The sequence below is a fragment of the Pelophylax lessonae genome (assembly GCF_965119305.1).
Source record: "Pelophylax lessonae genome assembly, chromosome: 8".
Taxonomy (NCBI): domain Eukaryota; kingdom Metazoa; phylum Chordata; class Amphibia; order Anura; family Ranidae; genus Pelophylax; species Pelophylax lessonae.
The window spans coordinates 100,895,132-100,967,220 of NC_138775.1; the positions used below are offsets into that span (position 1 = coordinate 100,895,132).

The 72,089-nt window shown below is 44.4% G+C and overlaps 1 protein-coding gene across 1 annotated transcript; it reads right to left on the minus strand.

Annotated features, from left to right (window-relative positions):
- Positions 1 to 12,779: 12,779 nt before the first annotated feature.
- Positions 12,780 to 57,932, minus strand: KDELR3 (KDEL endoplasmic reticulum protein retention receptor 3). Its single transcript, XM_082265899.1, has 5 exons — positions 57,782 to 57,932; positions 40,079 to 40,179; positions 28,259 to 28,417; positions 26,269 to 26,521; positions 12,780 to 13,010 (listed from the first exon to the last, which is right to left on the minus strand). Exons 1-5 carry the CDS (start codon positions 57,870 to 57,872, stop codon positions 12,970 to 12,972), a joined length of 645 nt encoding a protein of 214 aa, XP_082122025.1. The 5' UTR covers positions 57,873 to 57,932; the 3' UTR covers positions 12,780 to 12,969.
- Between the last annotated feature and the right edge of the window lie 14,157 nt (positions 57,933 to 72,089).

Below are 72,089 nucleotides of genomic sequence, written 5' to 3' on the forward strand. Positions count from 1 at the left end.
CCAGCTCGGCAAAGGCAGGGGGAGTTGTTCCCCCTCCAGGTCAGGGTGTAGGAGCTTAGCTCACTCGGTCAGAGTTTGTAACAATAGAGCAATGGTGAATACCGAGCTCATTGTCGAACCAGCCAGAATGTACATAGTGTAGGCCCCAGCCCCCCGCCTTCCGGCCAGCCGAATCATTCAAAGCTAGAGACTCTTGAACCGGAATCATGGTTGCCTTGTTTAATCTGGAAACCGGAGGGTCCACCACCGCTGGCACAGTCCACTTCTTAACCACTTCCCGCCCGCCCTATTACAGATTGACGGCGGGAATGTGGTTGAGTTATCCTGACCGGACGTCATATGACGGCGGCAGGATAACTCCGCTCTGGGCGCCCCCCGGGGGCGCGCAGAGCGGCGATCGGTGATGCGAGGTGTCAGTCTGACACCCTGCATCTCCGATCTCGGTAAAGAGCCTCTGACGGAGGCTCTTTACCATGTGATCAGCCGTGTCCAATCACGGCTGGTCACATAGTAAATAGGAACAGCCGTTGATCGGCTTTCCTTAGTTCGTGCCTGACAGGCACGAGTAAAGGAGCGCCGATCGGCGGCTTCCCTGACAGGGGGGGGGGTCGGCACTGGTAATCAGATCATTGATTACCAGTGCAGACCCTCGGGGGGGGGATGCCACTAGATCCACCAGGGATGCCCACTATGACCCCAGGGATGCCCACTATGACCCCAGGGATGCCCACTATGGCCACCAGGGATGGCAATCAGGGCTCAGGGAGCCCCCCATTGCCCTCCCCATCAGTGATGCCCACCAGTGTCCTCCCTATCAGTGCTGCCCACAAGTGCCCATCACTGCCATCCTTTAGTGTCGCCCACCAGTGCCCATTATTGCCCACCAGTGCCGCCTATCAGTGCCCATCAGTGCCGCCTGTCAGTGCCGATCAGTGCCGCCCATCAGTGCCCATCAGTGCCCACCAGTGCCGCCTATCAGTGCCCATTAGTGCCCGTCAGTGCCACCTATCAATGCCCGTCAGTGCCACCTATCAGTGTCCATCAATGCCGCCTATCAGTGCCCAGCAGTGCCGCCTATCAGTACCCACCAATGCTGCATATCTGTGCTACCTATCAGTGCCACATATCAGTGCCTATCAGTGCCGCCTATCAGTGCCGCCTATCAGTGCCACCTATCAGTGCCACCCCATCAGTGCCACCCCATCAGTGCCACCCCATCAGTGCCTCCTCATCAGTGCCTGTCAGTGCAGTCTCATCAGTGCTCATCAGTGCAGGAAAAAAATTATTTATTTACAAAATTGTATAACATAAACAAAATTTTTTTTTTTTTTTTTAAACTTTTCGGTCTTTTTTTATTTGTTTAGCAAAAAGTAAAAATCGCAGAGGTGATCAAATACCACCAAAAGAAAGCTCTATTTGTGGGGGGAAAATGACATAAATTTGGTGAAGGTACAGTGTTGCATGACCGCGCAATTGTCATTCAAAATGCAACAGCGCTAAAAGGGGAAAATTGGCCTGGGCGGGAAGGGAGGGAAGTGCCCTGTATTAAAGTGGTTAAGACGGGACTTCTCATAAAGGTAACGCCTAGTAAAGGGCTTAGGGACCCCACGGAAACGCTTTGGTCTTCCCACTCTTTAACGACAATTATGTCAAAATAGGCAGGGAAAGGAAAAACCTTTGCCGCTTTGGATAGCTTGAGTGCCAAAGGGCACCTGCGCCTCCATTGCAGCTTCAGCTGCGTCCATCTTCAGGGACTCACACACAGATACAGTCAGTGCATCCACCAGCGCCCCTTCGATCGCGGTCGCAGACATGGAGGAATCATCCTCACTATCAGAGGATTCCAGGCGACCCAGCAGGGTGACCCACGTCCGCTGCGACCAAATCAGATTCAAGATCCGATGAGACAAGTGAGGCAGGGGAACGCGGGGGTGCTTTTTGCTAGCACGTTGGCTGCAAGCCACGCCCACCCAAGACACAAGGGACTCCAGGACTGCATGCATGGATGGCTGGGACCCAGAGGGCCTCGCAGCCTCAGAGAGGGGATCAGGTGGGGAAACCTGCTCCAAAGACTCCATGAGTCACCAGAGGGACCCCACAAAAAGTGTAAATCACTGCTAAGAGACCACCCCCACCGCGCTAAGATCACCACCCGGTTGCCAGGCACAAAGCACCAAGTGATCCTCAGCAGAGAGGGAGAGGACCCCACCAAACTCACCACCCACAGAAACAGGCACCTGCAGCCAACAGGAGAATCTGCACTACAGGTACGGCGATCAGGAAGTAAGTAAAATGATCCAGGAGTCCGCACCAGGGGATGAGGAGGGGCCCCCACTGCCAAAGTCGCCACCCACAGGACTCCACTGTCATGGCCGCCGCTATTTCCAATGGCAAAACACAACAAAATGGCCGCTGGACTACACTAACAAGGCCGCCGTGTATAGAAATACAGGCTACAACAAAATGGCAGCACCACAAGGCTTACGGGGACCCACGAGGGAGACCAGGCCTTAAGGACAAATCCAGGTAGGATAGGGGGCCCTGGTAGGAGCCCCCACCAGGTACAAACCCCCCTGCACAGTCGATCGTCCGGTTTCCGGCGGCGCACCTCCTCAGCCTCCATCACCAGTTAGCACCCTGCCCCCATCCCAGGAAAGTGGCCAGACCACCCAAACAGCCCCAGCGTGGAGGGGGGGCTGGATGAGGAACTTGACAAGGGGAGTGCCTGCGGTAAGGAGGGGAACCCAGGAGTCCGACCGTCCCAAGGAGGAGCCCACGTCCACCCCAAAACCCTCCAGGGGAGAGGGGGGACAGCTACTCACCATACGAGGAACCAGATGGGCACCACTCCAGACAGATCCCTTTTCTATCGAAATGGGGGGCTGTCGGCCAGGAGAAATGCTGCGACTCGGGCCGAGACTCGGCCATATCCAACCTCCCGAGGCGTTTAACTCGCAGGCCAGCCCCCGTCCAGTGGGGCTGTGTCACGGCCGACCTAGGGCAGAGCTGAGGCCTTTGCACGCTCGCTGGCCAAATTGGGGTAAACACTGAATCTAAATTATCCAGTCCATTGTCCAATCTGGCAGTTGATTGTGGATCTCACAGGAAAAAATCCAGGAGGAAACATTTTTCTATCTAAAAATTTTTGCCAGGACCAAACATCCCAGCAAGAAAATTGGTCCTTACTGCTGACTAGGCAGAAAAAAAACTGAGTGGGTATAGAAGAGAGGGGGAGTATACCCCCTGGGACTGCCCATGGGTATAGCCAGAATTATTTTCTGCCTAGTGTCCTACTCCCGTAGGGGGCAGTATAACCCAATGGTTAAGAATATCAGGAGCTGTGTCCATCAATGAACGAAAGAGAAATGGCAGCAGGTGCTCTGGATGATGAGATTAGATTTCAAGAGTGTTATTTAGAGCCAAATCACTCCCAAGGTGACCTAGGCATATGGCTGGGGCCCGGGCTTGTTATTGGCCTCTACAACCTGTCAGAATCACTCACTACTTGCAGCTGGCCAAAACTCTGTTATGCTATTGTACTGGCAGGTGTCATACACCAGAAACGCCCAGCCCCAGACAAGATGACACTAATACCTTTTTTACCACTCCCTCATTAAGCACTAGGCCATCTATTGCTGATCAGACAGTTGCAGTGAGTCAGTGTGGTGGCAGCAGTGGCTGGCTTAATGAGACATTAAAAGGCAGCAATGCTGTCATCCTATGTATCTGGGTCACTGGAGTTGGTAGATGAATAACTGTTTTGCAGTTTTTTTGCCAGCTTTTTCCAGGATCCACACAGTCCTCGTCAGCACTGCAACTCATGGGTTAAAGGGACAAGTAGCCATTTAACCAGGACAGATCAGATAAAATCTACCTGTAACACTTACTGAAACCTCTTTGACAACCTGCATACCATGTGTCATTGAAGAACAAACTGAATTTAAAAGAGCTACTATAAATTAAAGATAGCCTAAAGAAACCATGTGAGGTGCAAAGTCTGCTTTGCACAACCTGAAGAACAAAGGCTTGGTGATGGTAAGTCAGCTGCTCTATGCTATTTCTGGCTCTCCCTCTTGTGTTTGACTTGTTAAATTCACACCCTTAGAAAACTCGCTTACAGTGATACTGTGCACTTGCTGACTCTAGTCATGGGTTTATGCTGCTGCTAATACCAGTGCCACTTACAGGTTCTGCTATGAACGACAGAGCCCAAATGGATGTCCAGTTAGTGTATGCATGTGGTACTCGTACTGAAAAGCCAAAAGCACTTTCTGCTGAAGGTGCTGGCCTGCACTGCAGTTCCAGCACATATGCTGGAGAGTGTTCAGAACCGCCATTGAGTAAATCTAAGGGGGTTGATGTTTAAAGTTCTTGGAGACATAAAGGAACTGTCAGTGTAGATCCCCATCCTAGTACAGGTTTATTTTAAGCGTAAGCTTTCCTGTGGCTTGCGTAGTCTTTAATACTTCAGTGAAATCAAAGTCTTCAGTTAATATGAAACATGACCATGGAAAATTGTGACAGTGCCAAAATTGAATGATACTATTTCTCATTAGCTATGAAATCGAATGGACTTTGCAAACTTGAAAACAACATCACTCTTGACAGGTGACAGTAGCAGACGATCAAATATGGTCCCAGGTATAACATCTTAAAACTATAAGAATTCACCATCTCCTAGTAGCTTCTGCCAGTGTACAAGCAGTGCTAGCAGTTGCCATGTTGTTGGGAGACTTTTATTTGGCCTATTAATAAAGGGGATTAACATAGCAATGTTTTCTTTGAGTACCCTAATTAATAGATGCTTTAGTGCAAATTGTATTATTTCAAGACTAGCAAAAGTTGCTTGTTAGCTGAATAGGATTAAAAACTTCTTAGTGGTGTAAATGTACAATGTCGTGTACAGAGCAGTCGGGGGAATGAAATATATAAAATTGCATATGTAATGTAGCGGTTCAGTTTGGGATACCTAATGTACAATGTGAATATCATCAAAAAGTTAATTTATTTCAGTAATTCAATTCAAAAAGTGAAACTCATATATTATTTAGATTCATTACTCACAGAGTGATATATTTCAAGCACTTTTTTCTTTTAATTTTGATGATTATGGCTTACAGCTAGTGAAAACCCAAAATTCAATATCTCAGAAAATTAGAATATTGTGAAAAAACTGAATTTTTGTAAAATCTTACCGTAAAATTCCTTTCTTTGAGTCCTCCGACAGTCGCCGCCCACTCATACAGTCTTCACTTATGGGTATTGACTTCATCTCCACAGGAGTTTCTAGGCATAAGATAAGGTAAAAGAACAATAAATCTACATAGTCACACTCATGGGGGCTGTCCTAGTCCAGGGGTAATGAATTAAAATTCAAGGAGGTCCGGTCGCTAAAATTTTCATTTGGCAGAGGTCCGAATCTCAAGTCTGTGTACATTTTATGTTAGGGGCACTCTGATGGGCAGAACAAAATGTGCCCACCAGCGTGACCCTTAACATAAAATATGCCCATCAGAGTGTCCCTTAACATAAAATATTCCCATCAGCTTGACCATCAGCTGGACCAGGGAGCCCAAAACGCACAGACACAGGGGACACCACAGACACACAGGACTGCCGACCCCAGACAGAGGCCCCACATAGAATGTACTTACCTGTACCCGATGGCGTGGGGTGCCTCATATCAAGCGGGAAACCGCCCACCTTGAGATGGCAGGGGAGTGCCGCCAGCCAAAAACGCAGGGCACTAACAGTGCACGGACGAACCTATGCTGTGTCCAGTGAGGTAGCCACCTCACATGGCTGCATCCCAGATGGACAGGGATGGGTCGTTTTTGAGGCCAGGACGAACACATAGCCTGCGAAACGCTCGATGGCGGGCTGGGGTTCCATCTGACCCTCTGTCCTGGAGAACCAGGACGGTCAGTCCGATTCCCAGCTCCGCAGATGCCGTCTTCATCCGAAGATCCACTAACTAGTGCTGATAAAATAAACAGCTAGCAATGTAAAGAAAAAATGACATCTTTTGAAAATAAATCATAAGAGAAAAGGCTGAGACTGTAGTCTCAGCACAGGGAAGCCTATCCACTCCTGAAGCTAGGCAGAAGACAAACTGAAGTGGGATGGCTATTGCAGGGGCGTATTGGACTAGAAGGACAGCCCCCATGGGTGTGACTATGTAGATTTATTGTTCTTTTACAAGTCTTATGCCTAGAAACTAAAAGTTCAATATTGTAGACTCATGGTGTCACACTCTAATCAGCTAATTAACTCAAAACACCTGTAAAGATTTCCTGAGCCTTTAAATAGTCTCTCAGTCTGGTTCAGGCTGGGGAAGACTGCTGACTTGACAGTTGCCCAAAAGGCAGTCACTGACCCCCTCCACAAGGTGGGGAAGTCACAAAAGGTCATTGCTAAAGAAGCTGGCTGTTCAGAGTGCCTTATTCAAGCATATTAATGAAACATTGAGTGGTAGGAAAAAGTGGCAGAAAATGATGCACAAGCAACAGGGATAACTGGAACCTTGAGGGGATTGTAAAGCAAAGGACATTTAAGAATTTGAGGGGAGATTCACAAGGAGTGGACTAAGGCTGGCCATACACTATACAATTTTCTTATTCAATTTCCTTTAGATTTACCTTTAACTATGTAGTGCAAGGGCCTGCCTGATTGCATACAAATTGAAAGCGTTTAGGTTTGACCCTATATTACATGGTTTTGGTAAATCTAAAGGAAAGTTGAACAAGAAAATTGTATAGTGTATGGCCAGCCTAAGGCTACTGTCAGTGCTTCTAGAGCCACCACACACAGACGTATCCAGGACATGAAAAAAAAACAAAAAGTTTGGGACTTTAAATGAGACATATAGTAAGGAAGTCTTCAGGACATGGGCTACAATTGTCACATTTCTTGTGTCAAGCCAGTCCTGAATCAGAGACAACGTCAGAAGCATCTTACCGGGGTAAGAAGAAAAAGGATTGGACTGTTGCTCAATGGTCCAAAGTCCTCCATTTTGCATTTTATTTGGAAATCATTGTCCCAGAGTCTGGAGGAAGAGTGGAGAGGCTAACAATCCAAGTTGCATTAAGTCCAGTGTTACATTTCCACAGTTAGTGATGATTTGGGGAGCCATGTCATCTGGTGGTGTTGGTCCACTGTGTTTTATCAAGTCCAAAGTCAGCGCAGCCCTCTATTAGGAAATTCTTAAGCACTTCATGCTTCCCTCAGCTGACCAGCTTTATGGAGATACCTATTTCATTTTCCAGCAGGACTTGCATACACTGCAAATACTTGGTTTAATGATCATGGCATTACTGTGCTTGATTGGTTAGCAAACTCGCCTGACCTAAAGCCCATAGAGAATCTGTGGGGTATTGTCAAGAGGAAGATGAGAGACACCAGACTATCAAAGCAACCTGGGCTTCCATAACACCTCAGCAGTGCCACAGGCTGATGGTGGCCATACATGCAAACAGAGCCCCGATAATGTATTGAGTGCATACTATACTGTACATGGACATCATTTTCAGTAAGCCAACATCATTGGTCCTAATTCTAATATTCTGAGATACTGAATTTGGGGTTTTTACTAGCTGTAAGCCATAATTATCAAAATAAAAGAAAGAAATGCTTGAAATATATCACTCTGTGTGTAATGAATCTATATAATATATGAGTTTCCCATTTTTAATTAAATACTGAAATAAATTAAACTTTTTGATAATTAAATTTTTTGAGACTCACCTGTATATGACATCATAAAGCATGTGCAATTCATTACATCAGCTGTCACTGGTGAAGGGCACTGTTACAGTTATGGTGTGAGGAAAAGTTTGCCATTCTAGTAGTGATCAGTGAAGTGCCCCCGGTGTTAGTCATTACTTACCTGCTAGTCTTGTGCTGCTTAGATGTATCAATCTACTCCGCCTGCAGATCTGTCAATTGGTAGCTGGAGGGGGGCTCAAAGTTGCCCCCTTGCTCAAGGTCCTATTCGGTTTAAATCTTGCTCTGGTGTTTTTTCCAGTACTGAGTTACATAGTTGGTAGGGTTGAATAAAGACACCAGTTCGTCCAGTGTGTGTGACTTCTATATCTATAAAAGCGGTATTTTGTACCCCTGTAGTTAATGAAAGAGTAAAGGTGATCTGGTCCAGACCTTGGGTGTACCTGGTGTAAATAAGTTAATACTGTGATTAACCTTTTTCAGAAGGAGTCAACTGACACCGTTGTTTGTTCTGTTTGATAACTTGCCCAGAGACTGTGATGGCAGTCATACGAGTAAAAAAGCTGAGTTTTGTGGCGCTGCACACAAGGATAAATTTCCCTGTCAGTGAATTACTTGAACTGTGTAGTATGTGCCTTTTAGTTGACAGGTTGCCTATGTTTTTTTGATTCTGCAAATGTTATTAAGGTAGTTGCAACCAGCATGAACTCACGTGGGTGGACTCATTAAACCAACGCAGGCATTTTTTTCAAACAGCAGGACTACTTTAGAGTGAACCTGTGGCCAGGCTATGGACCTTCAAATATTTACATATTCCTAACAAGCAGTTAGCTTTAAAGCGACCCACACTGATCTCAGTGGCTGCAGGCCCCATGGAACAATTAATCCTCAAAGTTTACAGCAGAATCATTGAAGTCCTGGTCTATTCCAGGTTAGTTCAGCAGTGACTTAGCAACTCCCCAGCCTTTTAACCTCCAATATAAGGCTGGCCATACGTTATACAATTTTCTTCTACAACTTTCCTTTAGATTTACCAAAACCATTTAATATGAGGTCACACCTAAGCACTTTCAATGTTATAAGCAATCAGGTAGGCCCTTGTACGACATAGCTCCAGAAAATGGGATTGGATGCTGACATATTGGGCTTTCAATACTTTACTGCTTGACTTGTAAAGTCTGAGGATTAAATTCTTCACGGTGTCTGCAGCGACAGAGGTCAGAGGGCTTGATTTAATACTCATTTGGGCTGGAATCACATTTTTGATGTGCATTACCACAAGCACATTAACTTGCATTTCTTTAAGGCAGCCTAAACATTTTGAATGGGCTGCCAACACACTGCAATGGCCCTTTTCAGAGACATGCACCTGATCTGAAGCAGGGTACAACAATGTACAGATATTTTAACTTTGCATGTTGCTTTGTAATAACAAACACATGCATTATGTTACACTGGCTAGGTGCATTGGAGTGTCATTGAAACTGAATAGCACTGCAATGCACCTTTCAGTGTTGTCTGTTACAGCAATGTACATTTTCATAGTAGGCTGCACATGTCTAAATCCAGTTAAATTGTCATTTTAAAATATGTAAATACTTGAATGTCCACAGTCTGACCATGGGTTCACTATTAAGTTGTAGTAAACCCTTGTTGTTTATTTTTACCTACAGGAAAGCTTATAAAGTTTAGCTGTAGGTAAAATGAATATCTCCTAAACGTGCACCAGTTAGGAGATATTCTAACAAGCAGCAGCAGGTGACGTCAGTAGTGGATGCACTGTGAAGGAACGGCATACCCGTGTGGCAGGCAGCCTCTCCTGCGCAAACCATCGTAGCCCTACATCAGTCGTGCGAGTGGTGCACAACTGACGTAGCGCAAAAAATAAAAATTGCACAGGTGATCAAATACCACCAAAAGAAGGCTCTATTTGTGGGGAAAAAAGGACATCAATTTCATTTTAGTACAGCGTCGCACAACTGCGCAATTTTCCGTTTAGGTAACGCAGTGCCAAATCGCAAAAAATGGCCTGGTCATTAAGGGGGTAAATCCTTCCAGTCCAGAACTGGTTAAGGTAGGTCTTAATGTGCTAGGATGCAGTGTATAGCTAGCATATTATGATATTGCTTTGCAGGAGGAAACCTTTTTTTTTTTTTTTCTTTTCATAGAGTTTACTACCGCTTTAAGAAACACGCAGCTAGAACTTTAAATATTAAAAAATCAATTCACATTGCAATAATTTAAGCAAATGTTTTATTTAGTAGAAAAAGTTTCTTATAGACAAACACAGCATAGTTTCTCTGTCACATAAAATGCTACCACCCATATTTGAAAGCTGTTTTGTCACAGTTTCCATTACAGTATATTTTCAATCAAATCTGTGTTGAATTTTGCCAATGGCTGATAAAGAAAAGCATTTACATTCAAAACAATATACTTGCATACACATCCATACAAAGTTAGAACAAAGCATAAGTAAAATAGCCCTTTAGGATTAAAATAAATAACTCTTCTAGTTCTTGATAAAAATTAATGAAAGCACCCTGATGCTGCTTTTCTCTCCCTTCCCAAATTTTTCTAAAGCGATCCTGTCACTAACTTAAACTGCTGATCAACATTTGGAAAAACCAAATATTTTAAATGCTTGCAGCATTTTTTCTTTTGGCTTTTTATTAATTTTTGTTACTGAACTTGCTAGCAAATGTTACTAGACAGTCCCCTTTCTCTTGCCATGTCATAGCCAACTCCTCTTCTTAGAGTATATTATTACTCTCTGTGTTGACCCCGCACTTCACTTATACAAGAGCACTTACATGTGCTGACTCCACTATTTGCATAACCTTCTGCTGGGGATGCTGATATCACATCTAAAATGGCGGTGTCCAGCAGCAGGAAGATTAGTAGTGGTATGGCAAAGGGGTCTTTTTTATTAATATTCAAATTTTAAACAGGAAAAAGTTAAAGTCACCCTGTCCCTATAAAAAAGCAAGCCGGACTGGTAAAAGATGACACATTTTTTTATCTAATCCAAAAAAAAAAAGAAGTAATATATACATTACCAGCCCTAAATGTAGTCTCTGCATTTAGGTTTTTTTCTGTCTTTCTTCTTTTTCTTTTAACTGTTATTTCTGCAAATAGTGCAGTTTCTATCCCTGGGTGGCTCTGTCCCAAATGTTGAGACGTGTTGCTGCCATCGTTTTTAAGATGACCTTATTTATTTCTTAAAATGGTTCATTTTCTTGGTTTAAACATTCAATATTTTTCTATTTTTTATTGTGAATAAATTATGGATTTATGAGAATTGCAAATCATTGCAATCTGTTTTTATGTAGACTTTACACTCCTTTTTTTTTATATATATATATATATATATATATATATACACAACTTTTTTGGAATTGGGAATGTACAAGAGTTTAGTTACCTATTATAGTATATGAATAATATTTTGGTTCCGATCCAACCACAAATTATTTTTGATTATTTCTGATGTGTTGGCAGCCCATTCATTTGAATGGACTGCTTTAAAGCAACAAACACATCTTAACACGACACACTAGAACAGAAAGATCTGAATGGTTCCTTATTTTCAGCCAGTATTTCAATATCATGATTATCCAAGTAGTTCCTGTGAATTCCTAATGTGTTTATAATATAGGCAAAAATTACAGAAAATCAATGCAGCAACAAATACATAAAAAAAAAAAGAATGCTAAAATTAAAGTTTGGAAATGTAAACCCACTGATCAAAACTGCAAGTCCCATGTCATGATAAATATCTGGCTCACCTGATTAACTGTTATGTTTGAAACTGTTATATTTGCCTTTAACAAAGTCCAAAACAGTGGTGGAACCATTGTTTTCTGGTGGGCCAACTTATGCCTTACTCACTGTGAAATTTTCAGCCTGGTGTATGTACTTCCTACTTAGCTACCAGTGTAAAGCAACACAGCCTGTAGGTGAGATATTGCTCTTCCTTTATATATGCAAAGCCCTGCTGAAAAAGGGTCACAGTAGTGCAGAACGAAGTGAACTCCTGTGATTCATAGAAGTATGGACAAAAATAGCTTTGGCCTTACTTCTATTTTAATCTTTCACAAAGTAGGGCCCCTTTTTACGCGGGCACCTCTGTTTTGCGAGATCTCTGCTGATCCCCCTGCTGAGTAGCCGGATGACAGGTCCATCTCCACTCACTGTGCAGAAGGGAGACGGACACAGTCCTGCTTTCCTCTAAGGCACGATTGGGTGAAAACAGACCACCTGTCCATTTTCATCCAATTATATCCGATTTTCCAGATGGATGGAAAATAGGACCACCATCTGTTTGCAGACAGGATCAGATAGCGGCGGGTATCAGCGTACATGTCACCGCTGACATCTGCCTCTCCATAGGGGTAAATGGAGGGTCTGATCAGGTCCGCCTGAAAAACTGACAGGCGGACCTGATCGGACAGCCGTGTGAAAGGGCCCTTTACATCCCTTCCATTTATATCTTTTATTTTGATAATCATCAGATTATGCCTAAGGGCTGGTTTACACTTGTGGCCATGGGGCAGTAAAAATAGGCGCTGAGTCACAGTTTTACCACCCCCTTCCCAACACAGCGGCCAGAGGGGGCTGTTCTTTTGCTGTGGCAAAATATATACTCCCAGTCACATTTTGTCAGGCAGTACCACTGCCAAATGCAAACCATTTAAGTGAATGGGGCCACATTGCAATCACTGTGCAATGAATGTGGTTATGTTGTGATGGTGCAGACTTTTCAGGGTTCAAACAAGCGCAGAGGAGTCAACATATCGCCTTCCAGTCGCCTGTCAACTGCCCTATAAAAAGCAATCCACTGTGGACTGCTTTTCAAAGGGGCGGCAAGGGCTGTCACTCATGTAAATGAGCACAAAAAACATTTTCAGATTACCTAATTATTATTGCTTTCATATTTTTACAAACAGCGAGAAGCTTTGCCATTTAAAACCCACACAGTGACATCACAACCCAGTCGACTTCCAATGCACTAAGATAGAAGACACCACTGGTAGTTTTTTTTGTATATATATATATAAAGATATTTACAGTATGTATTACAAATATATTTTTATTACACTTGACCAGTAAAAGAAGAAAAAAACAGCAAACAAGTGTACCATTTTGGCTCCATTGTGGAAGAAGTTACAGAGCACACTTCATTAGGAGTGAAACTGCACTCTGTTACTTTAAGTCCATTGCTCTATTAACTGAAATCCTGTTCCTTTACACTGGCATTGGAAGACTCAGTTTCTTTCCGCGAAGAACTGTAAGTGAAGCAATATCACAAAAATCAGACTTTACCTTAGAGCATAAAGTATCTGTCAATATTAAACTATACTGATTTCTTAAAGAAAACAAAAAAAATGTATATTAAATATTAGAATTGTGCAATACTTATGAAATGTTTATATCTGGCCCCTTATTTATTGCAGACTCAATAGCTGGGAAACTATTCAAGGTCAGGTGACCTCTTACTCTGTAAAACAGCTGAAATGTCAGACACAGAGAAAATAAAGATAAACAGGGAAGAAAAAAATTATCTTTGATAAGCAAGACAGCAAAATTTGTGATAAATTAGGACTGAATATTCATATTCTTGCATAAACCTAATTGTAGCTTTTTCTCTTTACCACTTCAATACTGGACACTTATACATCCTTCCTGCCCAGGCCAATTTCCAGCGCTGTCACATTTTGAATTACAATTGCGCATTCATGCAACACTGTACCCATTTGAAATTTTTATAATTTTTTTCACACAAATAGAGCTTTCTTTAGGTGGTATATATTCACCATTGGGTTTTTTATTTTTTGTTAAATAAACGAAAAAGATGGAAAATTTTGAAAAAACAAAAATCATTTTTCTTGGTTTACATTATATATATTACGTATAATTTTACAAATAATCTTTCTTAACCACTTGCCGACCGCCGCAAGTAAATATACTGCGGCGGTCAGCCCCGGGCAGGCAAAGTGATGTATATATACGTCACTAGCCTGTCACCGACTTGTGAGCCAATAGCGGGCGCGCGCCCGCCGCGGCTCATTCACGAAGCAGTCAGTGCGTGTGACCGGCGGACCCGATGTCCGCCGGTCACTCGCCGATCGTCGGTAGAGAGGGAGAAAGGCAGGCGGCTAATGTAAACAAGCCACCTGTCATTCTACCCTGTGTAAAAACGGAGATCAGACGGTTCTACTATGTAGAACCATTGATCTCTGTTTTTACAATAGTAGACATGTCCCAGCACAGTTAGAATCACGCCCCTAGGACACACTTAACCCCTCCCTCTCCAAACAGTTAACCCCTTCCCTGCCAGTGTCATTTTTACAGTAACAGTGCATATGTATAGCACTGATTACTGCAGTAATGTCACTGGTAACCCCAAAAGTGTCAAAAATGTCAGTCAAGGGTCCGATCTGTCCGCCACAATGTCGCAGTCCCACAAAAAAAATCGCAGATCGCCGCCATTACTCGTTAAAAAAAAAAAACCACCAAAAATGACAAAAATCTTTCCCTTTGTTAGTAAACGCGATAACTTTTGCGCAAACCAATCAAAATACGCTTTTTGCGATTTTTTTTTTACCAAACATATGTAGCATAAAACAAATTGGCCAAAAATGTTAAAAAATTTTGATTTTTACATTTTTTTTGGGGGGAATTACATATAAAAAAATGTGAAAAATATTGTTATTTTTGCAAAATTTACGCTCTTTTTTTGTTTATAGCGCATGATCAAAAAATCGCACAGGTGATCAAATACCACCAAAAGAAAGCTCCGTTTGTGGGAAAAAAAGGATGTCAAATTCGTTTAGGTACAGTGTCGCATGACCGCGCAATTGTCCGTTAAAGTCACGCAGTAAAAAATCGCAAAAAAACCCTGGTCAGGAAGGGGGTAAAATCTTCCGGGGCTTAAGTGGTTAATAAATTTAGGCCAAAATGTATACTGCTACATTTCTCTGGTGAAAGTCAGTGTATATTATTTAGTCTGTAGGAATTTACAATCTTTTATATGTGTATATATATATATATATATATATATATATATATATATATACACACACACACATACACTCACCAGCCACTTTATTAGGGTACACCTGTTCAATTGCTTGGTAACACAAATTGCTTATCAGCCAATCACATGGCAGCAACTCAATGTATTAAGAAGACAACTTGTTGAAGTTCAAACCGAGCATCAGAATGGGGAAGAAAGGGGATTTAAAGAGTAACTCCACTTTTGTTAAGAAAAAAACATTCCCCTCTGGGTGATCTTTGTACATTACAGGGATTTTACCAAACTTTGTTGCAGATTCCTACCTTTTGTTATTCTGAAGAAATCCTTGTGTGTTTGTCTGTATCCATGAGGGAAAGTGAATCTAATGGGATTGGTTTCATAATTATCAATCAGTTGCTGCACCTGCATGGCTCTAATGAGGAAAGCTTTAGACGTGATTTCCTATTGGGAGTATCTCTCCAAAAATGACATTTTTGTTGCAGGGGATGCCTGAAATCTGACTTGTATCTTAGGGCAGACTTCTTCTGTGAAAATCAGTGACACAATCAAACAAGCAGGAAAACTGGATTTTTGTCTTACCGTAAAATTATTTTCTCTGAGGTTCACTGACAGATACAGCTCCATGTCTTCTAGACCCTTGGGCATTTGTTGCTCTCTCTTCAGGAGTAGGACTAGGCAGAAACAATTTTGGTTATGCCCCTGAGGCAGTCCTAGGGGGTATACCCTTACTTCCTGCTATAGGAATTCAGTTTGTAACAAGCAGTGTCAGAAGAATACATAACTCAACCCAACAGAGGGGCAGGTGCTGTGTCCGTCAGTGAACCTCAGAGAAAAGGATTTTACGGTAAGACAAAAATCCAGTTTTCTCTTTCGTTCACTGACGGAAACAGCTCCATGTCTTCTAGACCCTTGGGATATCCCAAAGCAGTGTCAACATGAGGGGTGGGAAAAAAACAGAGCAACACATATAATTCCCAACAAGGCTAAACATATCCAACCAGGTAAAACAGGAGCTCAACCAGGAACAACTGGAGCTCACCACCAGGAAAAAAATACCTCCTCAAGAGGCGGGAGCCTCTGCAACTGCAACCCAAAAAGGCCACCTTCTGCGACAGAGTGAGCAAAGGAAGATAATGAATGTTTTCAAAAGGAGGCTTTTGAAGTAGCGACAGTATCAAATTGAGATCCCACGGAGGTACCAGGGATCACACCGGAGGAGCCAGATGGCAAACTCCCTGCACAAAGGTGTGAACCAAGGACTTCACCGCCAACCGTCTTTGGAAAAATATGTCCAAAGCGGAAATCTGGCCCTTGATGGCGCCCAGAGCCAAACGTTGATCTATACCTAGTTGTAGAAACTCCAACAGACGAGACACAGAAAAGGAAAGGGGAGAAACCCCCCAAGACTCACACCAAGTAACGTAGGCTATCCAAACTGTGAAAATGTGGAATAGACCCCCTCCAGAGGTGGTTCTGGCTAGCTCACTAGATTGCTTTAAAAAAGGCCTGGATTCTTTCCTAGGTGTACACAATATAAATGGGTACTCAAATTTATAGGTAAAGTTGATCCAGGGAATATCCGATTGCCTCTCGGCGGATCAGGAAGGAATTTTTTTTCCCTGCTGTAGCAAATTAGATCATGCTTTGCTGGGGTTTTTTCGCCTTCCTCTAGATCAACTTCGGGTATAGGATTGTGTATATGGGATTGTATGGTTGGGTTTTCTTTACTGTTTTTTTGTTTTTTACTGGTTGAGCCAGATGAACTTGTCGGCCAGAGGATTCCCAGACCTTGACACTAACCTCCGCACCTCCCTGTTGAGACGGGAGGCCATCAGGTTCACATCGGGGGTCCCCCACCGGAGAAACAGCTGATGAAACACCTCTGGGTAAAAAAACCATTATCCCTAAACCTCCAGAGGGTGGTGATTAATGGGGAGTACTCGGATTGGGCGGGTGTGGAAGGAGTCAAAGCTGATTTCTGAAAATTCTTCAGTAGAGTTAGCACAATAATGTCCAAGTTGATTTCTAGAGCCAAAGAAGACTCTGCACGCAGAAGCAAATTGTCCAGGTAACCTAGTGCTGCAATGCCCTTCTGCCGAAGCAAGGCCAACACTGGGGCCAAAACCTTGTGAACACCTGAGGAGCTGAAACGAGACCAAAAGATAACACCACAAATTGATAATGCTCCTCGCCCACGGCAAAACAATGAAAAGGCTGATGCCCGACATACTGGAATATGAAGGTAAGCATCCTTGAGATCGATAGAAGCCAGAAGATCACCTTGATGAAGGAAAGCCACTACCATGCGGATGGACTCCATCCGAAATTTCTGAACACGCACAAAGTGGTTCAGAGCCTTGAGGTCCAAGATCGGGCGAACCTTGCCTTCCTTCCTGGGAACGGTAAACAGATTTGAATAAAAACCTTGAAAACATTCCGACTCTGGAACTGGCACAATGACTCCTTGTGCTAACGGGTCCTGCACTGCCCCATAGAAGCCCTGCAGCTGATCGTGAAACAGGCATACGTTGGAAGGAAAGAAGCTTGCCGGAGGCAAGGATCAAAACTCAATCTTGTAGCCAAACCAAATCAACTCGTGGACCCATTTGTCCTGAATGAGCAAGGTCCATGGATTCGGAAAGAAGCAAAGACGTCCCCCCACCCCAGCTGCGGGTGAGGGCGCCCCTTCAGGCTGGGGAAGGCTTGTCTGTGAAAGCAGTAGTGCCCGCTTTTGACTTACCATTCCAGGGTCTCTTGGAGCCTCCTGCAAAGTTACGGGTGGGTTTCATCCCTTATCCTGCGATCCAGATGGACGAAAGGGCAACTTGTGAGCCGAGAAAAAAAGGACCACATTTACGACGAGGTTCCTTACCCCTAGCAACCTGCTGAAGTAATGTACTCTTACCTCCCATAAGGCCCTTAATGATCTCCTCCATGCAGGCACAGAACAAACGGTCACCTACAAAAGGTAAATCAGTCAGCACCTTTTTAGAAGCCTGGTCGGCCAACCAGTACTTCAACCAAATCATGCGGCGAAAAATCAATGCCGTCATGGATACCCTGCCAGCCAAGGGAGCCACATCCAAAGATACATCACAAATGTACTGTAGCCTCTGGATCAACTGATCCGGCAGCTCAGGAAGGAGTTGACCCCCTTCCAGATCCTGGCCTAAAATCTTTGCCCATTCCGTTTAGGTCTGGGATACCAAGGTGATAGCAAACACCGGTCTCAACATTGAACCTGCCACAGTGAAAAGGTAACGAACCAGAGCCTCAGCTCTCTTGTCCACAGGATCCTTAAAGGATGGAGAATCCTTCACCGGCAAAAGTGTGGCCTTATTTAGCCTGGAAACCTGAGAGCCCACCGACGGTGGAATCGTCAGTTTCTTCAGGAGAGACTCCTCAAATGGATATCTCCTAGCGAAACGCTTAGGTATTCCAACCATGCATTTAGGGGATCCCCACTGACTAGCGACAATCTCGTCAAAATAGGCAGGAAAGGGGAACACCTTAGTAATTTTAGAAGATCTGCGGGTGCCAAACTGAACCCAGCCCTGCCGACTCAGCATTAGCTGAGTCCTCCAACTTTAAAGTTTCCTGCACCGACACAATCAATGCTTCTACCAGCGCCTTTTCATGCACGGCTGCAGAAGAAGAGGATTCATCCTCACTGTTAGAGCACTCAGGGTGCGTGGACGCAGACCCAGTGGACTGACTCGCGTCCGGCGGTGGCCAAATCCACCTCGGACTCTGAGGAGGCAGAGGATACAGGTGAAGGCAGGGGGCGCTTCTAGCTAGGCTGGGCCATAACAACCTTTGACACAAGTGACTGCAGGGCCGCCGTCATGGCCGCCAGGGTAGACTGAGACGCAGAGGGTCCCGCAGCTTCAAGGATTGGGTCAGGTGGTGATACACGTTCCAGGGGCTCCATGGATAAATTGAGGCCGCACTGTGCACAAAAGAAAAAAAACCCTGCACACCGCTCAAAGCACCACAAGTATCAGCGCTCCCGCGGTGCTGTATGTAGCAGAGGAAGGATCGTATAACCCACAGAGATTCACCACCCCAGAGCTGGGGAGCGCCAAACAACCTGCCACACCGCGATCAAAGAGGGAGAGGAAGCGCCGAAGCTGACACTAGAGGCCCCTGCTGTATGTCACCGCATAGGACCACAAGAAAATGGCCGGCGCTATAGATTACACAGGGAAACCCAAAACATGGCCGCCGGACTACACAAAAATGGCCACCGAGGCTAGTGAAAACCATCCATGGCAAAATGGCTGCACCACGTGGGACCCCGGGGAAGTAACAGTCCAGCAGGGGGGAGCCCCCTAGGGACCCCCCCGCAGCGGAAAAAGTGCCGGCACCCCTAAAAGGGGGCGGCCAGCGGCACACACCCACCACCCTCCGGCCCAGCACCAAGTTAGCCCCCCCGCCCAAAAAAAAAAAAACACCCGTGCACCCCAAAAGGGGACTAGGGAGAGGGACAGGGGGGCAGGTGAGGATGGCCATGCAGGGGAAATCCTGCTAGGGAGAGGGGTGAAAATGTGAGGAGAGGAAGGACACATGGGGGGCCTACCATCCCCAAGGAGGGCTCGCGACCACCCCAGCAATTCCTAGAGAAAATAGGGGGGACACTACTCACCACACTTTGGCATTAGGCAGGCACCACTCCCGGCAGTCCATCACACCATCTTGGAATAGGGGTGCCAGAGCTACGCTGCGACTCTGATCATGACTGTTGTGACCAGGGCTATGTGAACCCGCAAGGTGTTTCACTCGCCGACCAGCCCCCGTCCAGTGGGCCTATGTCGCGGCCAACCCAGCGCGGAGCTAATAGTTGGGTCGCGCTTGCAGGCCAGACTAGAATATCCAGTGCATCGCTCAGTCCAGCTGTCGATTGTAGTTCACACAGAAAGAGAAAATAACAAAGAGAAAAGAAAAAAATTCCATTTAAAAAGGAAAAAATGCCAGGACCGCAGATCCCAGCAGAGAGCCAGGTCCTTACTCCTGACTAGGCAGAAAAACTGAAGTCCTTTAGCAGGAAGTGATGGTATACCCCATGGGACTGCCTCAGGGGCGTAACCAAAATTGTTTCCGCCTAAGGATCTAGAAGACATGAAGCTGTGTCCGTCAGTGAAAGAAAGAGAAAACGGAATTTTTGTAAAATCTTACCTGTAAAATTCCTTTCTCTGAGTCCTCCGACAGTCGCCGCCTCTTCATATTCGTCACATATGGGGTATTAGACTTTGCTCCGAAGGAGTAGCTAGGCAACAGAATATGTTAACAATAAAGCTTTAACATATCCCACCCTCAAGGGGTGGTCCCCTCAGTCAATACCCTCCTACTTCCTGCAACCATATCTCAGTTTTAGTGGAATAGCAGTAGAGTATACATTCAAACCCCAAAAGAGGGGCGGGGGCGGCGACTGTCGGAGGACTCAGAGAAAGGAATTTTACAGGTAAGATTTTACAAAAATTCCGTTTTCTCTTACGTCCTCCGACAGTCGCCGCCTCTTCATATTCGTCACATATGGGGACGTCCCAAAGCAGTGCAAACATGAGGGGTGGGAAACGCATCCGCGCCGAAAGGCAACGCAGTCTCCACAGCAAAGAAAGGAACCTTACCAAAGGAAGGAAACCAGCTGGGCAACAGCAAAAATAAGTGCTCAACAGGAGCAACAACCCAGGAAAAGACAAAAAACCAGGGGATACAAAACTTATCCCAACAGCCAGGAGTCCCCAACAAGGGACCCTAGGGAACAGCCGCACTAAGAACCTTGCGGCCAAAGGAAGCATCCGCCGATGCCTGAACATCTACTTTGTAGAATTTTGTGAAAGTGTGTACGGTCGACCAAGTCGCCGCCTTACACACCTGGGCTACAGAAGCCCCATGACGACAGGCCCAAGACGTACTCAGAGATCTAGTAGAGTGCGCCTTCACAGGCACAGGGGGAACCTTCCCCTGCAAGGCATAGGCCTGTTCAATGGTCTGCCTGATCCATTTGGCAATGGTAGAGGCGGAAGCCGCCATGCCCTTCCGAGGACCCTCTTGAAGAACAAACAAGGAGTCCGTCTTTCGAAAAGACTCAGTCGATTTAAGGTAAACCCTAATCGCCCGAACAACATCCAGAGAATGCAATCTCACCTCCTTTGGATGTTTAGGCTTCGTGCACAACGAAGGCAAAACAATATCCTCGTTAAGATGGAATTCCGAAACTCGTTTCGGCAGAAAAGAAGGATTAGGTCGCAAGACCACCTTATCCAAATGAACAACCAGGTACGGAGACTTGCAGGACAAAGCCGCCAGTTCCGACACTCTGCGAGCCGAAGTGATCGCCACCAAAAAGGCGACCTTTTTGGACAACATAGACAACGAGATCTCCCTGATCTGTTCAAAAGGAGCACGTTGTAACACAGATAGGACTAGATTCAAGTCCCAAGGGGGCAAAGGATCCCTCCTAGGAGGAACTAGATGCCGCACACCCTGAATAAAAGTGCCAACCAAGGAGTTGGAAGCCACGGGACGTTGAAACAGAACGGCCAGCGCAGACACCTGACCCTTTATCGTAGCCAGCGCCAAACGCTGATCGACACCCGTCTGAAGGAAAGACAGCACACGGGAAAACGAGTACGTGCGGGGTGAAAACCCCCTGGACTCACACCAGGCAAAATAGGCCTTCCAAGTACGGTAATAAACCTTTCCCGAGGAAGACTTCCTCGCGTTGATCAAGGTATGAACAACCTCTGGAGAGAGACCCTTCTCCTTCAGGACCTCGGTCTCAACAGCCAGGCCGTCAAAGCCAGCGACTGTAAAGCAGGATGGTAAATCGGTCCTTGAGACAGTAGATCGTCCCGAAGAGGCAGACGCCAGGGGGCGTCGACCGCCAGATTCACGAGGTCTGCGTACCAGGACCGGCGAGGCCAGTCCGGTGCCACAAGAATCACCGTGCTGCGTTCCGAGTGTAACCTGCGAAGGAACCGGGACAGCAACTGAATCGGTGGAAACGCGTACATCAGCCTGTACTGATGCCACGGGGCCACTAACGCGTCCGACTCGTCTGCCCGAGGGTCGCGCGTCCTTGCCACGAACCTCTTCACCTTGTAGTTGAGGCGAGACGCGAACAGGTCCACATCTGGAAGACCCCACTTCGCGCACAACATCTGGAAGACAGCCGGATGGAGAGACCATTCCCCCTGATCCAGGGTCTGGCGACTCAGATAGTCCGCCTGCCAGTTCTCCACTCCCGGAATGTGAACCGCCGTTATCGCCGGGACATGAGTCTCGGCCCAAGACAGAATGTCGGCCACTTCTCGAGCCGCTCGGGCACTCCTGGTGCCCCCTTGGTGGTTGATGTAGGCCACCGCCGTGGCATTGTCCGCCACTAGATCAAGAGAGGAGCGGGACCCCGATAGGGAGGTCCCTGCCAGAACAGCCCCATCACCTTCACCCTCAGAATCGGAGGACAGAGTAACTCTGGGCCGTTTAGTAGATTGAGCAGCCACCAGCATTTGCACCTGGGCAGCAAGGCCAGCCACAATAGCGGCTAAATCCCCCCCTGGGGGGGAAACAGCGGTCCCCTGGCTTTCCACCAATACTGTGGGAAACTTGCCCTCCTGAGAATCCATTGCCCCTGTACGCCAGACAACCAAGGGTTAACTGCCCCCTTTCAGCAAGCGCGGTAAGCGCAGCCCACCGCACACACTCAGGCACAATGAGACCCCCACAGGGAATATACAGACTGAATACAGGCAATGGACAACAGGAATAGAAGGATAAAACCTGAGGAGACCCCGCTGCTGCTGCTGCCTCGACCGGTGTTCCAGGAAAAAGGAAGTGATGCTGCCAGGGCGCTCTATGTAAGCCTATGGAGGCTACAAGAAAATGGCCGCCGTGCATGTAAACCATGCGGCCGGAGCGGGCGCCGGTAAAATGGCGTCGTTTGGCGCCGAAACCGCCGCTCCACAGTGCATAAAAACACACACAATTTCATCCCATTATATGGATACATGTTAGATCGCCGCAGCGATCGCTGTATATGCCCCAACATGCCATTAAAAACATGCCCCACAGCACACAGCTTCCCACACTGCCCAGCCTGACACACACAGTGTCATACAGCTCCCCCCCCCCCTTGCAGCCCACAGCATGCAGCCGAGAGATAGGGAGACAAGCAGTGTGATTTAAAGGCAGGTTACACAGTCCCAGACTGAGACCCCCCCCAGACAGACAGGTCCCCACATAGACACACTTACCTCATATGGCGTGGGGAACCCGCACAGGCGAACAAGCCGCTGCACATGAGGCAGGGAGAGTCGCAATTCAAGACGCACACAATGGCGGTTAAGAAACCGCACAGCGTCCGGTGAGGTAGCCACCTCACCAAACATCCCTGCACCGAACAGGGATGGGTCGTTCACCGTGCCAGGAGCGTTACCTGGCTGAACGCTCGATGGCAGACTGGGAAGCCACTGACCCACGACCTGCGATCAGGGGGATCAGCCCGAGACCCAGTCCGCATGATCCTCTTCGTCCGAAGAACTAACTAATGCTGACAAAAACAACAGCTAAGTAAAGGTAGAGAAAAAACTCAAATAAAATATTAAAAAGAAGAAAGAGTCTGGGACAAAAAGTCCCAGCACAGAGAGAGCCAGCCACTCCTGACAAGCTAGACATTAAAACTGAGATATGGTTGCAGGAAGTAGGAGGGTATTGACTGAGGGGACCACCCCTTGAGGGTGGGATATGTTAAAGCTTTATTGTTAACATATTCTGTTGCCTAGCTACTCCTTCGGAGCAAAGTCTAATACCCCATATGTGACGAATATGAAGAGGCGGCGACTGTCGGAGGACGTAAGAGAAATTATGTTTTTGGGGGGCGTTCTGTACACATTCTGTGTAGAGATCACCTCCAGGTAGCCATATTGCATTGCATGTTACAGAAAAAAGGTAATTCTTATTAACATTTAATTCGAATATGACTTGTGTTGCAATTGTATAGGCTAAATATTTTTTCTTTGTTTCCTATTTTTTTCCGATGTAAGTGGAGTTACATTTTAAGTGACTTTAAGTGTGGCATTGTTGCTGGTGCCAGACGGGCTGGTCTAAGTATTTCAAAAACTGCTGATCTACTCGGGTTTACACACTCAACTATCTTCCGGGTTTACAGAGAAAGGTCCAAAAAAGAGAAAATATCCAGTGAGCGGCAGTTGTGTGGACAAAAAAGCCTTGTTGATGTCAGAGGAGAATGGGAAGATGATAGAAAGGCAACAGTAACTCAAATAACTACTCGTTACAACCAAGGTTTGCAGAATGCCATCTCTGAACGTAAAACACATCGAACCTTGAAAGAGATGGGCTATAGCAGCAGAAGGCCACACCCTGTGCCACTCCTGTCAGCTAAGAACAGGAAACTGAGGCTAAAATTTGCATAAGCTCACCAAAATTGGACAATCGAAGATTGGAAAAACGTTGCCTGCTCTGATGAGTCGATTTCAGCTGCAACATTCAGATGATAGGGTTAAAATTGGCGTAAAATACATGAAAGCCTGGATCTATCCTGCCTTGTATCAACGGTTCAGGCTGGTTGTGTAATAGTGTGGGGAAGAGTTTCTTGGCAAACTTTGGGCCCCCTTAGTACCAATTTAGCATTGTTTAAACGCCACGGCCTACCTGAGTATTGCTGCTGACCATTTCCATCCCTTTATGCCTACAGCGTACCCATCTTCCAGCAGGATAATGCACCATGTCACAAAGCTTAAATCATCACAAACTGGTTTCTTGAACACGACAATAAGTTCACTGTACTCCAATGGCCTCCATTGTCACCAGATCTCAATACAATAGAGCACCTTTGGGATGTGGTGGAACAGGAGATTCGCATCATGGATGTGCAGATAACAAATCTGCAGCTACTGCGTGATGCTATCATGTCAATATGGACCAAATCTCTAAAGAATGTTTACAACACCTTGTTGAATCTAAGGCATGAAAAATGAGGGCAGTTCTGAAGACAAAAGGGAATCCAACTCGGTACTAGCAAGGTGTACCTAATAAAGTGGCCGGTGAGTGTATATCCCGAAAAAATTGATCAATCCTGATGTACTGACACCCTATCTCATTTCTTAAGGCCCGAAAATGCCAAGACAGTATAAATACAGTACAAATTACCCCTTTTTGGAAAGTGGACAGTAAACAGTATTTAGTAAGAGGCATGGTGAGTCTTTTAAAGTTGTAATTTCTTTTGTCACAATTTTTTAAAAATAAAGAAATTTAAAAAAAGGTTTTTATTTTTACATACTGTCACTGGTGCTGTACAGCGTCCTCAAATAACTGGTGTGGCGGTGATTAGGGACGCTGACTGGTGACCGTATGTGAAAAAATAAAAAAAATACAGTGATCCCATAGTAAATGTACTGTAGTACTCTGGGGAGGTGATCAGGATTTATTTTTTTTACACATTGTGATTGCCTATAACATTTCACAGTTATAAGCAACCATTTTCTGTGAATGAAATGCATTGATTCAGTGTTTACTATTGTGATTAGCCCTGTCTGTGCCATTTGATCACTGTTACCACACATCACTGTTATCACTGTAATTTGAATAAAGCCATCCATTGTGTACAACTGTCATTTGATCTGCTGTGATTGATCACAGCGATCACATGGTACTGGCAGTGGGCTGGTACACTGATCTGCCATCGGCAGTGTCAGGTGGACACAGTGGGTGACAGATTGTGCTGCAGCATGGCCTGTGGGGCCTGCGTGAGATGCGTTCTGGGGAAGATATCATATGGCGTCCACCCAGAACAAGAGAGCTCCCACCTGGCCATCATTTGTCTATAGGCCAGGCGGGATGCAGTTAAAATGGCTGGAACTGCCAGCACAAAGTAACAGTTCAAAGATTCACTGGATATAATCTGTAAAAGAAAGCTGGCCAAGCTTGTATACATGTCTTTCACACACCCAGCAAGCAGAACAAAAAAATGTAATAGATACCTCCATATATCATATAGTAGGCATCGCGACTAGAGTAATCTCCACTAGCATGCAGGTCCAGTGCTGAGCTTTGCTTTCTCTCGTTTAATGTAAAGTGCTCTGAGGGGGGTGATGATGTCATAATCTGCACCTCATCCAATCAGAAAACATTTTGCATTCGTTGAGAAAAAGCAAAGTGTTCTCTGAATGGCACCCGTGCTGAGTGGACAAACTTCTGTGTTCAGTAAGTAGCAGCGCAGTGTCTCTGCAATGTAACATAGAAGCTAATGTGGAATACTGTAATAGTGGTGCCAACTACAGTGATTTCCAGCCTGCATGGGCATTCCACAGGTACGAGACATACTTACATTACCAATGGACCTATGTAAAAACTTCTATACCTGAAATTCAGCTTTGAAGGAAAGAAGAGCAGAATTGCAAACCAGGTAATGAGAGTAAGCACTCCTGCTTTATGTCCATTTTTGGTGCTTCCCTTTATCTATTTTGCTAGTTCTGTGACATCCTTACCTTTAGTTATGTAGAGGTAGAAGAAGTCAAAGTAGAAGATGGTCTGCACAACTCCAGACACGACAGCTATCTGGTCATAGAAATTCTCTGTGTGGTAACGCCAAATCCAGTTGGCCAAATAGAGCAGCCGATAGAGCCCCAGAAAGAAGAGGTAGTGCGTGGTGATCGATTCCGCTTCCCCTGTCTTGCTTATCATGAAAAGCTGTGGCAGAATGGCCACAGATTCCAGATAAATGGAAAAGGTCCAGAGGATCTAGGAAGCATAAAATAATGGTCACAACGAAAAGTACAGTTGGCATATAAGATATTCACAACTCTTTCAATCTAATTGTAGATTTTACTACCACTAATATGGTTGAACATAAACTAAATGAATTGTTTTAAGTTTATTAAAAGAAAAAAGGAAAAAAGAGTGAATATAGGCAACATTAAAGGCTATTATCCTTTAAAACAAATGCAATATTCAATGCTACCCTAACACCAATCACCCACACAATAAAAGCAGGACACTGATGTCCAAAAATCCAAATCATCGCTATGATCTACACACATATCATCCAGCAACTCACAGGAAAGCATTAAAGATGTCTTCAGTCCAAGTTGGCTTCCTTCAGATTCCTAAATCACTGATTCATATTAGGCTGAAAGCCATCACGCAATCCTTTGATCATAACCATATTTACAATAGTTTTTGTTGTTCTAACTTGATTGAGGGCTAATTCACACCAGAATCGGACAGGAAAATGTTTGGCATTCCTGTGCGATTTCTATGCGCCCCCCTGCAGTGTAACTTGGCAGCCCATACAATTTGCACCAGACTGCACAAACAGTCCTGCATGCACTACTTTTGAAAAATCTGCCACACCAAATCGTTGCGTGCTGTTGGTGAGGGCATTTCCCTATGGGGAACTCATGGAGTATGGTGCAGAAATGGGTTAAGCATGTCTGAAGCAGTACCAGGTGTAGATCGCCCTGTATCAAAGGTAGTACGAAGTGCCTAAGTACCTCATGGGGCTGTAGGCTGAAGTGACTGAAAAAGTGACCTGTGGTGTGATGTAACATCTAGTCACCCACCTGAGCCTATGCTCTGAATTGTGGAATTTTACTGCCAAGTTTGAAAAGTTTAACAAATTGATTATTTTCAAACATAATTCCCAGTTTCCTGAAAGTCTTAAATTAGGAATAAATACTATTTATGAAACCTGTAATAATTGAGGCTACAGTATCCAGTAGGGTAAACCTGCCTTACCTGTCCTTGTCTCTGGTCCCTATTCAGGGATCCATGCTTTACCCTTCACAGTCGGTAATCCCTCCCCAGGGTTGCTCTGGATTCCATAGGGATGGACCACAGTCCTGGAGCTGTATAGCAACCTGCAGCTAATTAAAAGTGTTGCACCATGTGCCAGGGTAAGCACCCATGCAGGACACAATGCGCAAAGCAACATTACAGACCCTCCCCATAGTGTTAGGTCCAGGTACAGCTTGCAAAGTAGCAAGGGAGAAGAGGTCCAGCACCTTAGGACACTAGTAAAAACTGAAGTCTCACAGAGTGTGGTAGGGTTATAGGGGTAGGCCAAGGAGGATATATCCAACAAAGCTTTGCCAGTGTCCAACCACCTGAAGGTACTAGCCTATAACCCAGAGTCTAGGAATATTCAGCCAGTGTATTGTACTGTATGATTATGATAATTACTTTGGCTCCCAAACCAGACTAGCCCACCAAAATAAAGCACACTTTTCTGGCAAACACCACATCATACCTGAATTACACATCGGACCGTCATGTGAAGCTTTAAATGTGAACAGGTCTGCTCCCTAATACACAGTTATGTGAAAACTACTGCCATCTAGTGTAGCATTATAGGTACAGCTATGCTGTATTAAAAGAAAACCTCATCCTCAGCTCCAGACTATGCATAGCTGTACTCTGAATTAAGACTTCCAATTTTAGTTAAAACTAAAACTGTATTTCCTAGGCAGTATTTCTTACCTCCAGAGGTGTAAACTCATAGTTTTCTAGGAATGACAGCCCAACAACTGGTACCAGCAGAAACTCCAGGCGAAATGTATCGTTTCCACTATCATACGTCTTGGGGAACTTCATATAGATGAGATAAACTGTGACAAATGCACAGATAAGGAAGACGAGCTGAAAAAGAAGCACAAACTTTATATAGTATTGGTTAAACGCACTTTTAATTTACAACATGTTTCTGAAACAAAAACTACAGCTACAAAATCTGACATTAACCCCATGGCTACGATGGGACCTGGAGCCACAGAAGTTGGGGTAACATCATGTTATTTCTTCAGCTGATAAACCTGTGGAAGTCAAAGGGCTTAAATGAATGTCCTTTAACCACTTCAGCTCCTGAAGGTTTTACCCCCTTAAAGACCAGGCCATTTTTTGCGATACGGCACTGCATTGCTTTAACTGACAATTGTGCGGTCGTGGGACGCTGTACCCAAATAAAATTGATGTATTTTTTTTCCCCCCCCACAAATAGAGCTTTCTTTTGGTGGTATTTGATCACCTCTGTGGTTTTTAGTTTTTGTGCTAAAAACAAAAAAATACCAACAAATTTGAAAAAAAAAAAACAATATTCTTTACTTTCTGCTATAAAATATTCCCAATAAAAACATTTTAAAAATCAAATTTTTTCATCAATTTAGCCCCGGTTCACACTTATGCGATGCGGGAAGGCTGCAAATCCGCAGCCTGTTCCCGCATCGCAAACGCACCCCCGGCAGTTCACACTGCCATATGCGATACGCCCCAGTTTGATCACATATCGCAGTGCGATCTTGCAGTTCGCACAGGATCGGATCGCACAAGTGTGAACCGCTGTGCGATCCGATCCTGATGCGGCTGCATAAAAGGGTCCTGTGCGTGTTTGCTGCGGTGCGAATTTAGCCATACAAAGTGTATGGCTAAACTCGCACTGCACAGCCGATCGCATGTAATGAAGGAGCAGTGCGCTCCGACATTACATGCGAACGCCGCAGCCGCACAAATGTGAACCGGCTCTCAGGCCAATGTGTATTCTGCTACATACTTTTGTTAACAAAAATCCTAATAAGTGTATTTTGTTTGGTTTGCGCAAAAGTTATAGCGTCTACAAACTATGGGATAGGTTTATGGACTTTTTATTTTTTTATTGTTTTTACTAGTAATGGTGGCGGGACTGCTACATTGCGGCTGACAAATCTGACACTAAGTGACACTTTTTTGGGACCAGTGACACCACTACAGTGATCAGTGCAAAAAAAAAAAAAAAAAAAGACTGTTACTATATAAATGACACTGGCAGGGAAGGGGTTAAGTGTGCTCCTAGGGAATGCTTTCTAACTGTGTGGTGGATGGATGTGCTAGAGGAAAAGAGAGATCTGTGTTTCAGCTTAGCTGAAACACAAAATCTCTCTCTGCCTCTGTGACAGAACAGCCATCTGCCATGTTTACATAGGCAGACGGCCGTTCTGGCACTCCCCTGCACGATCGCAGGTGGCCAGCGGAGAATCCCTGCACAAAATCACGAACCTATACGTGATTTTGCACAGGTGGGCCGCCGTGCCGCAGTATATATGCAATGGGCAGTCCGGAAGTGGTTAAAGGGATAGTTCACCGTTAGAGAAAATATGTAAAGGTGAGCTTGCATGGTACTGCACCCCCTGGTCCCCAATGAATTTACCTCCCAGGATCCTAAGCTGCCAGGGCTCCTGCAGCTGGTACAGTGGTCCGGGGAATTGAAATTCACACTCTTTGTCCTCTAATATGGCCCAGATTGATTCACTGTGACAGCGCTGACCAATCAGAATTAATCTGGTCTGTGCTGGGAGCGCCGCATGGAGAAGTGAGGACTTTACATCTTAGGACCACTGCACTGGCTGCAGGAAACCTGACAGCTTAGGTAAGTACAGCGGGGACCGGCGGGTGGGGAGGCTGTACACCTCTACAAATCACCTTTACATTTTTTTCTGTAAAGGTGTTCTATATAAACCAGAACTTATGTAAAAATGCCCCAACCCCATCTATATAATGTGCAAATGTCCGTTAATATCTCAATTTTAAAAATTATATTCTTGCAAACATAAACTTACAATAATAGTGAATAAAAGTAAACATTTCCAAAAACTATTTGAAAAACTATTCAAAATACAACAGCGTTTCCACCTCGGTGCTCAGTGTTCCTCGGGTAGGTAAAAAAGGCTTCATAGAAAATTAAGTAGTGAGTCATATAACGTTTTCATCAAGAATTATATATGGCAGAACTTCACTTTTCCAACCAATCTCCCATGTAGGATCTAAGTAGAAAAGTAATACATCTTCCAACTTCCCCGTCCTCACTAGGAAGCCACCACAGACCCCTGTACTTGTTTCATGTCGTTGATTCAGACAACAATAAGGTCAAAGCATCAGCAAGTTCCACTAATCTCTCTTAATGGAGTTCCTTCAAGGAATTCAGTATTTATTCCATGCAACAAACAGGCAAAGTCAAGATGATGTGAGACACATGGCTGTACTTTTCCTGTTTTACTGGTCTATGTTGGATAGTAAATTGAAAGGGTTGCAGTGCTAAATACCACCTTGTTACTCTGGCATTTTTATCATGGAGTTAAACCACAAAAGTGGACAGGTACAGTATCTGTTACCAGCACAAACTGTTGTGTAGATAGGTAGTGTCTTAAGCCTTTTTCACACAAAGGTCTGTGGTGGTTTCCTACTGAGGACGGGCGATGACCTGGGTGCCCTGTTATTGCCATCACTGCACATAAGTCCGTCACTGCACATAAGTCCGTCACTGTACATAAGTCCGTCACTGCATATAAGTCCGTCACTGCACATAAGTCCGTCACTGTATATAAGTCCGTCACTGTATACAAGTCCGTCACTGTACATAAGTCTGTCACTGCACATAAGCCCGTCACTGTATACAAGTCCGTCACTGTATACAAGTCAGTCATTGTACATAAGTCTGTCACTGCACATAAGCCCGTCACTGTATACAAGTCTGTCACTGTATACGAGTCCGTCACTGCACATAAGTCCGTCGCTGCACATAAGTCCGTCGCTGCACATAAGTCCGTCGCTGCACATAAGTCCGTCACTGTACATAAGTCCGTCGCTGTACATAAGTCCATCACTGCACATAAGCCGGTCACTGTACATAAGTCCGTCGCTGTACATAAGTCCGTCACTGTACATAAGTCCATCACTGCACATAAGTCCGTCGCTGCACATAAGTCCGTCGCTGTACATAAGTCCGTCAGTGTACATAAGTCCGTCGCTGTACATAAGTCCATCACTGCACATAAGCCGGTCACTGTACATAAGTCCGTCACTGCACATAAGCCGGTCACTGTACATAAGTCCGTCACTGCACATAAGTCCGTCACTGCATATAAGTCCGTCACTGCACATAAGTCCGTCACTGTATATAAGTCCGTCACTGCACATAAGCCCGTCACTGTATACAAGTCCGTCACTGTATATAAGTCCGTTGCTGTACATAAGTCCGTCAGTGTCCATAAGTCCGTCGCTGCACATAAGCCCGTCACTGCACATAAGCCCGTCACTGTATACAAGTCCGTCACTGTATACAAGTCCGTCACTGTACATAAGTCTGTCACTGCACATAAGCCCGTCACTGTATATAAGTCCGTCACTGAATAAAAGTCCGTCACTGTACATAAGTCTGTCACTGCACATAAGCCCGTCACTGTATACAAGTCCGTCACTGTATACAAGTCCGTCACTGTACATAAGTCCGTCACTGCACATAAGTCCGTCACTGTACATAAGTCCGTCACTGCACATAAGTCCGTCACTGTACATAAGTCTGTCACTGCACATAAGCCCGTCACTGTATACAAGTACGTCACTGTACATAAGTCCGTCACTGCACATAAGTCCGTCACTGCACATAAGCCCATCACTGTACATAAGTCCGTCGCTGTACATAAGTCCGTCACAGTACATAAGTCCGTCACTGCACATAAGCCGGTCACTGTACATAAGTCCGTCGCTGTACATAAGTCCGTCACTTTACATAAGTCCATCACTGCACATAAGCCGGTCACTGTACATAAGTCCATCACTGTACATAATTCCGGTGAGACTTCCATTAACTCAGAGCATTGAGGACCTGTACTCTTAAAGGGGCAGTTACAAGGCAACTGCTATGTGAGTGTAATACTGTATGATGTGTTGTCTGGATGGTTAAAACATGCTGCACTATGGTTTTTCTTTTGTATCCGTCTGAGGAACACTGAGCACAGAGGTGAAAACACTTTTGGACTTTGAATATATCATTTATAAAATATTTTTTGGACATTTTTATTTTTAGTCACTAATAGACATTTGCACATTATATAGTTGGGGATTGGGTTTGTGGTATTTTCACATAAGGGCTAGTTTATATAGAATGCTTTTAATCTAAACACTAGGGGGTGTTATTTTTCACCAGTAGCTGGGGATACACTATATTTTTATGCTAAGCCCAGAGAATATGTTATTGTTTCTGTAAAGGTAAACTTACCCCTTGTAGCCCAACTCTACCCTTGTTGTTATTATACTTATACATGTGTCTATTCTCCAACCTAACAATGTAACCCAATAAGTGGGAGTAGAACTCAAATTGAGCTAAGTGCTGCCCAATGAAAATGGGTCATAGACCGCCTTTAACAGGCCCTCAATTATTGTTGTTATACTGCAGGTTGTACTATAGCGTACACTGAAAAAATCTTTATAAACAATAATAATGTTCTCTGACATATAAGTAATATCTAACTTCGCAGTGTTGTGACAGTTTAAGGCATTTCCTCTTTTAACTGAAAGTAATGCATTCGTGGTTTAGCAACACTGTACTTGATATAATAAAGCATATTTTCTTTATTCTATAATGACATGATTGGTTATGTTTGTTCATCTGCAAATAATCTCACCATCATCTCTAGGATATTGTATAGTGTATGAATATACTAGAGGTTCTTTAGCTGTTGTTATTGCATTTACAGTCTGAAAGCTATGGGGAGTCAATAACTTCCAAGCCAGTCACCTTGCTTCTGACTTTTGCTGGATTCACACCTGTCCATTCTGGAATGCTGTGTTAATGCACACAGGGTAATGCATGTTGTGTTGTACCTTAAGGAAGCCTATATAAATGTATCGGCTGTCAATGCACTAGAACAAAGAAATCTGACACACACCAATTCTTTCAATGCAGCACACCACAATGCACAGTAGTTACCGTGCATTGTGAGCTGCAACACATGTGTGTCAGTGTTGGATTAAGGCATTGCGATGTCACTGACCATGAATAGCACTGCAAAACACACCACCTTTTACTTACTGTTCTGAGTTAGGGTTTTACAATAAGTTTAACAATGAAGGACAGTCTCAAGCAAACTGTGTACAGCATTTTACTTCTTATACAGTGTTACATAATGCACTTGCGATATGACCAATAGCAAAATCATTTTCATAACTGGGCCTGAGTTTTCTTCTCAGCAAGTGGGTGCAAATTGAATATTAAGGTGACAATGAAGGACTCAATGTCAAGGTGGTCTGATTGGAGTTAGAGCCATGTGGAAGCGGGTAGAAAAGGTGAAGCGGTACAAGAAAAGGTAGTATGGTGGATAGAAGGGCATGCAGATGTGTGGGTATTTTTAATCACCCTCAACCAATTTTCTTGAATTGAAAAGAAAAAGATTGGGAATGCTAGAAAATATTCTTCCTTTTTTTTGACTAAAGCTATAGCATATTTGGTATGTTAAATGTTTTTTTTTTTAATGAGTTCATTAAGTGCAGCAAAAATGTTTGGACAAAGATTGATTGAAAATTCTCATAATTTAAACAGACTGTTTTTGTTTTTTCTTTCAATCAGAAGGCATCACAAACAAAATTTCAGATAGAATAAAAAAATGATGCAAAACTGACGCCTGAGAGGGGACATGATAGCAATTTAAAATCTTCTGCCTTTACAACACCTTTAAGCCCAATGGTGATCTCAGCATAGAAAAAAAGCTATTCAGTTGAAAGGATTGCATGAGGACTCGAGGGCATACAATGCGATTAGAGGAGAAGCGTTTTAACCTCAGGCAACGCAGAGGGTTCTTTACTGTTAGAGCTACAAGATTGTGGAATTCTCTACCACAAGAGGTGGTTTCTGCGGGAAGTATGGTGGCTTTCAAAAGACTCTTAGACATACATCTCAAGGATCAGAACATTCAGGGGTATGTGAGATGATTACATCCACACACACCTACACAGGTTGAACTGGATGGACTATAGTCTTTAATCAACCTCAACTACTATGTAACTATGATTTTGACCAACTTTATATTTTGCAATGTAGATAATTCTACAAAGTGACCAAGTCTTTCACAGTGATCAGTGAACACAAAAAGTTTATTCAATAAGACTGTAAAACAGCAATAATAATGTGGCTCCAGCAGTTAAGCTCCAGGTCTTCTCTGGAGCCTAAGCAAGCAATTTACTCCAGATTCACAGACCCAAGCCCTGTCTCCAGAGCTCCAGAGTTGCCCTTTAGCTCCCACTCCAGAAACTGCTGCTTAAGGTTATTGTAAAGTCTCTCTCTTTTTTTTTTTAAATAACAAACATGTTATGCTTACCTCCTCTGTGCAGTGGATTTGCACAGGGCAGCGTGAATCCTCCTCTTTTCGGGTCCCTCTTCACTGGTCCTAGCCCCCTCCTGTCAAGTACCCCCACAGCAAGCAGCTTGCTATGGGGGCACCTGAGCCAGGCTGCAGCTCCGTGTTTCCATTCAGACACAGAGCTGCCGTTCGACCCCACCTCTCCTTCTCCTGATTGGCTAACTGATTTTGATTGACAGCAGCGGGAGCCAATGGCGCAGCTGCTGTGTCTCAGCCATTTAGGAGAGAGTCCCGGACGGCGGATGGACTCATGAACATCGCAGTATAGAGATGGACCTCAGGTAAGTATAAGGGGCGCTGGGGCAGCTGCTACACACAGAAGGCTTTTTATCTTAATGCATAGAATGCATTAGGAAAAAATCTTCTGCCTTTACAACTCCTTTAAGCTCAAAAAGAGCTACTCTGCTCAGGTATTGCAGCCAAATAACTCCAAAGTAAATAACCTTTTTATGTTTCTTTTATAATTAAAAAAAAGTAAAAAGTTTGCATAGGTGCTTTTGTAGAATTTTGGGGATTACCATTTAAATTGTCTGTCTGTGGCATTTGCTGCTCTGTAGTAAAATAGGATTTTTGTACTCACTGTAAAATCTTTTTCTTGGACTCAATTTGGAAACACAGTCATTAAGATACTGTCAGGCTATACTGCCATCTACTGGGGAATTTAAGCCTCTGCTGCAGCTAGATTTACCAGCAAAACCGGTCAGGCTCGATGTCTTGGCCTATTCACCCTCTTTCTGCCTGATGATTTCTCTCCTGATTTGGACCTTAAATATGGAGGACTGATAAGTATCAATTATGTGTGATCCACCAATTGAATAGTTGAATTGATGCCTATAAACCATGATGCTTGGGCTTACCTAACTATGAGCCATGTGTAGTCCTTTTGGACCAGACTGATGCTTACCATAAAGTTAATATTGAGTGTCATGCTCTAGTGAATGGATAAGGTTCAAGTCATACATTTAATTTGGCAGTCATGCCTGCGTTAAGACTCTTGGCTGGAGGTGAGCTAACTATCTGATATTGCTACAACACCAGTGTCTCCCTTAATGCCACGATATACTGTATATTGTTTGCTGGAATCATGGAATTTGTGTGGAGACTATCGGTTGGAGGTGAAATATTAGTTATGCTGCCATAACATCATTGTCTCCTTAATGATTTTGACCTGCCTTACCTACAGACTATGTAGTTCTCCTATACAGCATTTAAGGCCTTTAAAGTTTCTTGTGGCTGGTGAATGCTATGCTGCCTCTCTATAAGGCGACATACATCTCCAGGGGCTGCACAAAGAAATTTGAGAAGGTGTGGAGGGCATGGGTTGAATCTTCTGATACCGTGAATTAATTGCATTTATTATCCTATGCTTTGCACTGGCCTGTCCTCTACCATGTATAGCTTCAGCCATGTATGTTTTATTGTGACCAAGACCGACATGCCTACGTTGTAAGTTTGAACTTCGATCTCCCTGGATGGGGTCGGGCTGGATGCTGAGTGGTGCTCGGTCCGAGCCGACCCTTTGCCTTGAGCCTCCTGAACTTTTCATTGGATTTCTGGTAGTTGTTGGGGGGAGGGTGGGGTGGAGGGGGTTGGGTAGTTGGTAGTGAGTTGCCTTATGTATAGTTAGTTGCCCTGCGGGGACATGTGGATATTATGTGTTGAGTATCTGTTTTATTTTTGTCTTTCTTAAAAACCAATAAACATAATTTTTCAAAAAAGTTTCTTGTGGCTAATATTGGATTAATATTCACCATAATGGTGGCGATACTGAAAATAATGGACGTTTTATGTGCACTGTCTCCAGTAGTGGGTTCCCTCATGCTTATAATCATTACAATATGTGAAAGTCATATATAGGTTTTATCACACAGGATCATTGTGCAAACATAAATAAAAAAATATTTCTCCCTCATAGGATTTGATTTGATTTATTATGATGAAGAGATTAAGAAACTGTTTTCCTTACAAAGGTCCTACAGGCGATCTAGTCCACATAGGGGTTTATTCCCCTGACTAACTGACTAACATTTCATTATCAGCAGGTTCTTTGTTTTTAAGGGTGCCAGCCTTTTCTATATTTTTATAGTTATACTTTGGCCAAAGTGCTTTTAATATTATTTGTTGCTTTGTCTGTGTTTATTTTTCAATAAATTTGCTGAATTGAATATATATGTTTACGTTGATTGTTGATGAGTTGAAGCAGATACAGTACTACTGATGCACACAATTGTTCTAGTGGATTTTGGAGTCTAAGGGTTCTTTCATAGGGGCTTTGCGCCCGGCGGACTCTGCTCTGCTCAGCGGGGGATCGATCCGCTGATCCCCGCTGAGCAGGCGGATGACAGGTATGTCTCCGTCCACTGTGCTGAGATGGACCTGTCAGAGCCCCGCTCTCCTCTATGGGGAGATCGGAGGAAAATGGACTGCCTTTCCATTTTCATCCAATCCCATCCGCCAGACAGATGGAGAATAGGGTTACAATCTGTCTGGATTTCACGGACCACTGAGCAGAAATTTTGCCGAGGATCCCTCCCCAGCCGGACAGGCTGGCGTCCGTGGTGACCATTGTCCGATTCCCCCCCCCCTACAGACAATCGCTGGCAGCACACCCCCCCGCCCCCATCGCCAGCACAGCACCCTGCCCCCACCCCAGGAGGTGGACCGGGCCACCCGACAGCCCCAGCGTCCGTAAAGGAGAGGGGAGCGGATAGGGGGAGCGATATGGCCCACAGGGACCACCAAATCGATGAGGGGTGCCTAATAAGAAGGAGGGGAACCCAGGGGTCTGACTGTCCCATTGAGGGGCCCATGTCCACCCCAAAACCCTCCAGGGGGAGAGGGAGGACAGTCACTTATACCAGGAACCAGGCAGGCACCGCTTCGGACAAAACCTCCTCTCTATTTAAATGGGGGGCTGTAGGCCAGGAGGAACGCTGCGACTGGGGCCGAGACCCAGTCGTGTGCGACCTCACGAGCTGTTTAACACGCAGGCCAGCCCCTGTCAGGTTGGGCTATGTCGCGGCCGACCTATCGTGGAGCTAAGGTCTGCACGCGCTCGCTGACCAGACTGCGGTGACCACTGAATCTAGATTATCCAGCCCCTCGCCCAGTCCGGTAGTAGCATATAGAAAAACCCTACAGGTTAGTCGCTCCCAAGTTCATCAATGGATCAACCTGGGTACAATTAGCCTGTCCATACATGGATCAAAATTTGACCATTGCATGCTGAACCTGCAGAATTTATTTTAGGTTTTTTTTTTAAAATAACAAACATGTTATACCTACTTTGTGCAATGGTTTTGCATATCCTCTTCTTTTCGGGTCCCCTGCCAGTGGTACTGGCTCCTCCCCCCTGCCAAGTGCCCCCAATAGCAAGCCTCTCCACACTGGCTGCGATTGATAGCAGCAGGAGCCAATGGTTCCCTCTGCTGTTTGAGCTAATGAGGAGAGAGAGACCCAACAGAGCTGCTGCTCTCATGCACATTACTGGATCAAGATGGGGCTCAGGAAAGTATAGGGGAGGCTGGAGGGGTGGTGCACCCAGGAGATGAAAACCCTTCTGCCTTTAGAACCACTTTAAACTTTACTAAAAGTTTGAGATCAGCTTTCAGTATGGTGTGGGTAGCGATTACTGACCATCTATTTTACTGTCACAAATTTATTGATGGGTTATACCTTGCCAGTGTCTGACTAGTGCCTGCTTAAGCTCTCTGGGTCTTGTGATTAGTTAGATGCCTGTCAGCAAACTTATGGTGAGGACAGGTGTAACGGATCTTAGTACCCCAGGTGGGCACATCCGCCGGACCTGTGTCTCCTGTCCTCCAAACGCACCCACAGCCTGCGGAGAAGCCATACCCAGCCCTTAACCCCTCAATCACGAGACAATCCACACAGGTGTTGAGGGTTCAACATGCAGAGCTTCAACTGTTTATTAAATTCCAAGGCATACAGTTAGGGACACTCCCCTTAGCCCTGCTCAAAGGGGGGAAGGGGACAAGGAACAACCAATGGGAACTGAACATTTGTACATTGAAACAGGCTACAGATAACCTAATGAGCTTATGGTAAACAGGCAGTCTCTCAATACACACCCCCTGCGGAGAGATGTCTCCAGTCCAGACCATTGTCTATGTGTCATGAATCCACACAATTAGACACAGAAACAGGAGGGGGGGATGGGGCAGAAGGGCTGTAGCATTACATTACATTAACTCAATGCCAGCATGTCCCCAGGTCTCCAGTATCTTCTGGCCCATAGTCTGTCGGTAGGAGGCTTGCGCACAGTCCCCTCCAAAACACACAGTGACAGTGGGTTCTGTCACAACAGGCATTAAGGGGCAGTTCAGCTCTCAGAGTTCATCTGTGAGTGGCACAGGTTTTTTGCTCAAAATGTAATGTTGCTTAGTGTTCTGATGGAATAAGTATGAGGGTAATAAGTTAACCCACTGAACGTATTTGCTAGTTTCAAAATAATCAGTTTCAGGTAATCTTTGAATGGTTCTGTTACTATTTATACCTATGCTTTTTAGCAATCAGGAAATTTCCCAATAGTCTTATTTTGCTTTGTTTCCATCAGCATCAGGAGTAACACCATGAAAGCAGTGAGTAATTACCCTGTACTCTTTAGCGATCATTCTATGGTTAAGTGTCTCCAGTGACACTCTTACCTACTCTTGCCTATTTATGTATCTACTGTATATCAGCTTAAATATTAAAGTCCTATCTGTCCTGAAAAAAGATGTATATGTTAGAACAGCCTACTAATGCAGGGAGTTAGTTGACACAAAACTGACACATTACTGAAAAAATAAATCTGTGTCCTAGGTCTCATTCACACACAGCTCTGTTTTTGGCTGATGTGTTTTCCTTTGAAATGGATGGAAATGCATCAAAATGCATGCCAACCCATGATGTAATGTAGCGTTATGCCACAAGCTGGCTTCTTGTAATGTGACAGGACTGCACTGAAGTCCCAAGCAGCAGTGTCAGTTCTGATCGAATATCAACCCCCCCCCCCCCCCCCCCGCTGGACTACAGAAAACCTCCCTTCCTCCTTATCTTCAAAACTCCACACAAAAAAGTATTATTAATACCTTACATTTCAGTACCTTTACATGCATTACTTATTGTTCCTTACCTTCATCATAGTGTTGTAGATGGATATGAAGCTAGTAAACAAATCCAAGTAACGTGTGATAAACACAAGAGCAAATAATAACTGGCTTTTCCCTGATATTCCTGTAAGACACGGTATATAAGGTTAGATTTTTCCACAATGTTATTTAAAACATTTTTTCAATAGTAAGACCTCCATTTTGGAGTCTACCTGCTTTCCAAGCGAATAAGAAGATATTTGTACAAATAGACAGAGCTGTAAGCAGTTATGCAGAGTGCTGGAATGGCCATTGCAGTTTTCAGACTTAAAAGCTAAATACACCTTTTGCAACAAATAATAAACACACCCATATCATTTAAAAAAGTGCATTTATTATTTTTTGCATTGGAGCCTGGAAAGTATTGCAAACATATCTCTCTGCGGGGGTAGCGGATGGAACTTTTTTGCTTTTTATTTTTAATAAATTTGCAAAGATTTCAAACAAATTTCTTTTACGTTATGGGGTATTGTTTGTAGAGCTTTGAAGAAAATAATGAATTTATTCCATTTTGGAATAAGGCTGTAACATAAGAAAATGTGGAAAAAGTGAAGCGCTGAGAATACTTTCCGGATGCACTGTATGTAGTTTAGCATTGTCCTACTGAAATTTGAAAGGCCATCCCTGAAAAAGACGCTGTCTGGATGAGAGCCTTTCCAGAAGCTGCCCAATCTATATGCCCCCCCCCCTCCCCCATACCATCTGAACTTTTGAACTGAGAACTTGTAACAAGTGGAAGATCCCTCTCCTTTTTAGCCCTGGGAATGCAGCACACATGGTTACAAAAACATTTTGATTCGTCCTGACCACAGAACAGTTTTCCACTTTGCAACAGACCATTTTAAATGAGCTTTGGCCCAGAGAAAACATCAAGGTTTCTGCATCATGTTCAGATATGGCTTCTTATTTGAATAACAAAGCTTTACAATGCATTTTTGAATGGCATGGCGATCTGTGTCCACAGTCATTTTTTAAAGTATCTCTGAGCCCATGCAATGATGTCCATCACAGAATTATGCCTATTTTTAATGCAGTGCTGTCTGAGGACCCCAAGATCACGGGCATGCAATACTGAGTTGCGGCCTTATCCTTTGTGCACATAGATTTCTCCAGATCCTCTGAATCTTTTAAAGATATTCTTAATGTAGAGGATGATATATTTAAAGTCCTTGCAATTTTACGTAGAGGAACATAATTCTTGTTTGGCAATTTTTCGATGCAGCTTTTCACAGATTAGTGAACCTCTGCCTATCTTTACTTCTGAGACAATGAGGGAGATTTACTATAACTGGTGCACACAGAATTTGCTGCAGCAGTGCATAGTAACCAACCAGCTTCAAACTTCAGCTTGTTCAATTAAGTTTTGACAATAAAACCTAGAAACTGATTGGTAATTATGCAAAGCTGCACCAGACTCTGTGTGCACTGTTTTTAGTAAATCTCCCCCACTCTGACTCTCTAAGATGCTCTTTGTATACCCAATCATGTTACTGATCAGTTGCCAATAATTTAATTAGTTGAAAAATGTTCTGACAGCTCTTCGTTGTTAGTACCACTTACTTTGCCAGCTTTTTGTTGCCCTGTGTTGCTGCCATCAATTTCAAAATGACCTTATTTTTTCTTAAAATAGTACATTTTCTCAGTTTACACATTTCATATGTTTTCCTTTTTTTATTGTAAAAAAAATATGAGTTTATGAGATTTCATTTCATTCTGTTTTTATGTAGATTTTTACACAGTGTCATACTTTTTTGGAATTGGGGTTGTACTTTGATGAAAAAAAACATTTATTCAAATATTGTTAAATAAAGCAATTGATAATTAGTTCAGTAGTTTAATTTTACAGTAAACTGAAGCATTAAACTGCATGCATTTCTATAAAAACTAAAAAAACATACTAAAGCACAGTGCAGAACACAGGTTTAATGCTCATATAGTACCCTGGGGTGTAAGCTCGTACCTTCAGGTGATTGGACACTGGCAAAGCTTTGACAGACACACCTCCAGGGTATCCCCCTATATCCCTACCCTAATCCATGAGTCCTAAGCAATGCAGAGTAACACAGAAACAAATGGGAGGGTGGCTTATGTTCAGTGACTTTATCAAGCCTTGATAAAGTCACGTGTGTTGTGACGCAACCCGTGGGGAGGGGCCGGATGATGTCACTTCCGGTTTTTCAAAAGAAGAAAGAAGAAATAATATATAATATTGTGAACAGCTGTTGCTGACAATTAAGGTGTATGTGCCTTGAAAGTGTTAAGTGTGAGTGTCAACGCTGCTGTATGTGACCAAATATAAAAAAACTAATAAATATGAACAATCCTCTAAAATAATATGTGCTATAATGTGCTCAGTGCAAACTGTGCAAATATATATTCATATTACAAATTCATAGCAATGTCCTTATACAGTTATAAATGTCATTCAGAAATAACTCCAATATAATAAATCCAATATAAGTGCAATGGTGTTGGTAAAGTGCTTCACTTCAAAAGTGCTCGTGCTCCCCTTTTGTATATCCACTCACCAGAACATAGAATCAAGATGGCCTGTATGTCTGTGTAGGTTAGCCGTGAATCTGTGTCCTCTCCCAGGCAGGATGTAATCCAGATGCTGTGTCCCCAATCTCCTTAATAAGGTAGGTGTATACTGCTGTAGATCATTCCTCCCCTTGGGCTGTCGACGCCCAAGGGGAGGGCGAAACGCGTCTAGCACATACAGAGCGTCTGACGTCATATCCGGCCGGTGGATCGCAAGTAGGAACCACCTCGCCGCAGCTTGCTGTTCACGATTTGTTTTAATGTAAGTGGATATTTTTGTTTGAATAAAAGTCGTTTTACATACTTCACCATGGCGGATATCACTTTTGTATATTATTGAGGAGGATTCTGGCCAGCATTATGATCTACAGCAGTGTACACCTACCTTATTAAGGAGATTGGGGACACAGCATCTGGATTACATCCTGCATGGGAGAGGACACAGATTGACGGCTAACCTACACAGACATACAGGCCATCTTGATTCTATGTTCTGGTGAGTGGATATACAAAAGGGGAGCACAAGCACTTTTGATTTGAAGTGAAGCACTTTACCAACACCATTGCACTTATATTGGATTTATTATATTGGAGTTATTTCTGAATGACATTTATAACTGTATAAGGACATTGCTATGAATTTGTAATATGAATATATATTTGCACAGTTTGCACTGAGCACCTTATAGCACATATTATTTTAGAGGATTGTTCATATTTATTTGTTTATTTATTTTTGGCTACATACAGCAGCGCTGACACTCACACTTAGCCCCGGTTCATACTTATGCAATGCGGGAAGGCTGCGAATTCGCAGCCTGTTCCCGCATCGCAAACGCACCCCCGGCAGTTCACACTGCCATATGCGATACGCTGGGGGTGTCAATGTAATCTTAACGACACCCCCAGTTTGATCGCATATTGCAGTGCGATCTTGCAGTTCGCACAGGATCGGATCGCACAAGTGTGAACCGCTGTGCGATCCGATCCTGATGTGGCTGCAAAAAAGGGTCCTGTGCGTCTTTGCTGCGGGTGCGGTGCGAATTTAGCCATACAAAGTGTATGGCTAAACTTGCACCACACAGCTGATCGCATGTAATGAAGGAGCAGTGCGCTCCGACATTACCTGCAATCGCCGCAGCCGCATCAGTGTGAACCGGTGTTCCGTGACAAAACCATACCCGTGAGAAAACCATACCCTCGTCACTTCCGGAGGGTATGGATTTCTCACGGTAGTTTAACTTGCGGCGGTTACATTATAACAGCTCCTCTGCATCATGCCTCATGTCCGCTCCTTCCCCTGTCACTTCCCTGATCTCGGTTAATAAATATAAAAGCGGATCACGGAGCACAGATCGCCGTCACTTACATTTTATACACCCGCCGCCGCTTTTATATTTATTAGGGGAGATCAGGGATGTTGATGTTGCAGCAGAACTGTTTTAATGTTACCGCCGCAAGTATTAGTGCCGTTAACATATCATACCCTCCGAGCATGCGCACTTGTGAACTTCTTTCTTGTTCAATTACGTCTCCGGGGCTCTGAGCATGCGCTCTGCTGCGCTGCTCTGCTGTTTCAGACCGGAAGTGACGAGGGGTATGGTTTCTTCACGGGGTATGGTTTTTTAACATTACACCGGCACTCAAGGGTCCTTTCACACGGGGCGGACCGGTTTTTGATCCGCTCCGGCACTTTTATTTTTTTTTTTACGGACACGGATGACACTTGTGTCATCCGGTCCGTATGTCCATTTATCATCCCATCCGTTTGCGGATGATAAACTGAGATAATGCATGTCAATGGGATTGCGGATGTCAGCTGATGACACCGCTGACATCCGTTTTTGCGTCCGTTCTGTTTTTTTAAACGGAAGAAAAATAGGGTTTTAGGACGCCAATCGGATCCGCTGATATCCGTAATCCCATTGACATGCATTATGTCAATTTTTCATCTGCAAAAAAATGGGATGAAAAACGGACATACGGACCGCCCGTGTGAAAGGACCCCAACACTTCCGGTTTTTGTCCGAGACCGGAAGTTTCACATTCAGAGACACTACACGATCAGGGGGCCCACACGGTCCCATCTACTGCCCACCTGTAATTTTATACATAAGTTACTATTTTTTTATGAATAAATTGCTGTTTTGTTATACTATACTATGGAGATGTCTGCTTGCTTTTCATGAGTCAATTATACACCGGAGGATTTGTTCCATCATGGGATTATTTTGAATCCGCATATTATCCTTCATTGAAGTGAGCGGCCATTACACCTATAGGAGGATAAGTGCCTGTTTGCTTTGGGATTTTGCACGGAAGACACCCCTTCATTATTTATTGTTTGTCGTCACTTATTGGTGGAATTTCAGTAACTCTGGTATTTTTTCTTCACAATTTTATGGACTTTTAATATAAACTTTTTTGAGAATATTTTTCTTCACATTTATTCCACCATTCACATGTGATTTGTTTTTCACCTGTGTTTTTCACTTTCAGCATGTTTTTTTATGCATGCACATTATTGGATTTGAACACATTTATATGTTGGTCCTTATTATAATATTATTATTTGTTTGCAATAGCGCTCATCTTTTTTCTCTTTATGGATTAAATTCAATATTTTCCTCAAAATTCTATCAACAATACCCAATAATGACAATGTGACAGAAGTTTGTTTGAAATCTTTGTAAATGTATTAAAAATAAAAAAAAAAATGAAAAAAATCCCATGTACATAAGTATACACAGCCTTTGCCAGTACACTCAAAATTGAGCTCCGGTGCGACCTTTTTTTCACTGATCATCCTTAAGATGTTTCTACAACCTGATTGGAGTCCACCTGTGATAAATTCAGTTGATTTGACATGATTTGGAAATGCACTCACCTGTCTTTTTTTTTTAAGGTTCCACAGTTAACAGTGCATGTCAGAGTACAAACCAACCCACGAAGTCCAAGGAATTGTCTGTAAACCTCTGAGATGGGATTGTTGTGAGGCACAGATCTGGGAAAGGGTACTTTTCTGCAGCATTGAAGGTCCCAATGAACACAGTGGCCTCCATCATCCATAAATGGAAGAAGTTGGGAACCACCAGGGTTCTTCCTATTGAGGGCCGTGTGGCCAAAATGAGCGATCGGGGGGAGAAGGGCCTTAGTCAGGGAGATGACCAAGAACCTGATGGTCACTCTGACAAAGTGCTAGCATTTCTCTGTGGAGAGAGGAGAACCTTCCAGAAGAACAACCATATCTGCAGCACTCAAACAATCAGGCCTGTATGGTACAGTGGCCAGACGGAAGCCACTCCTCAGTAAAGGGCACATGACAGCCCACCTGGAGTTTGCCAAAAGGCACCTGAAGGACTCTAAGACCATGAGAAACAAAATTCTATGGTTTGATGAAACAAAGATTGAACTCTTTGGCCTGAATGGCAAGCATCATGTCTGGAGGAAACCAGGCACCGCTCATCACCTGGCCAAAACCATTCCTACAGTGATGCATGGCGGTGGCAACATCATGCTGTGAGGATGTTAGTGGCAGGAACTGGGAGACTAGTTAGGATTAAGGGAAAGATCAATTCAGCATTGTACAGAGATAGCCTTGATGAAACCCTGCTCCAGAGCTCTCTGGACCTCAGATTTGGGCGAAGGTTCATCTTCCAACAGGACAACAACCCTAACCACACAGCCAAGATAACAAAGGAGCAGCTGCGAGACAACTCCGTGAATGTCCTTAAGTGGCCCAGCCAGAGCCCAGACTTAAACTTGACTGAAAATCTCTGGAGCGATCTGAAAATTGCTGTGCACCAACGCTCCACATCCAACCTGATGGAGCTTGAGAGGTCCTGCAAAAAAGAACGAGAGAAAATGCCCAAAAATAGGTGTGCCAAACTTGTAGGATCATATTAAAAAAGACTTGAGGCTGTAATTGGTGCCAAATGTGCTTCAACAAAGTATTGAGCAAAGGCTGTGAATACTTATGTACATGTGATTTTTTTCGTTCTTTATTTTTAATACATTTGCAAAGATTTCAAACAAACTTCTTTCACGTTGTCATTATAGGGTATTGTATGTAGAATTTTGAAGAAAATAATGAATTTAATCTATTTTGAAATAAGGCTGTAACATAACAAAATGTGTAAAAAGTGAAGCGCTGTGAATACATTCTGGATGCATTGTATATGAGTTATGAATTACTGAAATAAATGAACTTTTTGATGATATTCTATTTTTTTGAGATGCACCTGTGCAAATCGCAAATACACAAGCTAGCTACAACTAGGGAGATTTTTGCTGTTGTTTTTGTGTAATCAAAGTATTGAATTGAGATAAAGTTACGGGAAGCTGATGCCTTCTTGGATATCCAACAAAGAAATCCCAGGAGGCTGCTGGAGTGGGACTGATATCATTCTCTCCTAAGTGAGAATGGAGGCATTGGGCAGAAATTAAGAAAAATTTCAAAAACAATGTTAAACAAAAAAAATGATGTTGGCATTTAAGTTTGCACGGGGGAGAGGGTTGGGACGCAGCAAAGTGTTTTCACTTTATAGTGGTTGTAAAGGCAGAAGGTTTTTTTAAACTTATCCAGTTGGGTTTCAGAGCATTTTTTTTTTTATCTTTTGCATGCATATAAAAATCTTAATTTTTAGCAATAAAATTACTTAAACAGAACATTCTATATCTTTCTTAAAGCAGAGGCCGTGAAGAATAAAAAGGTGATAGGTGCAAACTTTTATGTCACTTGATATTTGTGCAACTGCTTATTAAACGCAAATTTTCAGGAAGAAATATCATAAAATGAATTTTAGTACAAAAACACACAATATAATACCCATTTTTGGTTAAAACTTGGGATAGACATATTATCGGCAGGGCCGATATGCACTTTCCCCGATATATCGGTATCGGCCCTGGGACTGGCCAATATTACAGATATTTTTGTGACGTCATTCTGCCGTCTTAGGCCGCCTCCCTCACCTTGGACAGCATCATCTGGAGTCTCACGGAAGTGTATCACAGCTATACACCCATCCACAGCAGCCCGGTGCCAGCCAGCCACCCACATCCACAGGCCCTGTACCAGCCAGCAACAGGCACTCTACCAGCAAGCCAGCCACCCACAGGCCCTGTACTAGCCATTCAGCCACCCACAGGCCCTGTATGTGCCAGCCACAGGCCCTGTACCAGTCAGCCAGCCACCCACAGGCCCTGTACCAGCCAGCCACCCACAGCCCCTGTGCAAGCCAGCCACTCACCACAGGGTGCCAGCCAGCCACCCACCACAGGGTGCCAGACAGCCAACCACAGACAGGGTGCCAGACAGTCTGCCACCCACAGGCCCTGTTCCAGCCAGCCACAGGCCCTGTACCAGCCAGCCGCCCACAGGCCCTTTACCAGCCAGCCACCCACAGGCCCTGTACCAGCTCCTGTACCAGCCAGCCACCCACAGCTCCTGTGCCAGCCACCCACCTACCACAGGGTGCCAGCCAGCCACCCACCACAGGGTGCCAGACAGCCAGCCACCACAGGGTGACAGCCAGCCACCACAGGGTGACAGCCAGCCAGCCACCCACCACAGGGTGCCAGACAGCCAGCCACCACAGGGTGACAGCCAGCCACCACAGGGTGACAGCCAGCCAGCCACCCACCACAGGGTGCCAGCCAGCCATCCACCCACCACAGAGTGCCAGCAAGCCAGCCATTAAGCATTAAACAAAAATTACCATGTTCAGTACCAGATTTGTGTCAAAAATTTTCTTTATTTTTCAAAACTTTAAATGTACAAAATATCGGCCCATATCAGCCGATACCGATACGTTGTGACCAAAATACTGGTATCGGTCCTGAAAAAACCATATCGGTCTACCCTAGTTAAAACATAAAAGATAAGGTTGCAACAAGTAAATAGATACCAAACATTCCATGTCGTAAAATTGCGTGCGCCTGTGACATCGGCAAAAAACTACATCTAAACTTTTACATGAGCTTGCACACCCTGGGCTTGGGTATGTGTAATATTTTTAAAATTACTTAAATATATTTTATTATAATTTTAAAAACGTTTTCTTTTCTTTTAATTTATTTTTACTTGATTGCTATCACCAGGGGTTAATAAACCCCTATGTGGTTGCATTGGGCAGGTGACAGGTACTATTTAAAGGTCTATGAACAAAAAAGGGGTGGATATTGCGCTCAACAATCAAACTCACAATAAAGTGCTAGTGTGCATAATATAAAGCCGATGATGTAACTATAAATAGCAACTGCAATATTAGGTAAAAAACACAGACCAGCTTATATATTAATGAATAAATAAATAAATATATAAATATAGTCCTCTTGAGGTAAATATCGTGAATATATATTTTGAATAAATAAAATCCTTAAGGTGCTCAATTCAGAGTGATGTCTCAGCAATGTGAATCAGCATGGACTTGGTGGAAAAAACCTTCACCACTAAACCTTCACCCAGTGCTCTGATTAGATACTTCTTACCAGAGAGATATGACCCCTTAATTACAGGGGGTCATAATCAGCATTGATCTCCAAAAAGGCTCCAAGCCATCCTTATCGCTGTCTCCTCATCAGCAAGATATCATGACCAAATGCTACAGGAAACTCCGGAAATATGGACATCCAAATGCAAAATAGAAAGGAGACTCCAATAGTGTAATAAGTCAATATACCAAGGGTTTAATATTAAAATTGCACTTACTCCATTAAGCTTTCAAAAACGCCTTCAATGCATATACAAACAATCGACCGGTCTGGTGGATGGGACGCCGCTTCACGCCTGCGTTCCACCAAACCGGATCTCTACGGTCTCACACTCCCGACGCACGTTTCGTCAGGCATGCTGACGTCATCAGGAGATCATGCGCCGGGAGCGTGAGACCGTAGAGTTCCGGTTTGGTGGAACGCAGGCGTGAAGCGGCGTCCCATCCACCAGACCTGTCGATTGTTTGTATATGCATTGAAGGCGTTTTTGAAAGCTTAATGGAGTAAGTGCAATTTATTATTAAACCCTTGGTATATTGACTTATTACACTATTGGAGTCTCCTTTCTATTTTGCATTTGGATGTCCATATTTCCGGAGTTTCCTGTAGCATTTGGTCATGATATCTTGCTGATGAGGAGACAGCGATAAGGATGGCTTGGAGCCTTTTTGGAGATCAATGCTGATTATGACCCCCTGTAATTAAGGGGTCATATCTCTCTGGTAAGAAGTATCTAATCAGAGCACTGGGTGAAGGTTTAGTGGTGAAGGTTTTTTCCACCAAGTCCATGCTGATTCACATTGCTGAGACATCACTCTGAATTGAGCACCTTAAGGATTTTATTTATTCAAAATATATATTCACGATATTTACCTCAAGAGGACTATATTTATATATTTATTTATTTATTCATTAATATATAAGCTGGTCTGTGTTTTTTACCTAATATTGCACTTGTTGCTATTTATGGTTACATCATCGGCTTTATATTATGCACACTAGCACTTTATTGTGAGTTTGATTGTTGAGCGAAATATCCACCCCTTTTTTGTTCATAGACATCACGTTTATACGTTTTTATTGCTGCTCGCAGTGTGGAAGAAATTCCCACAATTGCACATTCACATATTTATTTAAAACCTTGTTGATTTGGCACTCAATAGTGCCACTTTGTCAAATTATCACTCCTTTGCGCAGTTCCTTTTTGGTTTGCACCAAATTTTTTTCACTATTTAAAGGTCATTAGGTGTCTATTAGACCCCAATGTCTTCCCTGCCCTTCACACCATCTAACCAAGCACAGATCGGCTTGGTTAGATGTGTCCTATGGCTGTACTGGCCAGTAAATGGCGCATCTGAAGCTGGTAGTGACATCACTTCTGATTTCATTGTTTGCATGTGTGATTGAGGCATGGATTTACCTCGGTCTCACACTGCTCTCTCTGCCCTAACCGGCAGTTGTGTTCCCGGGCTCCGGTAAGAGTGGGAGAGTACGGGAACCACAGGAGGACAAGGGGCCGTCTCTCTGAATCTATGGAGCTGCCACATCACTTTCACTTCGAAGCCAGGAGCTGGCTAAACAAAACTCGGTGCTGCCCTCTCTCTTTCCCTTGTTACAGGACTCAGCGAGAGCAGCGTGAGCACTTGGCTCCTTCTGTTGCCAACCAAATCCAGTGACAAGGTAGCAGGGACAAAGCCAAACCACACGGTGTGTGTGTGTCAATAGACACACAGAGCTCGGCATGGGATCGAGCTTGCACGTGTGCCACCATAGGAAGCAGCTTCCTATAGTAGCACATGGATAGGAGGATGGGCTCCGAGCGCTGTCGGGGGGACCCTAGAAGCAGAGAATTGGGGCTACTCTGTGCAAAACCATTGACTTTGTTCACATGTGCAAGTGGTTCAGTTGTGGTTTTACTGCGCCCACCAATCACCTGCCTAAAGCAGGGCAATCAGCCACTCAGGACTGTAAGCATGCCGCAGGCGCAATGCTGTGCTTTGCGACTACAGCGAAATTAACACTATGTCCCACATTTAGCCGATGCAAGTCTACGGGAGCGCACCACAACCACGTGCAATGCATGCCATTGCGGCCTTGTGGTATTTACAGGATTAAATCAGGTGGTGAAGAGGAGACATATCGCCTTTAGAGGAGTGGCCAGGGCTGCCACATGAGAAAGAGCCCTTATAGAAAATTTTAACCCTTCCTCACTTTATCCAAAACAATAATAAAGTCTGGGTTGGAGTTACACTTTAATATAATATACATAATCTGATTCTTCCAATATTCTATGAATTGCACATCTATGCTTTCTTTATGTGAAATGTCTTTTCTATTACATTGAACCACCTCAAGAACCTTTTAACGTGGTGTAAGACAGCAATATGTGGGACACACAGAAGGAAACACCAATCAGGGAAATAGGCACATACCTATACAGTATATCTTTATGTTTTATTACTTTACACTTCTCTCTAAACTGGGAAACATTACTTTCATACTTGTGTGACCTGAAAGTTGCACCATTTTGCTGCGATTTTGCCACGATTTTGACTAGACTTGAAGCATGGAGTACGATTTGTCATGAGACTTTGCAGTCCCAAGTCGCAGGACAAGTCGCACAAGTGCGAAAGGGGCCTAAAGAAGAACTGCAGTTGTTTATTTAAAAAATAAAAGCTACAAATACTATAGCTGCTGACTTTTAGGAAATGGGCATTCACCAGCCCAGGAGTCCAGCGCTGTTTTCACTGGGGCCGGTTCTTCCCCTGTCTTCAGATCCCCAGAAGCGCCATCTTGGCTGTGGGTAGTCGGCAGTAACTTTCTACTGTTTCGCTGCCCGTTCCCTACTGCGTGAGTTTGAGTTATGTAGTCCACCCTGTCTTAGAGTGACAATGCTGCTCAGTGCAGTTTTTACCATTAAAACAGAAAATGAGTTAATGGCAGGAGTACCAGGTTAAAATAAAGAGAAAAAAAAGTGTGAAGACCCACGGAGTGGGAAGGTTTATTGGGGTAGTGTTCTCAAAACCTTTGCCAATGTTCAATCACCTGAAGGTACAAGCCTATAACCCAGAGTGTATAAATACTCAGCCTGTGTCCTGTAGTATACCATTAACCTATTGCCACCTACCTAACACATATATGCGTCAGCAAACAGGTTAAGTCCACATGCCGCACATTAGCATTCATGCGCGTTAGGCTGGCCATACACTATACAATTTTTTTATTCAATTTCCTTTAGATTTACCTTAAACTACGTAGTGCAAGGGCCTGCCTGACTGCATACAAATTGAAAGTGTTTAGGTTTGACCCTATATTACATGGTTTTGGTAAATCTAAAGGAAAGTTGAACAAGAAAATTGTATAGTGTATGGCCAGCCTTAGAGCTTTCTGTGCTGAGGGTGTGGTTCCAGCTCAGTAACTAAGATGTCAAAGACAGCTCTTGATCTCAAGTAATGATCAAGGACCAGTGGGATCGGCTGGTCTTTCCTGTCCCCCAGGTGTAAAGAGACACCAGGGCTGGGCATAAAGGAGTTAAGATAAGTAAAAATAATGGAGCCATTACATCTAAGAACTGATCAGCAGTTCCTGGGTTTAGATATTCTTAAAGTGGTTCTAAAGGCAGGACATTTTTTATCTTAATGCATTCTCTGCATTAATGGAGATTTAGGGCCAAAGCTCTTTGGACTACTTCTTCTGTGAGTCACAGAGTGCATTTAGCTCTGCACTCCTATGACCTGTATTCAGCCGACAGCCGGCTTAAAGAGGTTGTAAACCTAAAAAAAAGAAAAAAAACCCTGTAAGACAAAGGCATAATGAGTTAGTATGCACTGCATACTAGCTCATTATGTAATACTTACCTTTTCGTTGGCTTCGGCGCTGTGATTGGCCGGAGCTGCAATGACGTCACTCCTGCACAGACGTGCGGGAGCCGCTGTTCATGGCACAGGGCTGAGTGGCAGCTGGCTTAGCCTCCAAGCGAGTCGATGATAGTCTAAACCAGCAGCTCCCGACCCCTGCACAGCCTGGTGTGCCAGTGAGCGCTGAAAGGGCAAAGCAGAGAGCCATGTCTAACAGTCACTGGCACTCTGCTCAATAAAGCCAAAGAACTGAGTGATCAGCAGTCTTTGATTGCTCAGTTCTTGGTTTAGAGACAGCATGGGACACCCAACTAGGTGAGTATATATATTTATTTATTTTTATTTTTTTTCATTTCCACACTTTTCTTTTAAGGCAAAACATGTTCCAGTAGTTGTATCATCCCCCACTCTCCTATAAATACTTACCTTCTTACTTAGTCCTATCTAAGTCCAGTGTTGTGTCTGCGGCTGCAGCAGGAGCTGTCAATCAAATCCAATGAGGAGGGCGCGGGGGGGGGGGGGGAGCTGTGTGCATCCATAGACACACAGTTTGGTTCAGGAGTGAATCCGCAGGTGTGCCACCATAGCAAGCGGCTTACTATGGGGGCACACACACAAGATAAGGAGCTGAGAGTGCTGGTGGGGGACCCCAAAAGAGTATAGCATGTTTGTTATTTTATCCAAAAAAAAAACATTTTTTTAAGCTTTACAACCCCTTTAAATTCCCCTGACCACACACACACACACACACACACACACACACACTTAAGGCCTCATGCACCTGTGCCACTTACAGCTGCCCATACAAGTGAATGGCTGTACACTGTCTTGCTTGGTTAAACGCAGATAGCTTCTACATTGGTGTTAACCCATGCATGCGCAAACAGCGCTTCATCCTGAATGTGCCTCTTTTGCCATTTACCCGAGCATGGCTACATACAGTCATTCACTTGTATTGGTGGCTATAAGTGGGCACCAGAAAATGCCAGGAATTTTACACCGCTAAGGCTGGCCATACATGGCCTTTTTTTTTTTTAAAACAACTATTGGATCCAAAAAAAAAAAAAAGTTTTTTCCCCTTCCACACAATCATGATGGACGGAGGCATCATCCCTGCTGTGTCATTGTGTTCTCCACTGTCCGAATGCACTGATCAGCACTACAGCTGATTGGCTGCAAGCACTGAATGAAAGTTTTTCACCACTCCCAAATGAAAGATGTTGATCTTTAGATCAACTTCTCTTGAGCGGCCATAGATGGATCTAAATTTGGCCAGTCACTGCTGAAATGTCCAAATGTGATACATCTCTGGCCAGCTTAAAGTGCAACTCCAGTCCCCATAACATTTATTTATTTTTTAATGCTCCCCTGTGATTGTTAGAGCTTCTTCTTTAAGGCTCTGTTCATATCTAGGCATCCCGGATCCGGAATCGACACAAATCACAGGGACGCGTTTGCGATCCCATTACTTCCGATCATGGCACGATTCGCTTGACGAATCCCAGTAAAATTGCACAAACAGAATTGCGGGACGCATGTCGCCCAAGATTTTACCGCGATTTGTCGGGCGACAATCCCGTCACAATCGGGGTGCCATTGGAACTAATGGGGTTCGCAAGCACATCCCGCAATTTGCATCGATTTGGGATCGTGGGCAGAATCACAACAGCTAGACGGAGACTGGGATTTGCATAATGTTATTAATAAGTTCCTTCTTTCTTTTTAATCTAAAAAAATCTTACATGATCATAAAAGCAGGAAGGGGCCATCAAAGTTGTGGGCATCTGAAGCCCACATGTGGTTATTTCTGGGATTTGGCGCAATTGGCTACCCAGCATGCACATCTCGTGCCTGCGTAGTAATGCGCAGTTTCTTCATTAGGCGATTCCAATGCACTCTTGGGATAGATGACGCCGATATTATCCCAAAAGCTCAAGGGAACCGCCTTATGAGGACATCGCCTAGGCGGCCAGACCTGAAGTGCTGCATACACAGAACAAAAAAAAGGTATTTGGACATTAAAAAAATTATCCATTTAGAAATTCACAGCGGATGGCCATGTGGATGAAAGTAAATTTAAAAATGGCTGGAACTCCGCTTTAAAGCCGTAGTAAACTTTTGAGAAAAACAAGGTGATATCATAATGTGCTAGTATGTATCGCATACTAGCACATTATGAAAGACTTACCTCGATTGCGGTCTGCACCTGTTTGAATGTCTAAGCTGCGATGATGTCACTCCCGTGCATATGCACAGGAGATATGGCCATAGCACAGAGCTCTAAAGGAACGGGATGAGAATGCCATTTCTTCAGAGCGCATGTGCCAGGGACATTACTGGCTGTCACCTTTAGGAGATATTTATTTTACCTACAGATAAACTTTATTTAGGGCTGCCATTAGGAGGGGGGCAGCCCATACACATGTAGGGAGCCACAGGCGACTTTGGGATCATAACGTAAGGGGAGACTTTGGGGAGCCTAATGAAAGTAAGGTCTCTGATATAAAGGCCAAATCTGGGGACCCTAATTTAAGGAGGGGGAACTCTGCGGACCCTGATGTAAAGGGGGAACTCTGGGGACCCCAATGTAAGGGGGGAACTCTGGGGACCCTGATGTAAGGGGGGAACTCTGGGGACCCCAATGAAAGGGGGGAACTCTGGGGACCCTGATGTAAGGGGGGAACGCTGGGGACCCCAATGTAAATGGGGGAACTCTGGGGACCCTGATTTATAGCGGAGTTCTACTCAAAAGTGGAACTTCCGCTTATCTGCTACCTCCCCCCTCCAGTGCCACATTTGGCACCTTTCAGGGGGGAGGGGGGGTACCCTCCAGGTACCCTTCTCCATTTCCAGGAGACAACGCCACGGCGCCATCCCTCAGAAGTTCAGCCCCCTCCTCCTTTCCCCACCGCCGAGCCAATTCGTGCATGCGCAGTAGGGAACGGCCTGTGAAGCTGAAAGGCTTTACTGCCAGTTCTGCTTAGAACGAATGGTGGCGGAAGCAACCGGCAGCTGATCCGAAAATCGGCTGGGGTTCTGACATCGTGGGCTCCCTAGACAGGTGTCTATATATTAAAGCGGTAGTATCATGCTTTTTTTTACTTTTACCTACAGGTAAGCCTATAATAAGGCTTACCTGTAGGTACAATTAATATCTCCTAAACCGGCACGGTTTAGGAGATATTTGCAGTGCATGAAGCCGCTCACGAGAGCGGCGCATGCGCTCTGAAGGTCCGGGGGGACCTTCAGTTTTGCTTGCCGGAAAATCACTCCGGCGCGCATGCGCGGGAGTGACGTCGTCGCGGCTCCGGCCAATCACAGCGCCGGAGCCGCCGAACCCGGAAGAGACGCAGAGGCAGGCCTCGACAAAACCCGGGCGCCAGGTCGCATTTGCGACTAGAATTAGCGACCTGGCGCCTGGGGGTGCCCTGCAGAGGGTGTCCTGTCATTTTTGTATGGACTTCCGCGCACGGAGTGCACGGACTTCCGGGCCGTCCGAAAATTGAGGCCCCGCCTTTTCGGCCTACTTGAGATGAGGCTTCCAATGGGGAACTGGCGCCCTCTTGTGGTGGCCGGGAGTAATGACTGTTGTAATTACTGTTTCCACTGTTTGTTCACAATGCATTACCATCTCCCTGTCCAGTTAGTTACCTTTGACAGGGAGTGTGGTTATTTATTATTAATTTAAATTTATTTTTTTAATGTAAAAACTAAATAATATTTTTTTCTTTTTTTTTTTAATTATTAAAAAAATATATATATTTTTTCCAATTATTATTATAAAAAAATTTTTTATATATATATATATATATTAATCTTTTTTTTTTTTTTCTCATCGCCATGCCACAGCCGAAGGCCCCTTTCACACGGGCTGTCTGATCAGGTCCGCCTGTCAGTTTTTCAGGCAGACCTGATCGGACCCTTCATTCTCCTCTATGGAGCAGTAATCTGCCGCCATCTGATCCTGTCCGCCAAAAGCAGACGGATGGTGGTTCTATTTTCTATCCATCCCGTGGATCGGATCAGATGGCATCGGATGGAAAGAGACAGACAGTCTGTTTTCATCCAATTGCGCTAGAGGAGAGTGGGGTTCTAGTCGTATTTATGTGTAAATTTAGTATCCGTTTTATTAAATAAAGCTTGGTTGTTAGTTTAAAAAAAAAAAAAAAACTGGCTCCTAACTTTTTTAGCTGGCTCCTAGATTTCAGGAAAATTTGTCAAGCCCTGCGCAGAGGGATCATGGCAGCGCCCGCAGCGATGTCCGGGGGTCCGTGTCGGGGCTTCGTTCTAAGGTAAGTAATACATAATGAGCTAGTATGCGATGCATACTAGCTCATTATGCCTTAGTCTTGCAGGGTTTTTTTTTTTTTTTTTTTAGCGTTTTTGGGTTTACAACCGCTTTAAAAGTCAGCAGCTACAATATTTGTAGCTGCTGACTTTTATTTTTCCCCAGCTTGAACACCGCTTTAGGAAGTGGGAACTCTTGGGACCTTGATGTAATGGGGGATGACTCTGGGGACACTGATGAAAGGGGGGAAACTTTGGGGACCCTAATAAAAGGGGACACATCTGATATAGGGGGTCAGGCCTGGGGGGGCTCAGGCCTAAACCTGCGTAAGGGGCCCCAAAAGTTCTGATGGCTGCCCTGGTAAAAATCACAAAGCTGAGTTTGCTAGCACTTTAAGTGTCCGTGTGCATGAGGCGTCCCAATAATTTCATATAAAATGTCCTTCATCTGATCATTGAACAGTATATTGCAGTGTACCCCCCCCCCCCCCCCCCCCAACATCTTACCAGCACAGGACTTGGTCTTCCACATCTTCATCAGCAGGATGATCATAGCTAGTAAGTGGGATAAATCCCCTAAAATTCTAAAAATATTCATATTTCTGCAAAGACAAAGCGAAATGTGCAAAAATGCCGCTAAATGTGCAAAAAAACAGCGCAAAATGTGCAAAAAATAGCACAAAATGTTGTGGAAAAAGTCAGCAGAGCTGCTGCAGAAGCGCTGAAAGTTTTCACACAAAGTCCTGTCCCGGGGTGGGCTCGGCTCAGCCCAGCGTTCTCTCCTAGAAATATATAACGTTAAAGATTCGCTATCTGAGGGAAATCCGCGAACTCCCGGCGCCGTGTATCTCCGGAGAGGATGGACGGCAGTGGCCGGGCTGGGAGCTGCACCTCTGCTGTAGCGGCGGGTGACGTGGCTGCTGGGTGCCTGTACTGTACACAGGGCAATGCATGAGGAGGAGGAGGAGGGGACCTGAGCTTGGGAGGTTACACATCACCACATCAGCCTGTTTAAAGGGGATGGGAAAGGCTGCCGACAGAAAACGGCGGAAACTTCTCCCAATGATTCTGGGACAGAGTGTACGGCCTGCTCCTGAAATATGGGACTTCTGAGGTCTCTCACAGAAGTACAGGAGGATTTTACTGGCATGATATTGAGAAAAGAGATAAAAAAACGTCAGCTTTTCATTTATAAAAGGGAAGTTATAAACTTTAACTGCTTCAGCTTTCATTGTGCTTCATATTTATTGTGCTATAAACAAAAAAAAGCACAATTTTAAATAAACTTGTATTTGTACGCTCTCTCAATCTCTTTTTTTTTTCTTCCATTTATCTTTTTTTCTCTCTAACTCTCTTATAAATATAAATATACATTGCCTTTATTCTATAAAAAAAAACTAAATTTTTTACTTTCTGCTATAAAACACGTCCAATAAAAAAATTGTATTCAATTCAAATTCATCAGTTTAGGCCAATATGTATTCTGCTACGTATTTGGTAAAAAAAAAAGATCCCAATAGGCGTATATTGATTGGTTTCCGCAAAAGTTACGGCGTCTACAAACTATGTAATATTTTTATGAAATTTTTATTGATCAAGTTTTTTTGTAATAGTAATGGTGGCGATAAGTGACTTATAGCAGGACTGCGGCATTGCGGCAGACAAATCGAACACTAAGTGACACTTTTGATACTTTTTTGGGACACCAATACAGTGTTCAGTGCTAAAAAATCTGCACTGTCACTGTACTACTGGCAGGGAAGGGGTTAACATCAGGGGCGATCAAAAGGTTAAATGTGTTCCTAGGGAGTGCTTTGTAACAGTGGGGGAGGTGCTTTAACTGTGGGAAGGAAGAGATTTGTGTTCCTGCTTTGCAGAAACACAGTATCTCTGTCTTCCTCTTCCCTACTAACAGACCAGCAATCTGCCTTGTTTACATTCATAACTTAGTGGTGAGTTTTCTGAGCAGAGACCGCCTCATACAGTATAAGATTGCTCATAGGGGCGTACCTTACCCCCTACCGTTTTCCATCCGCTCCAGTAGACGTCCTGATGAAACGCGTAGGGCGGAGTCTGAACGTCACACGTCACTTCCGGTTACGGAGTCGAGGGGCGTGGAACGCGGAAGCTTCCCGGCGCACGCTATACTGATCCAGATCAGCTCAATGAGAGGTCATCCCTTATGTACACCTGGGGTCCATTGAGGTTTGCCGGTTCCATGGTCCTATCCGGATGTTCTGTGGCTGTTCAGAGAGGAATTTGGACGTTTGCTTGTCTCTGGTGACTGACTTCGCACGCCTGTTTGACCTTCCTTAACAGGGGGTCCAACTGTCCGGTAAGGGTACACCCTTTATTGTTTGTGTGATCTCTGCCAGAAACTCCATTTTCAAGACTATTGTTGGATTTGTGGCCACTTTTTCAGCATTTGAATCTTTCCTCTATATGGACTTATGGACTCTGGTTCACCTCTTTTTTCTTTTAGTTAGTTAGTTGTTCCATTTAGTGGCGCTGTACCATTTTCACATAATTTTTTGGTTTGATATACTTTGTACAAGCAGCCTTTTTAGCATACTGTTCTTTGTGCGCAGCTTTCTTCCTATCATTGTTTACATAGCTGTTCTGCTTCTGTTGGGAACGATCGGCGGGCCCGCTAGACATCGGGTCCACCCGACCAGCCAATTGGCTCCCGCTGTATCCAATTGCAGTGGGTCGCCAGTGGCTGGCCAGCTGCAGACCCGGGAAGTGCAAAACCATGTACCTGTACATGATTTTGCACAGAGGAGCTGCCGCCACCGCTTTGCATGTATGTGGGGCGGTCGGCAAGAGGTTATGTGATGGTAAAAGTTTTTTTTTTCTTCTTAAACGAATAAACATTATATTTACCTGCTCTGTGCGACGTCTCACAGAGGGTCCCCGGACCTTCTCTTTCATGATCCTGATGGTTTTTGGTCAGATGTCAAAGGCTTCTTCCAAACACCTGCAAAAAACGCCTGAAAACACGCCCGAAAAACACCTGAAAACAATGCGCTCAGGTGTGAATGCAGCCTTACAGAATGGGGGCCTGTTGTGCACCTAGTGTGGACCTCATGCGTGCACTTGTTAACCCCTTACCCTACATACCTATGTGACCAGGCCATGGAGCTCCGTACTGTGAGTTTGGTTCCAGTTGCTACTAGAATCCGACCGCTAGTGAGAGAGTCAGGACATCCACCCCCTCACTACTGGAGGACCTGTCACCTTTACTTTGTGTCTTGAACTAGTGTTTAGTTACTTATAGCAACTACACTGCTTCTCTTGCTTGACCTACTGAGTTAACCCTTTTAGCAGCTAACCTTCATACCCCTTTGTGCTTTACAGACCCCCTTTGATACGCCAGAACCAACATACATCCCTAGGAAAGGTAGGTGCCGGCCTAGTGCGCACATCAGCTGGGGGCGGTGCTCAGTGATATAGCATTGGGCAGAGCTGGCTCCCTAATTTGCCCAGCGGGCGCCGCAGATCCCGCTCCCGCATGCTATCCCCGCTGGCACACGAAGGAAAAACTGTGCTGCCCAGCCCACGCTCGAGCCACTGCTGTCTGTTCCTGCCTGTTCTCCCTCCCTCCTTTGGTCAGCAGCAGGGAGTAGAACAGCAGGAGATCGGAGCGAGATGTGGAGCAAGAGCAGCTGTGGGCTTCTTTCCCCCTCCCTCTCCTCTTCCTGCTACTGTACTAGGGAGCGGCGAACAGCCGCTGATGTTTCTCCCCTCTCCTACCTATTGGCCAGGAAAAAAAGAAGCAGAGAGGATCATGGAACATGTAGTCCCTAAGACTGGGGGGAACTGTAGCCCCCAGCATGCCCAGCTGAAGGGGAGAGAGCAAGCCAGGCTATAGGTGAGGTGGAACACTGCAGGCTGCGGGTGGCAAGTGACAAACTGCATCTGGTGACAGGCAATGTTGAAACGCTGCATCTGGTGGCAGGCGACTGTGGCAATTGGCAAGCTGCGCCTGGTGACAAGTGACAAGCTGCATCTGCTGGCAGGCAATGGTGACACGCTGCATCTGGTGGCAGGCAACGGTGACACGATGCATCTGGTAGCAGGCAACGGTGACACGATGCATCTGGTGAAAGGCAATGATGACAAGCTGCATCTGCTGGCAGACAATGGTGACACGCTGCATCTGGTGACAGGCAATGGTGACACGCTACACCTGCTGACAGGTAATGGTGACACGCTGCATTTGGTGACAGGCAATGGGGACATGCTGCATCTGGTGACAGGCAATGGTGACACGATGCATCTGGTGACAGGCATGGTGACACGCTGCACCTGGTGATAGGCAATGGTGACACGATGCATCTGGTGGCAGGCGACAGTGGCAAGTAACAAACGGCATCTGGTGACAAGCTGCATCTGCTGGCAGGTGACGGTGGCATGCTGCATCTGGTGGCAGGCGACTGTGGCAAGTGACAAGCTGCATCTGGTGGCAGGCGATGGTGGCAAGTGACACCCTGCATCTGGTGGCAGGCGACGATGGCAAGTAACAAGCTGCATCTGGTGACAAGCTGCATCTGCTGGCAGGCGACGGTGGCACACTGCATCTGCTGGCAGGTGACGGTGGCACGCTGCATCTGCTGGCAGACGACGGTGGCACGCTGCATCTGGTGGCAAGTGACAAGCTGCGTCTGCTGGCAGGCAACGGTGGCACGCTGCATCTGTTGGCAAGTGACACGCTGCATTTGCTGACAAACTCAGGGCTCACACTGATTCTGCATTATGGTGAGTTTAACTATTTTATTATATATTACAATGTAATAATAGAAATAATGTGTTTTAATCATCCTGACCCCATATCAACGCTTCGGCTTTAACATGTTCTGCTACCAATAAAACGACAATCTTTTGATCTAAGTGGGATTCTTATTGCTGATTTTGGGCGCTCCTTTAACCAACTACCACTAGAAACTTTGGAAACGACCACTAGGCCGTATCTTAAGGTAGCAGCCCAGACCCCTTAACAAGGGTCCACTGCCTTTTTTCATCCAGTCGGGCCAGATTGATTGGTAGTTAATTTCCCCAAGTGGCCCTCTCTCACCTACCACCCACCCACAGACCCTATATCGAATAGGTCAGTCCAGCGCAGCCATCAACTTTTCAAAAAAATTACACCATATCAAGCATGGTATCGGGATGGTTTAAGCGCTAACACCAGCCATTCGCCCGACAAATCACCCACCGCTGAATTCCCTATCAAACCCAAGACTACATACACCCCCCCACACCCCTTTAGTCCTTGGCAAAATTTTCTTCCACAAAGCCGGTCCCCTATGCCAAAAAGGTTGGGGACCGCTGCGCTAAGGTCACATAACTTCCTACTAGCGCTCTATGCTATAGATAGCCACACAGGAGAGAAAGGAGTGACAGATGCCATGGTCAGCAAGGGTCAGCAAGAAGATTGGGAAGAAAGGATTTTCCAGGCACATAGATTACTTAAAAAAAATTTTTATTCAAATTCCATAACACATAACACTGGAGGGGGAAAAAACAAATGAATCACAAAACGAAAATTGAAGGTCTAATAAAATTGACTGAAACCAGAATTGGCTGAACAGTCAAGTAGGTAACATACAGCAGTTCTACTAAATTTAGTCATGCATAATTGAATGCTAATAGTCACAGAATGCGACTATATATACATGTTTATATACTCAGGTAATGGTGACAAAGAGTAGTAGTTCGATTGCTCAAGTTGCTCAACATGTTTCGCCTCATATAGAAGCTTCGTCTGGAGCCTGCTTGTAATTAGAATGGATAATTCTGTGTGTTTGTTATGCAGGACAAACGTCACTGCAGAAACATAATAGTTAATAACGAAGGGACATTCATGGATAGGTACAGAGCTCGATAATAAAAAGGAAGGATTAGCCCAGGGGTAGTAGAGCCTGGGTGCCACCAAGCATTGCACTATGAAAGCATATCTCCATATATTCAGTGGAAAAAAGCCAGCAAAGTATACCAGCAGGTAATGGTGTATCAGTATCCTTGTGTCAGCTCTGTCCTATACCTCCATGATGTCTGCTCCGGATGGGGAACCGCCGCCATTACCTGCTGGTATACTTTGCTGGCTTTTTTCCACTGAATATATGGAGATATGCTTTCATAGTGCAATGCTTGGTGAGATTGTTTTGGGCTATGTGAGGCATTTTGTTACAGGGTCACTCTACTTCATACAGGCATAACTCCAAACTCTCCCTAATTTTGAGGGACTGTCCCTAATTTGGAACAATGTCCCTCTGTCCCTCTTTGCTCCTTATTTGTCCCTCATTTTGGTCTGATCTATATAGTTGTATATAAAATACACAATTTATCTTTTAAAAAGTGTTTCACAGTGTTAAACCTTTCATCCAGTTCAAAACCATTATAAAGGAATATTAGTGGTAAAAAAAGCAATTGCGGGTTTAAATAATCTTTATTTTTGTATTTTGTATAATCCCCCTTAGGGGGGCGCAGAAGGGGGTGTGTCCTATGCCTACATATTTTTGCTAATAGGTTTTCCTCCTTCCCATCTCAAAAAGTTATGCACATGGGGTACCTTTTTGCTGTGCCACCTTCATCAGTGCCCTGGGAAAAGGATTAGGATGCTTTGGGGGAATACTCGACCTTAAAGCGGAGTTCCAGCCTCACACACTCACCTGTCCAACGGTCCAGCGATGCGGCCGCCCGAAGCGTCGCTCTTCTCCCTCTCTGCTCTGCGGCGCCGGCATCACTAGTGTGGGCACCCGACTCTGACAGTTTGCGGCTTCACAGCCGGGTACGCACTGCGTATGCGCGAGTTGCGCTATGCGTCGTGATTGGCCAGCAATCTTCTGGGACCTCTGACATGTCCCAGAAGATTGCAGGGAGGGAGAGGAGAACTTCCGCTCAGGGCGCCGCGGCGCTCCGAGCGGAAGTGGGAGCGGATACCTGTCAAAACTAGGTACCCGCTCCCCCCAAAAAAAATGACATGCCAAATGTGGCATGTCAGGGGGTTAGAACTACCTAAAGCGGAAGTTCCACTTTTGGGTGGAACTCTGCTTTAAGACAGGCCTCTACTTTTAGAGATGAACATACACCATGCACACTGGCATTGCAACTGTTCTCCAGTTTCCCATGCCATTTCACACCTTCTCTGTAACTGGCATTTAGAAGGGACACGCTGAGCCAATGTCCACATCCACCTGTCCAATAGTTTCCACTACTACTCCCCAGTAGCGGAGTGGGCCCTGCCGTAACCTGGGAGACACACCACTGGCAGAAGGAGTTTCTGCAACATCTCCCTAGCTGCTAGAGCCTGTTCCACCTTGTTAGCTCAGATCTCGTCAGGAGGCAATCACGATGATATACAGCCTTTCAGTTGCTAACCCCCCAATAGATAGTGAATTCCCTCTCGTCTGGCCGAGAGTTATGACGACACATAGCACTCAAACTTAGTGCAGTCACAACTGATTTTATTGCAAGTGTAGCTCATATTTAAGGCATGTTTTGAGCGGGAAAAACTGATCCAAACTGGTTTACAATTCATCAGTCAAATTAACAATAGCACATCTCAGACAGAACAGTACATGAAAGGGCCTTTTGCTTTCGCCATGCATCTGTGTCAATATGAGGTGTTCCCGTATCTGAATCTGTGTTTTGTCGGAGGGTCGCCCTGTCTGCATTCAGTTGTCATGTGTTAATGTAAGCAATTGTCAATTGTTTATGGGTGGCGTCAGCAATCTCTTATGCAAAATGTCCAACTGTCAAGTGTTCAAATGAATGAATGGACAGATGGTTTAACATGTCGTCTAAATGCAAAATATAGCTGGCTGCTGTCCAAGGTGGATGAATGGGTGTCAGTCTAGCTCGTTACTATGTAAATGCAAGGGCCCATATTTCATCATAGAATGGGCATAAGTTGAAATATATATGAAATGTAATAAGGCATGTTAATACAATCTTTCACACCTGTAACAGGTACACGCTATTGACGGGCTGTTACAATTGGCAACTACATATGTCTTCTCTTTACTCCATTCCACACAAATACCTTCATACCCCAATGTGTTAAGACCCAGTTGTTAAGCTATGTGTGCTGGTTACTTTTGATACACCTCTTTAGTAACTTTAGACCAAGCAAGAACAACATTTCAATACTTTACTTAGAAAAAGTGCAAAATATACATTCCACAGTCCAACAGGCAAGGCATTATTTATTCCTAGTTCCCTAGTTCTAACTACAGGCTTGAGTAACGACCCGGTATAATTGCTAAAACGTAGTCCAGAAATTACAGTCCTTCAGGTGCAGTGTTGGTGTCTTCAGGGCGAACCTCAAGTTCAGATGACTTTACATATAGGCAGAGCTGGATGGCATCCCTCTTACTCCTCGGGGTCTTGTCCTCTGTCTAAACCCCTATGAGCCTCAGACCTGGAGCAGGTCCTGTTCCTCTCAGTTCTCTCTCTTTGCGTTTTCTTTCCCCCTCCCCCTCCTCCTTCCGGGGGCTCTCCAGGAGGGACTATGCTATTCGGACCACTTACAAAATGTATATGTCACAGAATGAGTAGGCCTGGCCCAGAGAAGAACCCACCAAAAAAAACCCAAAGATCTGGGAGAGACATTAACTCTTACCCTCCCGGCCAGGAAGGGCCACTGATAAGGCAGTACCAGTCCTGTTGTACTGGGCCCAGGCCCCATCAGCTAAACAGGGGGGCCCAGGGCAGCTTTATTGTGCATTTCTGTCTAAATAAATAAATGGATTTTACTAGACCACACCCCCACTCCTACTTGCTTACCAGGGCTTAAATTACATTTCCCTAGGCCCCATCAGGTTAACAGAGGGGTCCAGGAGGTGGGAGCAGAGGAAGGATTTTTTTTTTTCATTTTTGGGGTGTAAGTGGATAAAGTCAGTGCTGCTTTTCCACTGCACCCCAAAAGGTGGGGGGGGGGGTAGGTAAAGTGTAGGCGTGGTTGGAGGGGTGGGGGTGTAAGGAGGGCTGTATGGGGCCCCATGACTTCTAAAAGCGGCCCTGACCAGGACAGCACCTAACTAACTGTTTTAACCTGCCCACAGGCATACCTCTACAAGGTTAGTCCATGTTGGCGTTCTCTAGGTTCTGGCTGAGCTCCGAATCTCTGGTGCCTTGGATGGATTGCAGGGCACAGCAGCACTCCTTCACGGCACATTGTGGGCAAAAAGGAACTGAACCTAGCCTTCTCCCATATTCATATCACTGGTGAGTGGGCTGGATCCAAAACTGGAAGAAACTGAGCACAGATACTTCACTCTCTATAACCAGACACCTGAGGCACATGCCCCAAATCTAGCAACACCTCCTCTACAAAGGATATTGCTCTCACTGTCTAAATGACAGGCTCTTCTATATAGGGACAGGAAGTGACATCTATCACAATGGTGGCTGCATAGTTCCAGCACAATGCCACTCAGTAGAGACCAGAGACATGGAAAGACAGTGGTGCTGTATTTCTGCAGTTTTTCTTATGTACAGTAAGTAACCTTTGAAGCTATCACTAAACATCAACAAAAAACACACACCACTGGACACAAATACAAATATAAGAGAACACACACAACAACATAATGTATATAGGGACACAAACCCCAATGCACCAATGTATAATGGGGCAGTTACCACTGGGCATGTAAGAGGGGGCATTGTCCAATGAACACTCATTTATGAGGGGGCACATACCACTGAGCTCAAACTTTTCAAGTGTATCTAAACCCAAGAAAAAAGTATATGTTATTGCAGCTTACAGGTTTTTAGATGTTATGGCTGCATTCGTTTTACTTTTTTTTTCACATCTTCTCCTTATTTTAAACTGGCAATTCTGTTAATAACACATTTCCTGTCCAAAAGGGACAACCATACTGGGTAGAGTTTTCACGCTAGGACAGAAAGTGTAGTAAAGTGGTATATTAAATTCAAAAGCAAACATTTATCAACCACAGCACTAACTGCTTAGAATTTTCATGTTCTCCCTGTGCCTGCGTAGGTTTCCTCCAGGTATTCTGGTTTCCTTCCACACTCCTAAGACATGCTGGTAGGTTAATTGGCTCCTGTCCAAATTGGCCCTAGTATGTATGAATGTGAGTTAGGGCTCTTTCACACGGGCGGTCCGATCAGATCCGCCTGTCAGTTTTTTAGGCGGATCTGATCGGATGCCCCATTCAGCCCTATGGAGCAGCGGATATCAGCGGTGACATGTCCGCTCACACCCGCTGCCATCCGTATCCGATCCTGTCCGTAAAATCCGGACGGATGGAAACCCTATTTTCCATCCGTCCTGGGGATCGGATCGGATGAGAGCGGACAGGCGGTCCGCTCTCATCTTATTCCCCATAGAGAGCAGCGGGGGCTGTGACACCTCCCTCTCCGCGCTGCAAGCGGGGACGGAGCTGTCATCCGCCGGGTCAGCGGGGATCGCAGATCGATCCCCGCTGAGCAGCACGGATCCGCCTACGGAGGCGGACTGTGTGAAAAAGCCCTTAGGGACCTTAGATTGTAAGCTCCTTAAGGGTAGGGACCGATGTGAATGAACAATATATATATAAAGTGCTGCATAAATTGACCTGAAATAAATAAAAAAGAAAATTTTTTTTATTATATTGCAGCTTACCATTTATCAGATGTAATGTCTGCATTAATATTTCTTTTATTTTTTGCTTTCTTTTTTGCTTTCTTTCCTTTATTTTCATCTGGTAATACCAGCCAGTAAGTCGGTTGTTTTAAAAAAGAACAAGCTCTCCAACAAAATGTATAAATTACAGAGATGAGATAAACCATTTAACACTATCACGGGTGCTTACAATGATCAGCTTTTATTTTACTTATTATAAAGTATTAGCTGGAATTTGGCTTTAATTTGCTAGTTTATTTAAATCTGTCAGTGTATCTAACACTCCCCTCCCTCCAGACTGACAATGCTAATCTACTGACTGACAATCTAATGATTGATAAGCTGCAATATATTAAATTTTTGGTTTTGTGGGGTTAATACCACTTTAAGACTACATAAGGTTGTGTTAAGACTACATAGCACTTGCAACTCCTATCCATAACAAGAAGGTGCTTTGTATCCACCAAGATAGCAGGGAACAATGCTAACTGATAATAGTCCAGAGGCAGACAGTAGAGGAAGCAAGGTTTCTGGCTGGGTGAACAGCCCTATTTTTTGCAATTGTCAAGTATAATAAAATGCTTTCGGTGCTATATTTAAAGCTCGGTTCACACTGTTCCGACTGGAAAGTCGCACCACTGAGACTTTGTCAGGAGACTTCTCCTGCTAACTTTGAGGTACAAGTCTGATAGAAATCGCATTGAAGTAGTACAGGAACTTTTTCTAAACCCGGAGCGACTTCAGTAGTGCTAATTAGGACAGCTCTCATTGACTAACATGGGATTTCGCATGTCATGTGACTTTGGGTCTCACATGTCAGACTTTACATAAGCTTTAACTAGGCATTTTACCACTGAGCACTGACAATAAAGGGGGCTCTCACCACTGGTTACCAGCATATGGAGCACTTCTAACTTTTGCACCCTGCAAGCTATGCTATGCTATGCATTAAATAGTCCTAAATGCTCAACCCTGACTGCTGCTCAGGGCCGTCTTTCCGAATTGGCACGCCCGGCAGTGCCCGGGGGCCCCACTTGCCAAGGGGCCCCACACACAGGGTGGCAATGATCTGTCCCCCCCAGGCCAGATTAGTTTACCTGGTGGTCTAGCCCCCCCCCGACCAGTTTGTCCGCCGGGAGTGGGCGCCAGCTGCTTTGGTGTGGCTCTGAGTCTGCGCTGTACTGGTTGCTAGGAAGGCCAGCAGACTGGCATCTAGCAACCAGTGACATCCTGAGGAGAGGGGACCCAGCATGCACAGGGGAGGAGGATCCTCCTCGTCCTCCTCGGCGTCTAGAATGGCTCCACCCACCTCCTCCCTTCATGTGCTGTGCAGCCACGGTGGAAGGTAATTAGACTGCTGCAGGCTGTTTGATTTCTCTCTCTCTCTCTCCATCCTCTGTCTGTGCCATCCTTTACCTGCCATGTACATCCTCTGTGTGCCATGTACATCCTCTGTGTGCCATGTACATCCTCTATGTGCCATCCTCTGTGTGCCATCCTCTGTGTGCCATCCTCTGTGTGCCATGTACATCCTCTGTGTTCCATCCTTTGTGTGCCATGTACATCCTCTGTGTGCCATCCTCTGTGTGCCATCCTCGGTGTGCCATGTACATCCTCTGTGTGCCATCCTTTGTGTGCCATCCTCTGCGTGCCATCCTCTGTGGGGCAGCTTGTCTTGTTTTCTTTCTTTTTCTTTTCTTTGTTTTTTTCTCTCTTTTTACACCGCTACCTTGGTGCTATATTGGAGGCCCTCTCATGAGTAGGGCTCACTGCCCCTAAATGGACAGTTATTGGGGTTTTTGTACTGTTCTGCAACTGTTTTGATTGCCGCATTTTACTACACTGTTGTATGGGTGTATACATCCTGCTGTTGCTTAGTTACCCAGATTTTCTGTCTGTGTGTGCATTGTAGCTCGGTGTACTCTTGTTTAGCTGTTTTGTTTGTTCTGTAAAACTTTTTCTCAATAAAAATGATCTGATTCAAAAAAACACCATCACATTACAACATTCTAGACACCTTTCCTGCTCAATAATATTTCACTAGAACAATCTTATATATAGTTTTTATATAGAACCTCAACATTATCTAGGGTATCCCACAAAATATTTACAGTATATATATATATATATATTTTTTTTATGTCTCTCTCTCTCGATTTCTATTTCCCATTTTTTTTCAACTGGGCATGCTCGAACAGTTAGACCATTTAGTGTGTTTTTGGATAAACCACGCATGCTCCAAAGCTTGGCAAATCATCCCTCTTACATCCTCCTCGAAATAGCATTTGCACTTATGTTGTTTTGCTTCCAGGACACACACAGTTAAATTTTCTCCTGGGCGTTACCATTACTGGGTGTGTGGTTTCCAGTATCTTATAAAAAACACTCAGACATGAGAGAAGATTTGGCCTGGCAACAGGTCCAATATATTGTGCGTAGGACATGCTTTATGTTAAAAATTTGGGGGCCTTTGTTATTTTTAGGTGGGAGGTGTTTTTGCTTTGTTGTCTGTTATGTCTAATGACACATAGCCCAGGCCTGTATTTGTGGGAATGAATACTTGACTCTCTGTAAGTATTTGTTTGTTTTAACATAATTGTGTATCGGTTAGTCAATCTGCACATGTATCTGAATTTTCTTGGATCTTTGTTGATGTATGTGGTGTAAATTTTGTAAGAAGTTAATGTTATAAAATATCTCAAATTAGTGTGGCTTCAGGCTTTGATACTGGAAAAAAAGAAAATGTGATGTGAAATGTTTGAGCTATGTATTCTGTTTTTAATAAACATTGATGGTGGTGGGCGGGCATGTTTCAAATGTCTTCTCAAAACATTGATTATGTGTATAAATAAAAATGTCTTTTGGTCTCCACAAATGTTTGTTATATTATTATTTGCAATGTTTGTTAGACATGCTGATTGTGTATAGGCAATGTTTACTCTTGTTCGCAAATTCGCTAACGTTTTAAAATGCGTGCTCGCATTTCCAAAATCAACCGGAAAACGACACTATTATTGGGTGCACACGTTTCCGGAATGTGTACAGTTCCTCTTGCAATTCTGAGAAACATGGCGCCGTCACTATACACTCCCGCAGTTGTGGTGTTTATCTGCAAGGTAAGATGTGTGTGTGTGTGTGTGAAAATGTACACATTTGAATGTGCGAGATCTCTCAGATAGCTAGTGGGGTCTGTCGCCTATCTAGCGGGTGTCCAAGTTGAGTGTTGAATGTAACGAAAAAATTATTTAAGATCTTATATATAATTAATAATTTATTTTAAATATTTTTAGGATTTCCGAAACCCAAAAAAGAAATATAATTTAAATTTTACATTTATTTAATAGGAATTAAATATATATATATATGAAAAAAATATATATCTAGAAACATATTTAGATATATCTAAAAAAAAAAAAAAAAAAAATATATATATATATATATATATATAAACATATTTTGATATATGTAACGGACCGTTTCAGCAGACAAGGGGTTAAAATCCGTTTAGGCGATATGCCCCTTTCTGAGAGACAGGCACAGCTACTGCAGAACACCAAACTCCCGAACTGGATACAAAATAGCACTCCAACCTGGAACCTCACGAATAGCTGCTAGCAGACGAACAGGAAAAGCATACATCAGCTTACACTCCTAGCAATCAGTCTCCAACAGCATACAGTGAATCCCCCAAAGAACGAGACAAAGCTCCGAGTTGAGGGTAAAACAGGAACAACAACAACAACATTTATTGGAAGAACACAGCACACTTTTATACAGAATTTGGAACATCCTTCCCCCAACAACCGCTTTCCCATTGGTCAATTTCACAGTACCTGCAGTTCCCAATAAGGTCCTCTCCAGACATGCAAATGAGGGCTCGAAAATGAGTCAGTAGTGATTGGTCAGATAGCTTGACCAGGAGGGCTGCTATGCAAATGAGGACTTGAAAATGAGTCAACAGGGATTGGTCAGATAGCTTTGACCAATGCAAGGAGACAGAAGCCCCAGGGGGCAATCAATGTAAACTATAGTCAGACACAGAACAATGGTTCCCTAACAAGCCCTCAATACACATTACTCTGAGTGTCAATACCTCCCTTAGCAGACAACAGGTGAGGTCATTAGCACACCTGACAAAAGGTGAATGGGGAGCCACCTTAGACAGTCCGTCTCCTCAGAACT

Bases quoted from the DNA above. Each gene is read 5' to 3' on its own strand.
- KDELR3 (XM_082265899.1), bottom strand. From the start codon at position 57,872: ATGAATATTTTTAGAATTTTAGGGGATTTATCCCACTTACTAGCTATG. The intron at 26,522-28,258 runs GTAAGAAATACT...TATGCTTCCTAG, and splicing joins ATGAGTTTACACCTCTGGAG to ATCCTCTGGACCTTTTCCAT. The intron at 13,011-26,268 runs GTAAGGATGTCA...CTTCACTTACAG, and splicing joins CTACCTCTACATAACTAAAG to TTCTTCGCGGAAAGAAACTG.